This window comes from Chenopodium album, chromosome 13 (genome assembly GCF_948465745.1).
Source record: "Chenopodium album chromosome 13, dcCheAlbu1.1, whole genome shotgun sequence".
Taxonomy (NCBI): domain Eukaryota; kingdom Viridiplantae; phylum Streptophyta; class Magnoliopsida; order Caryophyllales; family Amaranthaceae; genus Chenopodium; species Chenopodium album.
The window spans coordinates 43669345-43741433 of NC_137846.1; the positions used below are offsets into that span (position 1 = coordinate 43669345).

Sequence of the window (72089 nt, forward strand, 5' to 3'; positions counted from 1 at the left end):
TCTCTTCCGCTTAATTTCAGTTCAGTTCAATTCCTAATTTCCTTCTTTCAAAAATAATTCAGTTCAGCTCAATTTAGTTCAACTCAAAATAGGCCCGAAATTCCATCCATGAATCATGAGGTAATTAAAATAAATATATATTTTTTTATACAAAAGATAAATCCTCTATTTTATTTTATTAGTTTAAGCACTATATCTTTCATTTCATGTTTACCAGCCAATGCTTAGCTTTAATTACTTATTAAGTTACATAAAAAAAAAGTTTCAATTACTTATAAATTTTTTTCTCTAATTATCGATATGTAAAAATTCTAAAACTTAAATAATTTGAAAATAAAATTGGAAAAAACTAACAAGAATACACATGATTATAAATTTCCTTAAGGGTAAATCATTAAAGAGAATTATAATATATTATGTGAATAGTGCAAAAGTCAAATCATTGCAACTAAAAAAAAATATTAATTATAAAATATGATATTTGAATGGAAAATATTCATTTTAATACTGTTTATATAGACGAGGTTGAAATTTGTGTAAATTGATTTCCATAATTTAGAACAAGAAATCCCAATCTTTATTGAGTAATTTAGGTTTAGTTTGTTTCATCTATATTAAGATTATTTTAGAAAACATAATTTTATATATAAATAAGTTTTGACTAAATAAGTTCAGATAAAATTAGTTCAAACAAAATAAGTTCAGAATTTCATCAAAAAAAAAAAAAGTTTAGATTGATAAAATAAAATAAAATAAAATAAGTTCATTTACAATAAAATAAGTTCATATAAATTAAAATAAGTTCATGTTTCCTCCATTTTTTTATACTTTCAACACTTTTTTTTTTTTTTTTTTTGAAAGAAGTCCCAAAGGACAATATTTATCATTAATGAAAGTCATACAACATTTATAATTGACAATCAACGATAATGAATAACAAAATCAAACAAGAATTGATTGGGGAAGGGCCAAAAATCCAAATACATAAATTTAACACTTCGGTGCATTCTCAATTCGCTATCTCATACAACTTTTTGAGTGGATCCGTTGCCACTTCATAACTTTGTGAAAAAAAAAATCTTGTGTAGATTTTGCAACCCGAATCCAAACATAATCAATTGCAGCTCCGCACAACTAGAGACCAAATTAAACGCAAATAATACTTTGTCTTTCGAAGGAGTTAAAAAACCTTGTCTTTCGAATGAGATTGAAAAAACCTTATCTTTCGAAGGAGATAAACCCTTTCTTTCGATGGAGACATAAGAAACAAGAAAAATAAAAAAAACTTAAAGGAAACAAATATTGGGGTTTTCCACCCAATGGAGGCTAAGTTTAGGAGAGAGAGAGAGAGAGAGAGAGAGAGGAGGAGGAGGAGGAGGAGGAGGAGGAGGCTAGAGTTTTTTTATTACAACATTTTCTAAAATGGAAGTTTGTAACACAATATAATTGGAAAATTTCTTTGGCTAAAGTTGTATTACTCTCTCCGTTTTTAAATACTTGCTTCACTTTTCATTTTCGGCCATTTTTAAATACTTGTTTCATTTCCTAGTGGATCCACTTTTAAATACTTGACTAATTTAGAAAGTTTTTATAATATTTAATTAACTTATCTCACCTAGTAGATCCACCATAAATCATATTTTATTATTTTCAAATTCTCTTTCCTTCAATTCTCTCCACTACTTTTGCTTTTTATAAATTTTTATTCTTCCCCTACCCCACCATCTCCATATTTTATTACTCCGTACTTTCTCCAATTTCTCTTTCTCCGTATAGAGAAATGAAGCAAGTATTTATAAACGGAAGTACAACTAGGCGCATAACTACTATTTGTTTGAGATGCATATATGAGGGCTAACTCCTAGATTCACTTAATTTTTATAATTTTTTATTGTTACAGTGTTATTTTTAATGTAGTATTATACTTATAGTGGTAATTTTAATGTACTATTATACATATATTTTATACTAGTAGAGTATAAGTTGTTATAGTAGTACAATTTATAGCCATTATTAGTAACAGTGGTACAACATTTATACCACTAGAAAAAAATAAAAAATTAACAACTCTTTTGTCTTATTAGCTGCTATTTACTTGCCATGTAAATAGCAGTTATGCGCCAATACTTAACCTAAAATCAGACGGAGTATTACTCTTATTTAATGCTCATGACCCACTTAGGGCCTGTTCCGATTTACTGAACTAAGTTGAACTGAACCGAACTAAATTGTTTATGAGAGAAGGAAATTAGGAACTGAACTGAACTGAGCTGAAATTAAGTTGAAGAGAACAAGTCCTTAATTACATTCTAAATAATCTCTCTACCCTATTTTAAGTGTATTAAATCATATGAGAACCATTTTTTTAAACACCATGAAAAAAATATGTTGCAAGTGTTAAAAAAACAGAAAAAGTATAAAATAATTTCCGATAAATTAGAGGAACCAAACAAAGCCATATTTCAAGCGAAATCAAATTAAAGAAACCCATTTTATTTCAGGCGAAAAGAACAAACCCAAAGTATCTGACATACGGAATACATACAATTATTTATTTATTTATTTATTTATTTTTTTGGTGCGAAAACATACATGTTAATAATACAAAGGACTCTATTCGTCCCATAATATAGTTCCTATTTGTGTTTTTTCATTATATTTAAGAAATAAGGAGGAGAAAGTGGACGAATTACATTAATAAAAGTGAAAAGTAAAATTATAGAAAAAAGTTAGAGAGATAAATAAACTGGAAAAACTACAATGCATGTGAAAAATTTAAGGGTAATGTAGGAAGTACAATAATAAAGTTAAAAAAAGTGAGGGTGTAATGGTATATATTATTCAAAAATAGAAAAATAAACAATACTTTAACTCTCCAAAAAAAAAAAAAAAAAACGGGAACTATAATACGAGACGGAGGGAGATAAAGTTATAATTCCCTTCCGTAAAAAAAAAAAAAAAAGTTAAGGTCTGCTCTAATTTATTGAACTGAACTGATTGGAGCTGAATAGAACTGAATTGTTTATAAGAAAAGGAAATTAAAAATTGAATTGAATTAAAATTAAGTTAAAGAGAACAGACCCTTACTCGTATAATTTCCTCAATAATAAAGTACGCCCTCCGTTTTTAATACTTGCTCCACTTTCATTTTGCGGGCGTTTTTAAATACTTGTTCAATTTCTTTATTTGGAAAGATTTTATAATATTTAATTCATTTCTCTCAACTAGTGGGACCTAATTTTATTACTTTTTGATTCTCTCTCCTCCAATTTACCTTCCACTGACATCACAATCTCTATATTATACTCCCTCCGTTTTTAAATACATGCTCCACTTTTCTATTTCGGCCGTTTTTAAATACTTGCTCCATTTCCTTATTAGGAAAACTTTTACAATATTTAATTAATTTCTTTCACCAAGTAGACCAACAATATTAATTTTATATTCCCTTTCCTTCAATTCTCTCCACTACTTTTGGGTTTTTATAATTTTTTATTCTTTCACCAACCCACTATTTTTATATTTTATTACTTTCTCCAATTTCTCCTAAAACTCCGTGCATGAAAAAATGAAACAAGTATTTAAATTTTAAAAACAGAAGGAGTATTACTTTCTTCAATTTCTCCTAAAACTTCATAAATAGAGAAATAGAGTAAGTATTTAAAAATGGAAGGAGTACTACGAGTATAAAGTTATATACAATCAAATATAATTGGGGAAAATAGCGGTGGTGGGTGGATGAAAAGAAAACGAAAACTCATACGAAAACACACCTGCGTATTAGTAGTATAATATAATACTCCGCTGTACACAACAATCCTCAATTCCTCGTTACTCAACAAGACTCGAAATTCCAAATCTACCCTCACCGCCTTTCCGAACGTTACTCACACATCCAATCAAACCCTCTGTAAAACTCATAAAATCCCAAGGTCAATTCCGTAAATTCGTTCATACAAATTGCCCTGTAATATTGACTAAAACCTAAGCCCCTTTTTAATTCCCCAATCACCCCTTCTTTCTCTCTGTCCGAAACCTTTTCTCCGTAAAAACCACTTCCTCCCGCTTTCTCTCTCCTCTAATCTCCGCCATTTTTTCTCTCTCCTCGAGCTCGGTACTTTCTCTCTCTAAAAGCTCAAATATTACTCAGGAAGTCGATTTTTCTTTTTTTTTTGGTGAAATTGATTGAAGTTAGTGATTGTTCATCCGATTTTGCGTTGATTAATTTGAGCGGACGAAACATTTCGCAATTTAGGGTTGGTAAAACATCTGAAATCGAAGTTCGTTGAATTTTTCGTTTTCGACACTTCACCAAACTATCGACAAAAATATCTTAATTTTCGGTAAGATTAACGACATTGTGTTTACTCAACTTTTCCGTATTGTTTTTGAATTTTCTTTTGTTTATTTGTTTTTATTTGTTTCCAGCAAATTATTCGCCATTATTGCAGCATTTAACTCGCTTTAATCTGCATTTTCTTCACTTTCGGCGCTTTTTCCTTCGAATAATAATCTTACGTCAATTTTTTTTTTTAATTAACATTTGAAGTCAAATACTATCGAATACGACGTTTTTGAAAATGTCTAAAATCATTTCATTTTCAAAATTTCTCAAATTTTTAAAACAAGTTTCCAAAAATTCTTCAAAATTTTTAAATTAATTCCAAAATAAACTTTTCATTTCAATTTTACTGTATTTACTGGAATAGTATTTATTTTATTTAATATTAATTGCTATTACCAAACTATGGTAGATTTGTTTGTTTTTTTTTTAAAAAAAATTAATTTTTGTTGAACAAAGTGACGTCGTTTTGTAAGGTGAAACTGCTGTAGCTGAATTGTTGTTTTTGTTTGTATTTAGCAGGCGCCCTGCGTAAGAGACAGTGAGAGAAATGTCCTGTTGAAAGGTTAAGTTAAGGCAGAAACCACGCGCAATTTATCGTCACATTTTTTCAAGGTGTAAGGACGAATTTCTTTCTCTATCTTTTGTTTTTTTATTTATTTATAATCTGAATTTCTTCTGAGTAATGTCCACTATAATTTATTGGTCGTATATGTACATGTATCAGAACATATATTTGTTCACACGCCCAAGTTTAATTCGGTTTTTGAGATGAAATCTTGACCGTACATCTGGGTTTGGTATTGCCACGTGGAGGAATCGTGGGGATTGTGTTGTTGCAATCGTTGGATATTGATTGATGTGTATTTAAAGCATATTTTATCTTGATATAAATGAATCTTGACTATGTTGTTCTAAATCTAATGGTTGATTGAAGAGTTTTGTTTTTTTGAAATATATTTCGGGGAAAAATATGTATGCAAGAAAAATAGAAACATTTAGCTTTGACCGTAATACCACTAATGGTCACATAATTTTATTAACTAATACTATTAGAGGAAATGTATTTGGGAATTGTTTGGTTGACAAACAAATTTATGGGAATTTTGATTTCCTAGGAAACGAATATATGCATACTTATTTGGTTGCCAATAATGTATGAATTGAAACTTCTTAGGAAGTTTTACTTCCTACAAAATAGAGGAATTCACTTGCGTAGTCCCCCCTAGGTAAGTGGAACTTTCTATGGGAAATAGAAATTCCTACATCCAACCAAACAAGTTTGGGAAATTTTTACAAATTACAATTTTATAGAAATTGAGATTTCATGGGAATTTTTACTTCCTACATCCAACCAAACAAGGTCTTAGTGGTATATATGTAGTAGTAGTTTTTAGGGTAGGTTATACGAAGTACTCCCTCTGTCTCATAATATACTTCATGTTTGTATTTTATCTCGGTATTTAAGAAATAGGAGAAGAAAGTGGATAAAGTACATTAATAAAAGTGAAAACTACAATTATAGACAAAAGTTAGAGAAAAAAGTACAAAGTTTGTGTAAAATTCAAAGATAAATTAGGAATTACAATGAATAAAGTAAAAAAAAATGAGAGTATTTTAGTCTTTACATACTATCCAAAAATAAAAACAGGAATAACATTTTGATTTTTCAAAATAGAAAAACAGAAATTATATTATGGGACGGAGAGGGTATTAAGAAACTTGGAATGTAAAGGAAATGACAAAGTTAGTAATTAAATCACGCAATTTAATTTCAACTTGCCATTTGATAAACACATATGCATTGACATGTATGTCTTTTCAAATTGTGTTGATCAGTGAAAGGAGAGAGTATACGATATATGCATAAGAATTTTTCGTAGGTGTTAAGATTAATTCTATTCCGTATGTTTGTAGATATATAATTTGTCTGTGTAGCTTTATGAATAAATTATGATTAACATTTTGTAGTTTTTCTCAATATGTTGAGTGATTAATGATATTGATGACTTAAAGAACATCTTTGTTTGAGTTAATGTATGTGATAAAATGTGAAAATTCTAATGTAATTTCATGACTTTTGACTATTATAATTTTTTAAAATGGACGATTGAGATTATTTGTTTTTTCATTTATTTTTAATTAGTAATTTTGATTAAAAATTATTTTTAAAATTTTTTACAAAAAAATGTGATAGTCAAAAGACATAAGATTACAATAGAATCATCGTGTTGGTAAAACCACGGTAATTTGCTTACTTAATACATACTCACTGTGTCCCATTCCCATAATATAGTTTTTGTTTGTGATTTTAATGGTATTTAAGAAGTAGGAAGAGAAAGTAAATGAAGTAAATTGATAAAAGTGAAAAGTACAATTGAAGACAAAAGTTTGAGAAAGAAAGTGAAAAAAATATACATGATATGGTGTAAAATTCAAGGATAATTTAGAAAGTACGATGAATAAGGTAAAAAAGGTAAAGGTATAATAGTCTTTATATATATATTATCCAAAAATAGAAAAAAAAAACAATATTTTGGATCATCAAAATAGGATAACAGGAAATATATTATGGGACGAAGGGAGTATAACAAAGAGTCCTAACTTGTAATATATGAGTACTTCACATTGGGTCAAATATAAATATGGGTCCCATGTGAACTTGACAAAAATATGATAATAATTATATTCAGATGCAGTATATATTGTCCATGTACAGAAGGGAATCCCTGACGAAATTTGGGGGGGGGGGGGGGGGGGCGGGGTGAGGGGTCCTGCTTTTATTAATGCAGAAGTGGGTCACTGTGACAATTGACGGACCAAAATCCTAAATGCATGCATGTTTTATTTTTCATTTTTTTTTTCATGGGATACTTTTTGGACGTATGAATGTATATGGGTGGGAATTTACATTACAGGAATTTTTGAGTGCGTCAAAGAATCCTAAATAGATCTATTTTCTGAAGCTATTAGACAAAGTTATATAACATCCAGAAAATAAAGTTTGTAGTAGTACCGAAAAAAGGTAAAGCTAAAGTTGGGATGTTCTGCCTCACATTATTTTAGATCTACCCTTATCTTTGTTTATTGCAAGTTGTCTTTCTCTGTATAATATACCCGGGGTAATCATCATAATAGATTTTATTTATTTATTTAATTTTTTTTTTTTTTTGCTTTTTCTTGCTAGTACAATATTTTACTGTATCTAATTAGTAGAAGTGAACAGTAGTGAGCTAAAATCATTTCATTCCCCAGTGGTTTTGGCGTAAATTTTGTGTTTCTATATAAATCTTGAACTATTAAGCTTAATTGCCTTTCAATTTACTGTTGAATTTTTTGACCTTAGAATTATTTTAATGTGGGTTAATGGGAGACAAGTTTTCAACATATTCGCAACTCTACATTAGCTAGTGATAAAATTGTGCTCATTTAGACTGTTTTCGGCGTAATTGATGCCAACGGTGGGATCATATTGGATGTGTGGAATGATGATTGCACAGTCATGAGATTAGAGAAATACTCACTGGGTATGTTGGGGAAACAACCTTTTACTAGTTAGATTTGATTTAAGTAATTTGATCTTGTACCCCACCCTCTAATCGGACAGAAGTGACACTTGATGGTGAGTGGCGACTGTGATCACTGATCAACACCAAACTAACAGCTAGCATTCATGAAGTGATTATAGGAGGTCATTAAGCAATTAATCTAGTGTAGTAATGTAGTATGGATCCTGTTGATGCTTGTTTTTTTTGCTTGCTTACTTGTTTACTCCGTAAATATTTGAATATTCTGGGTATTGTGTTGTGTTTTTTCTCTCGGAAAAAATCTTTCAATGGTCAAATAAGATGGTGCACCTATGGTCCTCTTGTGCTTTTCTTACCTAATTTCTCCTTTTTTATCCCTTCGGAAGATGGCCTTAGTGTGTTTTGTGATTTCATAAAATGTTATTATATGCCTGTGAAGTGGGAATTCTTCTCTTTGGAAGGCCAAAAGTTGGAATGTAACACTAGCTTTTGTTTATTCTTCACTTGCCATTAGAGTTTCGAGGAATTTTTAAAGTTACAGTAGGGTTAGGGATTGAAGGTCGAGGTTTATTGGCTTGTAATTTGTGCTTGGTGCATCATTTGCCCCCACAAAATTATGATAAAACTGGCACATAAGAAATAATATAATTTTATTATTAGGCTCTAGTGTAGGCTAATGGTCTATGAGGCTTGTTGATGTCTCTTTTTGATGTTTGTATTCAAGATATTTGGTCAAATAATCCAGTATCCATCCTTGATCTTGCAGTGTCATAATAATTTACTGATTCTTAATTTGCTTTCATAGGATTCTATTATAATTTTGTTCTTAAACTATGGCCTTGTTCTTTTTATATGAACACTCGGTTCAAGGAATCTTAAATTATAAAATAGTCAATTTTTTGTCTGTTAGTTTGTGAAATCGACAGAAATGGCAATAACCGAGATGTGCTCATCTCGTCTTAATACTCGAGCTGCTGCGAAATTATAAAATAGTAATGTTTAAACTATGTCTGATCTTGGAAACTCAACCAGCGTCCTTCCTTTTTTCAGATTGGATTTAGCTTGTTTAGGAAGCATTGGATCAATTTACAAATTATATATGGGTCAAGCTTTGCCATATGTGCTGTCTGTGTGCATTGTAGTGTGGAGATTGATAATTAATGTTTATGGAAGTTACAAGTACAACTTGTATGTGGTTGATATCTCTGGTTCAAATCTGTAGCCTTGCATAGATTATGTCAATCTAACCAAGGCACCTTCATGTTCTTTGGGCTAAATTTTTGGCATGCTTTTTATGTGGTATCTTTGTGCATATGCACTTCTGAGCTCTGTTTTTTTTAGTTTGCTCTGCTCTTCTTGTTCCTCTTGTCTCCATGTTCATTTTCCTTTTGCCTGGTCCTATCTTCCACCTTTTTTTTGCACTTTATAAGAAAGCAATTGTGAACCCTCAAAGGCTAAATAAAGTATGTATATCTTGTGTAATGGCTTTGATCTAAGTATTAAAGCATACTTTTTCTTTTTGATATATATTCTCATAACTATAATCATTGCAACTCTTTTGCGGTGCTTGGTTGTTGATTTTCTTGCCAAGTACTCTGCAATTTTAGTTTTAACTTTGTTTATTCTGTTCCTTATTCCAGATGGATTCAGTTAAGCGTCCAGCAACAACTCCAAGTAAGAGTAGGATAGCTCGAGCAATCTCAAAGGTTCTGCATGTTCGTGCAGTCACTGGAATTACCCCATCCGATGGACTACAAAGATTCAAAACAAAAGAAAAGATCCAGGAGGTAAAACCGCAAGAAAAGATCTGGGAGTCGAAGCCTCATGACAAGTCCAGGGAGATGAAACCTCAGGAAAAAATCAAGGCTGAGCTAGTTCATGTTGTTCACTGCAAATTGGGCGAGAAACAAGATGAAGAGGTGGCCAATAGGATTGCTCGTGAAGCTGTTCTTGCTAAAGTATTTGCCAGCATTTCATCAATCAAAGCTGCCTATGCTCAATTACAATTTGCACAATCTCCCTATGATGCCGAAGGAATTCAATCTTCTGATGAGATGGTGGTCTCTGAGTTGAAGACTTTATCAGAGGTAAAACAGTGTTTCACAAAGAAACAGTTTGATCCACTCCCTGAAAAGGGTTTACTCACTTACGAGTTGCTAGAGCAGAAGAACATGGTGAAAACTTATGGGATTACGGCAAAAAAATTAGAGTATGAGGTCAAGCTGAAAGAGTCCGAAATCACATTCCTTAAGGAGAAACTAGAGGAATTTAAGAAAGAGAACAGGTTGATTGAGAAAAGACTAAATGCTAGTGGCTCACTTGCTGTCCTGGACAATCTTCACATGTCAGGATTAAGTCCCAACCATTTCATCCCCGTTCTCAGGCATACAGTAAGATCTATTCGGACGTTTGTGAAGCTGATGGTCAATGAGATGCAGTCTGCCGGGTGGAATCTGGAGGCAGCGGCTAATGTTATCCATCCCAGTGTTTCATACTGGAAACAAGAGCACAGATGCTTCACATTCGAGTCATTTGTGAGCAAAGAAATGTTCGACAGTTTCCACATTCCTAACTTTGCACTCCCTAATGAATCTTTACCAGAACATAAGCAGCGGCGAAGGTTGTTTTTTGAGAGATTCACTGAGTTGAAGTCGGTTAAAGCAAAGGATTATTTATGCCAGAAGCCCAAGTCAACATTTGGAAAGTTTTGTCGAGCCAAATACCTGAGGCTAGTGCACCCAAAGATGGAGTCATCCTTCTTTGGAAACTTGACCCAGAGAAACCTTGTGAATTCTGGTGATTACCCAGATACTGCCTTCTTTACCTCATTTGCAGAAATGGCTAAGAGGGTATGGCTCCTTCATTGCTTGGCATTCTCTTTTGACCCTGTGGCCTCAATCTTCCAGTTCAAGAAAAGGTGTCGGTTCTCAGAGGTATACATGGAAAGTGTCTCAGATGAGGCTTTCTTACCAGAAGCCGAACCATGTGTTGCCTTCACAGTAGTACCTGGGTTCAAGATCGGTAAAGCTATTATCCAGTCTCAGGTGTATCTCTCTGGTGCGTAACACTCGGACACGCCATGCCGGTGGGAGGGTCTTTTGAGATCTGATCGGACAGTGTAGATTCGGTCGAAACAGGAAAGCGGTGTGGGGCCCACAATACATAACTGGATGCCATTGATTTTGGGTCTTGTGGATCAATTATGGAGAAATGAAAAGATTATGGTGTCTCCTTTTTTGTTGCGTGGTTGCTGCAATGCTGAGTGTGATGTGGGGACTGAAGCTTGCTGTGCAACATGGTAACTTGGGCCATTTTGTCCCTTAATCTGTGGCTTTTTAAAAATGTTCGAATGCAAAAAAAAGGCGCATCGGACCCTTGTGGGCATTGGGAAGATGTAATGCAGGAATAGTTTAAATTTTCCAATTTCCATAAAAAAAAAAAAAATATATCATTTTGCCCAAATTTTGTTAATATCTAGGTCGGAAATGGGCTACTTACTCTTCCTTGTACTCGTAATATGTTGGCACCAATTTTAAACATGCTATGTTTCCTGTAACCCTGTATATGAAAAAGAAGTTTAGGAGTTTATTTGAATTGATGTGCACATCGCTTGTTTTTGTGGCACTGCATGTGCATCTTCACTTGCCTCTATATACGAAAGCCCCTCTCCCCCCCTATACACACAGATCAATGACGCCTGAGTCCTCGATATGATCTTGACTTGTTTTTGAAAGTTTGAAAATTGTTGGCTTTGAGGCTAGATCAAATACTAGACATGAGCTTGTTTTCCTTAAAAATAAAGACAGTTTTGTTACTGATTATGGTGTTATGGTTGTTATCTATGCCATCAAGTTTTCAGACCAGTAAGACGGAGAGTTCAGGTGTTCCTCAAAGGCCACTAAGAAAAAATGCAATAAAAATATTTACCTGATCTACCTAATACTACCTTCGTTTCATATTATTTGCAACAAAGAAATATTTTGTATCTTACAAATAATACCCTTTTATTGCGACTAATATGAAACGGAGATAGTATAATAATAACCATGATATTACATAATGATGTATGTTATTCCAGTTGTTACTTAATATAGTTTTGTTTGTCAAATTTCACGGGAATAAAGAAATGGAGGAGCAAGTACATAAAGTAGAACCAAAAAAAAAAAAAAAAAAACTGTTAGAAATTTGAGCAGATCACCAATAATAAATACGAGTACATGTAAAAGAATAAAGTACACGCATATGGCTAGAGGAACAAAGTTTAAGAAAAAAATGAAGGTAATTTGGATACTTCAAGTAATAAAGACAGAAAAATGAGGATATTTTGGTCATTTCATGACATCTATATATAGTAAAAAAAATGAGAACAAGATACTACCTCTGTCCTTTTTTTGCACCATGACCCACTTAATGCGATAATTTTGTGAGTTATTGATACAACATGTTTAGCATGTAATTTTATTTTAAACTAATAGTGTCAAAAAAAAAAATGTAAAGGATTCGTTTGGTATTGTTGTAATTTTCTATATTTTTTTTTTGTTTTTTGTTTTTTACAAATAATGTGATAAAATAATGTAAAAATCGGTCACACTTATAAAAATCATGATAATTTTGAAAATTAACAACAAAAGAGTAAAAATAATTATTTCTAATTTTTTGTTTTAAAAAAACAAAGAAAATTGAAAACAAAAAACGATCCCCAACAAATTTGGCTTTTATTTTTGTTATTGCTTCCCAAACAAGTTAATTAATTTTTAGTTACTACTCCCTCCGTTTTTGTATTAAAAATTTGTATTCCTTTTTTGGCAAATAAAAATTAAGAATCTATTTCTATTTTAGGGTTGTACTATTTGAAAATATTCTCCACTTTTGATGAGTTGTCATCACTTTTTTGTACTAATAATGACTTTTTAGAATTTTCAACACTTCCTCTCTCCTTCTCTTCAATTATTCCCAACCATTTTTTTTTTCAATCTTTCTCTAACCCTACATGCACTTATGTACTTCGACCAACTTTCTTAATTTTCGTGAAAAATCTAAATAGATTAAGAATAAAGAGACGAAGGGAGTACTGTATAACGTGTATGATAATCAATTGAAATACCGATATAATACTTCTTAGCGAGCAAGCTAATATTTCTTAGGAGGGTGGGGGGGGGGGTTTGGAGAGTTTTTATTTGCAAGTTGTCTTTAATAGGGATTGATATTACAAATCTCATGGTTCTCGAGAGATAACAATCTTTAAATCTACATCAACTAATACTTTTTTTTTTTTTTTTTTTTGAAAGAACGCAGAGGAGAAACAATATTATTAAAAAGCATCCAATTTTGTAAGGGCTAAGATACCTTAAGAAAATGGTTCAAAAGTTACAAGCTCCTCCACACTGGGGGACAAGATCTAGCTACCAAGTGAGCTACAGTACTACTCGCTCTGCGTAAAACAAAAAGATATTGCATAATTTTCCAAATAAAATATTTATAGCTATATATTAAAAAAAAATAAAATTATATTAATAATATATACTTGTATATGTATCTATAACATTTTAAAAAGAGAATAATAGGTTTGGTGAAAAAGGGTAGCTCTACGGTGATTTATTTTGGTGAAATTCCATTCAAGTCCCAATTGATGACTTGCAAGTTGCAGAATTTACTTGCTGTAGTGTTTATGATTTTTTTTTTGTGTTTTTTTTAATAAAAATTTAAACTGCACTTATTATTATTATTATTATTATTATTATTATTATTATTATTATTATTAAATAACTTTATTTCTTTGGTCCTGAGTCTGATTTATGTTTTATTCTTGCTAAGAGTAGGGCAAGCAAAAATTCGTGTCGTGTTCATATTTGGTCTTGTGTTCATTTCGTGTTCTTCACTAAATTTAACATAAACTATGTAATTCTTTTTTAAATTAAACCTTTTTCTTTTAAGTAGGGTTGGCAAAATTCATATCGTGTTCGTATTATGTTTCGTGTCAATTTTGTGTTAGTTTCTCACTAAATCTATTAAAAACTACCTACAATGTAAGATAGCTCCAAAATTTAGCCACTATTATCTAAACGATTTGTGCTTGGGCTGATTTCGTATCGTGACGACTTTGTGTTTTCTCTCAATAATTTTGTGTCATGTCGTGTCGGATTATATATATATATATATATATATATATATATATATATATATATATATATATATATATATATATATATATATATATATATATATTTCTTTTATAAATACAATATTTGAGAATGTTTTTTAAGAAAAAAAAAAACCTTTTGGGATTTTATAATGTTTATATGCACTCCTTTAATTAATTGTATTATGCGTTTTATACGTTACAAAAAAACATACTCATTAGGGGCGTTGTCAATTCGTCTTTATTCATATATATACTATAATAACAAAGAAAATCAATGGTTTGGAATTAAATGGTATAATAACTTCCATGTCCTTCCTTTTTGTTTTTAATCTCCCTGACTCTTAGTTACATAACTTAAGTTGATTTCCATTGCCTATATCCCAACCACTCTCCAAAATTCAAAATTATAACTATATATTATTTTTTTTCTAGGCAAATCTAACAACATCCCACATAACCATATATATATTTTTCTCATATAAAGCACGATATGACATCATAAGAGAACATGAATAATGTCAAATTAAAATCTTAATGTCGCAAGTAAAATAGAGTGGAGGAATAAGTATTGCGAATGCGACGTAACTAAATCTGTTTGTATTATTATAGATATTTGGTGGTAAAATAAATTAGAAGTTAGTCTTGTATGTTTTGTTACTTTTTTTTTTTTTTTTTTTTAATTATTAGACTTTTTGACAGTTTTATACTCCACCTTCATCTTCTAATTAGAATGTTAGATGTTTCACACTTGCCTGTCACCAATAACTTTATTTACATATCATGAAACACTAACATTTTGAAACTACGCATTGAGATGCAGTTAACAAAATTGACATGACTATGATTTTTTTAACATATAAATCACAAACAGATCAAATTAATGTTTGTGAATAGTAGAAAATATCACGAAAACAACTTTTTTTTTTAAAAAAAATAAATTAAAATACTCAAACAATAACTTAATTGAATATACTCCTTCTTTTTCCATATGTTGTCTCATTTACAATCTAACACAATTTTCAAGATTGTAATAACCATATCTTTAATTACGTATCCAAACATTAATAGATGTTTTTTTATTCTAAAAATCAAGATAAGTCTATATTGTTAAATTCATATTTTAGCGATTAAATATTCTTGTGAATCTATTATGAAATACTAGGTTAGGTCCCGTGCCACGCATGATAATTTTCAATAATAATTTTTAACTTTCATATGTTATATTCACATCAATTGAACGTTGATGAACAAAAAAAATGGTAAGATAAAATTGTAATAAGAATAATCAACTTGTGTCGTTCTTGGCAAGTATTATTGAAGATATTCATAGTTAATAATAAAGTATTAATTGTTTGAAATTCTAATTATAAATTGATCAAGGAAATTAACAAAAGTATAATTTGTTGATTTGATATTCGTATTTCATTGTTTAAGCTTGTAGCTTCTATTACAGTATTTTTTTAAAAAGTAAAAAAATATGTATAAATAATCTCGTTGTAATAAACATAGTACAAAACGTACTAGGTTAAGTCCCGTGCCATGCACGGTAATATTAAATAATAATTCTTAAATTAAAACTACCTTTAATTAAAATAAAAACATTTGCCTTAAACACTATAATGAATTTATTATGAAAGAGCCTGTTTGCCAGATAGGTATTATAATATACGCATTTGACAATATCTATATCTTTTTTTATATTTCATCAACAAATTGCTATTTTTTTCCCTTCTTATTAAACCAAATGAATTTCTTGAAACTATGTGCTATGTATTTAACTCGTAAATAGATTTCTATTTTAATTAATTGGTGTTGTAATAGTGTGTCACATGTTAAAAATACGATTTTTTTTTTCTAAAATTTATACTCGGTAGTTGTTAATATTTTTGTGGAAGGATATATCAAATCTTATATTTTAACTAATTAATATTCTAATTACTTTCTTGGAACTTCTAATATATTGTATTATTTTTAAAATATTCAAAAAAAAAAAGTTATTATTGAAGTACATGACACTATCTATTCAAAAAAAAAAAAAAAAAAGTACATGACACTATGTTAGGCAAAAATTATGTAGTTTGATTTTTTTTTCCCTCTCTTTTACTTAAGTTTATATAGTTGTCAATAAACATGGGCACGGGCCGTGCCCGTGCCGCCGCGGGCCGTGCCTGGCCGTGCCGGGGTGGGGGCCGTGCCGTGCCGTGCCTGAAATTGGCACACCCAGCCCACGGCACGGCACGGCCCACGTGCCTAGCGGGCCGTGCCGTGCCGCGGGCCAAACCGTGCCACCCTTCTTTTTTTTTTTTTTTTTAAAAAAATAAAATAAATGATAAAAAAAACGAATTAAAAACAACAATGAGTGCGATAATCCGAAAACACAAAAAATTGAAGAATAACTTATTTTATTATATGACGGTAGCCGGTACGAATGTACGATAATTCAATAATACAAAATTACAAAATAAGTAATGATAATTAAAAATCGTACAATAGTGTATGAATATTGAATAACTTCATTTATTATACGGAATACGAAGTTCGATAATACAAAAAGAATACAATAGTGTATAATGTAAATATGTAATCATGTAATTATTATTGGTCGTCTTCGTCTTCGCCTTCGTCTTCATCTTCGTCTTCGTCTTCGTCTCCTAGAGGTTCAAGTTCATCCGCCAATTGAGTGGATTGAGAAGTATGAGAACTAAAAGAAGTCGACGTTCCTTCATCGTCGTCGTTTTGTGCATAAGTACGATCTTGAGAACGAGTTTCGGCATCCAACCAATCCTTGAAGCAAACACACATTTCAAGTGTTTCGGATTTTAGTCTTGTTCTTCTATCGTCTAAAACTCTTCCCGACGCACTAAAAGCTCTTTCGGAGGCAACGGAGGAGAGTTGGATAGCAAAAATATCACGAGCCATTGCCGACAAAATTGGATGTTTCACGGCTTGTGATTTCCACCAATCGAGGATGTCGAGGCCAAACTTCTCTTCATCGTCCATGCCTTTCATGAAGTCGTAACTTAAGTACATTTACAACTCCGAAACATCGCATTGTGTTCTCTTACTTGATGATGATTCCGTACCTGAAAACTTGGACATCATGTTAGCAGCTTGTGCAAATAAACCTTTGGCCCGTTTACTTACACTTTTGGATGTTTGAGAAGGGGTAAATCGACACACGGTTCCATATTTACTTTCATAAACTCTATATAAAGAAAAAAACTCATCCGTCACCTTATTTTTAAAAGTTTCAACATCATCTTCAAAATTCATGTTACTATAATAAATATCAATTAATAAAAAGGTGCCATCATATTTTTGTCTAGGATCTAAAATAGAAGCAAAAATATAAATCATAGGAATATCGGTGTTGGAAAACGGGGGAGAAAACTAGCCGTTTTAGAGCTGTTGGAAAACGGCCAAAAACGGCTAGTTTTCCAACGGTCAAGGCACGGGCCGTGCCGTGCTGTGCCGTGCCTGGCCGTGCCACGTGCCGTGCCGGCGGGTCGTGCCAGCGTGCCGGCCCACGTGCCGGCCACCGTGCCACGGGCCGTGCCCGTGCCAAAATCCAAAAAATTGTTCACGGCACGGCCCACGGCCCACAGGTGGGCCGCCGTGCCGTGCCGTGCCGCCACCCGTGCCGTGCCGGCACGGCCCGTGCCCATGTTTAGTTGTCAAGGATACATCAAATCTTTTATTAATGTATAAGTTTGTTACACCTTTTTTTTTTTTTTCAAAATAGATTGTTTTTGAAAAAAAAAAAAAATTATAAATAACAATAATCCCAACTTTGCTCCATTTACTTTTAATAATTCCAACTTTAGATTAATCGAGAATAATCCCAATTTAGAGGGCTGATACTTTTTTCAATTCCAAACTGGTCTACAAAAGTTAATGACCTATTATATCTGGTCACTCGACACGTGTCAAGTCATGATTGAACCCACAAAAGAAAAAAAACAAAAAAACTAAAAAAAAAAAATTAAAACAAAAAAAATCAGAATATCAACCACCTTCCTCCCCCCCCCCCCACCACTACCACTGCCTAACACGCCGCAGCAATTTGCGGCCAAATTCCGACCAACGCCGCCACCAACATCGACCGATCAACACCGATTTCATCCCCAAATTCGAAGACCCACTGATTTCATCCCCAAATTCGATTTTCCATCAGCAACACTTCTGATCTCTGGTTATTTCAAAGTCGGGGAAAGCACACCGGTGGCCACGACCTCCCCAGCGTAGCCCTATTTTGTACCCTGATTCCCGATTTCCGCCGCCCATATCCAATTTCCGACGCCATCCTTGCTTCCCCCACCCCAACCTAGCCCCGAAATCGTAGTTGTTGGGAGCTTGGGACGGATTTTTTCGAAGGTGGGGACGGGAGGAGGTCGTTTCTAGGGTCGTTTGTGGGCTGAGTTGGTCCAATCGTTGCTGGTTGAATATGTCTGTTGGTGGGCGGTGGTTCGATGGCGGTTGTTTCCGGTGAATGGGCTGCTTGATTGTGCGCGTGGCGGCGTGGGAGCAGCGAAGATGGCAGTGAAGGAGATGCCTGGCTGGGGAAAAATGGCCGGCGCACTACAACAATTTGACCCTTGTGCCACAAGTAAAATCGCCACAAGTAAAATCGTGGCACAAGTTTAAAATTCCAGCAGCTATGCAATTTTGCCACGAGAATCTTGAAATTTTCTCCCGTGGCACAAGAAACCGTGGCTAGAAAATTGCCACGGGAAAATGAATGTCATGGCAAATTTTGAAATTTATGCCACAAGTATTCACGTGGAAAAAATATTCTCTTGCCACGAATACTAACGTGTCTAACACATTATTTGCAACAAATTCTACCGTGGTGACAAACTTTGTTGCCACAAATATTACCGTAGCTAATAAGCTTCATTACCTCAAATCTGTACTGTGGCTACCAAACTTTGTTGCCATAAATATTACTGTAGCTAACAAAGCTCAAAAAATATATATAAAAAAGGAAAAATTGCATTTATTTAAGCGAAATTAGTGCAGAATCACATACAAATACACAAAAGTTACAAATTTTATTTTATTTGTGTTTAAAATACACTAAAAACTAGATTAATACAATCTATAATTATGTTCGTGTCTTCTACTTTAACTTAACATGATCTGCTGAGCTTAAGTTGATAAGGCCAGAACGTATCAATTTGTTGCTGTTGTTCGAAGCGTAAAACCAGTCGAGTTTAATAGGGGATCTCATATGTGAGCATTTGTGAGACATGATGTGCTGCTGAAGGACATTGGCCCTTCCAGCTCTTCACCGAAGTCCTATAACATCAAACAAAAAAAGCTTTAGCCCATCTGAATAACAATTGTAGCTCTTCAAGCAACCAACAAAGAATATGCAACGGATCTATAACAAAGGCAGCAGCATTTACAACGACAACAAAAGATGCAGCATCGGCATCGGCTGCATCAACAACAATAGCTGCAGTGGCTAGCCTGGCTGCATTAACATATTATCTGTGACAATGTTATGCATTCACAATCATTGATTCTGTAACTCCTCAAAATATATATATATATAAAATCATTGATTCTGTAATGAAGAAAAAAATCACCAATATAAGTCTGACTTAAGCAGCAGCAACAGGGGGAAGACTGCAGGGTAGCAAGTAGCGGAGGGGGAAAGGCAACAACAGCTAGTAAAGGGGGGAAAAGACACTAGGACAGCAGGCTAGGAGAGGGGGAAAGGCAGTAGCTGCCAGCACGGGAAAAAGAAAAATTGAAAAAAAATATATAAAGTCCAAGACTTTTTTTTTTTTTTTTGAAATAATATAGTCTAAGACTCCTAGTGAAACTAAACTCTACTAATCACAGGGAAAAAAATTTCCCTTATTTTGTAGCAAATGTTTCTCAAAATCTCCCTTATTCTAGTTAGGTTTACTGAATGGTATATATAAAATGTTCATTATGCTCAAAACTCTTACCTATCACTCTTAAGCATGAAGTGGTAATGGTAAAGGGAATGCTGATGAAGCAGTTGGCTTTAAAGGGAATTTTAATGATGTTGCAGTAGAGAAGACAAGGGCTGGCATGGTACCGCTGTGAGAACCTTGGAGTTGGATTTTCCATGACCCGCTATTGCCTTTTCCTGTCAAGTGTAACAATTTGAATTGAAGTCTAAGCTTGCAACTGATATCCCTTTGTTTAAAATCTGCAGCAATTTCTAATCACCCAACCCAAAGGAGCATACACATAAATATAAAAGTTGGTTAAACTAGAATATACAAAGTGCCATCAATCATCTATGACTCATAACCTGATTGACAGGGGAAAAAATGGGATTAAAACCATTTCAAGCAGCAGGGTGCTCTGAACGAAATGGATGATCATAATTTGCTGGCAGTCCTGTTGCTGCTTGAGTCAAGTTCTGATCCTTAAAACACTACACATGGCACCATTTTAAACATTTGGACAAATATTATATCACGCCTAAATTAAATTGAAATGATCTAGGACTTGTCATTGCTCTTCTGTTGGCTCTTGAGCGGTATAAAAATAGGTAGTCTTAAACCTAACTAGATGAGAACATTCCTAATGTAATATGATGTACAGAAGGGGGTGAGGGGTTCACTGACTAAGTGCTTAAGTTAGGCCCAAACTACATCAGGGCTCATGAGATTGTAAAATAACTTAAGGCTCTAATAGATGGTTTGCCTCCAGTTGGCTAATCTGCCATCACAAACTACATCAGGGCCAAAGTAGGGGACCAAAGATGTAGTCATGTCCCAAATGATTGGCCTTTCAGACAAATTCATAATTCATTTTTTAAATGCAAAAACGGTTTTCGTAGAGCTGATCTAGTTCATCTACTTCAATATCTACAGCCTAGTTACTTGACATGATCACCTCACCCGCAAAATTAATTTTATTTTACAATTAGTTGGTGCTAAAAGAGCAATTAGCAAATTTCAATTCTGACTTTAGTGAATTGTTACCACAATCAAATTTCTGTCCGATACGACGATAACTAATATGATAGGTGCAGAACATTATGAGGATCAACTGTAAAAAGGGGGTTATATTTCATCTAGGATGAGACGGTCTACAAGATTAAAATCTACTTATAAGCAACTACTGAACATACAATATTCAAGTTGAGGGTTAAAACGTAACCAATCAAAACTTAACATGTTCAAAAACTAAATCAGATATTGAATCAAGATCAAAACTATACATTGAAATCTTATTCAAATTAGGATCGAACTGCACAAATCAATTAGCGGCCATGGAGGCTGGTTTAATCACCCACTTTGCCATATGCCTAATTGTAGCAGTGGCTTTCCTCTTCGAAACACCGCCATTTTCTTCTTTCTATCTTCTATAGAATGCGGTGGCTTAAGCTTCGAAGCTTTATCAATTTCCATCAGATACATTAAAGGTCGAAAACCCTAACTTACCCAAATCGAAAATAAAAAGGTGAAAATTTATGGTATAGCAAACCTGACAAAATTTTAACCAAAATGGTGGAATTCAAAGTGAGAATACAAAGATTTCATAGGCAAACAGAATAAAGAAGAGATTTGATTGATAATTTCAGAGCGAACTAGGGTAGTAGAACAGTAGAAGGCATAAGGATGGAGTTTTTTTGGTTTGATACGGAGGAGTACGAGGGAGTTAAAAAAGTTGTTCCTTAAAAAAAACGGAACAACTAACCAAGACCCGTTATTTATATCTTCCAAAAAAAAAAAAAAAAAAAAAAATAAAAAACCTGTTATTTATGTGAGGAAATGTGTTAATAGCTTGTAATCCATTTTGAAAATAATTACCCATTTTTCAAAAAAGCAAAAGCTAATGAACGTTCCGGAGGCGCTGGATAAGGTAGCTAAAAGTAGAAACATTAAATTAAAATGAACATTAATTACACCGATCGATGGGTAATTTTATTATGCTTTTCCAAATTAATACCGCTTTAAGTAATATTTTAAATGCTTATCTAACGCCCCAGGGGCGTTTGTTATACTAATGTAACTTTCACTTATACAGTTATACTAATTTGTTTCCTACACATATACATATAGTCCATGCATTAGTATGGGTACTGTAGACACCCATTTGTGTCTCCCCAAAACAAACCCAGTGATGAATACCTTTTGCGTCGAATGATTATCGAATGAGATGAAAGTGTGAAAGTGAAAGTGTTGCGCTTGATTTTTATTAAATTCTTTCTTCCTGTTTTTGAAAATATTTCTTTTCTCACTCTATTTTATGAAAACAGCCAATCCAGTTTAGTTTGGTCCACGACAAGGGTCCAATAATAGTGTAGTTGGATGGGGCTTGCAAAGATCTTTCCAACGATATATTATAAGCCCAATTCCGATGAATAATGAGGGAGTTATGACCAAAATACTAAACTAGGTCCGGTTTGATCTTTACATGCGGCCCAATGATCTAGGGGAGGGCACAATGTTAATTATTATTCCTAAAGTTATTAGAATTAATTATAGTCTTCTAGAATTCTCTAGAAGTTTCTCTTTAATCCTAATAGAATTAGAATTAATAATTAGATTTTGATAAAGTTTTATTTGGAATAAAATATTATTTTATGAAAAATACGACAGGAATCCAGGCTGTTTGAAAGCGCGTAGGACTCCAGGCTGTCGCCAAGTGACAAGCCTTGTTGCCACGCGACAGAGCTTGTCGCCAAACGACAGGATTGTCGCCACGCGACAGAGCTTGTCACCAAGCGACAAGGTCGGTTTTGCAGCGACAGAGTGAAGTTTTATTCCTTATCAAATTCTACCTATTTCCGGACTGTTTTCTTATAAATAGGGTCCTGAACCTCCGTTTTTTATTCATTCACAATCAATCATCATCTACAATCATCTACAATCTACATCATCTTTCTCTCTCTAAAGCTAAAAGCTTTCTCTCTCTTTCTAAACCTTCCCTCTTACAAAATTCCGCATTCACGAGATCTAGAAATACCTAGCCAAGTTCGAAGTTGCCTTCTCCCTAGACGTGAAAGGTTTGATATTTCTGAGGGTTTGGTCCCTAATCTCTCTTTCAATTATTTAATTTGATTGTTTGATTTTATATTTTCCTTGAAGTTACTAACGCGTGTATTTTGTTATTAGAAAGAGGTACGAGACATCAAAGTATGTAATTTTATTGCTCTATTCTTATAGAAAGCATGTTTAAATTCGTTTAATTCCTAGTATCATGTTAGGATGTTATTATTGCTTTCTAGTATCATGTTTAGGGTGCCTTTTACTCTTTTCTAATATCATGTTAGTATCATGTTAGAGCTAAAGCTTTGATCTTTATTGTTTAGTGACATGCTAGGATTTGTTATTAATCTTGTTAGTATCATGCCTAGGTTCTTGCTATTAATATTATGCTTTAACATGATTATGATAATTATGATTATTATGATTGTTATCATGATTATGATTATTATTTTTATGATTATCATGTTGCTTGATGCTTATTTATTGTTATTGCTTGATCACGCCTTTTATGCATGTTTAACGAGAATTTGTACTTGTAATCACGCTTAATAAGATAATTAATAATCTTGTTTAGGGCTAATATGATTATAATTCAAGTGATCACCAATAATAGTTTTATTTGTGCATTAAGTTCAACCAACATAGATAAACAGGTTTAGGGTTAATCTGTTGATTGCATGTTAGTCAGAAAGCGCACATGAATACGAGAAGAATGAAGTAGAGGCCTATTATTAGGGCAGGTTCAATCTCTTTTAGGTTGGATTTGTACCTTTATCCCCGAACCCTATTTGGTTCAAGACCTTTTGGAGTTGACGATCTCCTGGATCGTTAAGGGGTGTAATCTTCACCTTGTGAACGGTTTACAAGTTCCTAAAACTTGTTGGCGACTCTTTTGCTTTAGCTTCCTTCCCTTTGGACGCCACCATGCTTAAGTGTATGATCACAGTGGGGTTCAAGCTTGGGGTAATGCTTGAAATATTCCCTACAGGTACATTCTAGTATATAAATCTACCAAGTTTCTTCCCAAAATTTTGGTAATACTATCTTATACAATTTTCTGTCCAAAAACTTAACGGTATTTATTAACTTACCTAAAAAATATCACGTGATATTCCCTTTATACTCTCATTTAATCTCATCACCCATCTCTTTTGATATGTTATTATTGGCACCGATTTGTGCCTTTAATTATAGTTTTTATTTTTCAAATTTTACTCCGTACAAGTTGTTGCATTTTTCTTTGGTGAATTTATTAATTTTTCTACTATTGGAGTAGTGGTATTAAATATTTTCAAGTTGAGAAGTTAGAAGTATAGATTAATAGTAAATAAGAAGTGAGAGTGAGGGATAGTTCAAGGGGTTAGAGCTTCCCTCCCGATTCTAAGAGGTTCTAGGATCGATTCTCACCCCCGCCCTTGTGGCTCTCTAAACACCAAAAAAAAAAAAAAAATAGAAAATAAGAAGTTTCACTACTAATTTTGTGGTATAATTAAGTTATTTTCAATGCCATAGAATTAAATATTCTTATAAAAAGCTATTGTATGCTACACTTTTCTCCTTTCACGTGGCATTAGTAGATCTAGCCCCCAAGACAAAAACCACGACATAAGTGTATACTTGCCACAAGAGAATTATTTACCTTGGCGCAAATGTAAAGTTTACCACGGGAAAAAACTACTCATTGCATAAGTGTATATTTGCAACATGAGAATTATTACCCGTGGCACAAGTGTAAAGTTTGCCACGGGAAAAAAACTACTCGTGGCATAAGTGTTCATTCGCCACGGGAAAATAATTACCCGTGACATAAATATTTCTTCTTATCTAGGCTATGTATTATTGTCCATTTTCCCGTGGCTAGGTGAAATTATGCCACGAATTTTGAATTCCCGTGGCATAATTCGTGGCACAAGTGATGAGTTGTTGTAGTGGCGGGAGGAAGGGAAAGGGTGGACTACGGTCTAGCAAGGGGAGGGGGAAACCGGCGCAGTTGGGGTGGCCGGCCGGCGCTAAGGGGTGGCAGATTAGCATCTTGGCGTCAAGGGTTCTAACTAGCTGGTTCTTTTTAGCCAATTAACTGGTGACATGTGTCACTTTTAAAAAAAAAATTAATACATTCAATCGGTCACCAGTAAAAGGGATTGGAGAAAATAAACAGCCCCAAAGTTGGGATTATTATAGAATAATTCAAAGTTGACATTTTTAAAAGTAAATGGAGCAGAGTTGGGATTATTATTTACAATTTTTCAAAAAAAAAAAAAAACTAATTGAGGGACACACAATAAAATGACAAGCGTCATTAATAATGTCTTTTAGTATATAGTTATTGATTGATGACAAATTTAGTTAAATAAATATATAATTTAATGTTTTATATATGTATATAACATGAACTAATTGCATTACTATCTATATTAAAATTTTAGATTAAATTTTTACTTGTTAGTATATGATAAAGTATCTATAATTGATACATTTGCATTTGTTGTCACATGTATTTTCAGGTTAATATGTATATATATATATATATATATATATATATATATATATATATATATATATATATATATATATATATATATATATATATATATATATATATATATATATATATATATATATATACACTTTTAAGGAAAATTTGTTGAAAACCATCTTATAAAAACCAAATTTTGTTGAAAACCATCTTATAAATTCTTTTTTTGTCAAAGCGCACCTGTTTTAAATTTTTTTTTGTTGAATCCCACCACTTTTCGGATTTCGACTATTGATTGACATTTCCGGCGTTGATTAGCATGTGCACCTCACATAACCTACTTAACCCCACTTTTCTATTATTTTCCCCCTTTTCCCTTTATTCATTCCCTCTTCGTCACTTACATTTCCGTGCAATTTTATAAAAGGCTATAAAAACCAAAGAATGATGAAGAGGATTGACGAAGAGGGGAATGAATGGAGGGAAAGGGGGAAAAATAAAAGAAAAGTAGAGTTAAGTGGGTCACGTGAGGTGCACATGTTAGTCAACGCCGGAAATGTAAGTAATTAGTTGGAACCCGAAGAAATGGTGGGACTTAACAAAAAAAATTTTAAAACAGGTTTGCCTTGACAAATTTTTTTTTAAAACAGGTGTGTTTTGACAAAAAAAAATTTATAAGATGATTTTCAACAAAATTTGGTTTTTATAAGATGGTTTTTAACAAATTTTCCTACTTTTAATATTACATATATAGATTCTTAATTAAATTCAATATTGTTTAAATATATGTATACTGTCAAAACCTTGATTATACAACCACATGTATCATAAAAAAAAAATCTAACCATTAATGAAAAAAATATATATTACTATAAGATGATAATTATCAGAATCATATGGGAAAAAAAAAGCCACTAAGGAAGCTTTTATGATAAAAACATAAAACATCTTGAAATATAAAACAAGTTAGATCTTTCATACTTAAAATTTTGCTTTACATACTTGTATTTTTATACTAACTAGGGCAGTTAATGCACACGTCATATCTAACCATATTTGGAATCTCTTTCGGTTTGGCCTTACATCACAAATTTAGTTATTGGTAGCATAATGTGAGAAAATATATAAACAAATATATATGGGGGTATAAATGTCAACATATTATTCTTAAGAGAAAAAAAAGGTAACTATCATTAATGAAGACAAATAAGTAAATAAACATTTTAAATGGTATAATTATCCAAACACTATTCATTTTAAAACCTTGTACATATTAATGAGGGTATATCTGTAAATACACATTTTGAAGGATATAATGGGCATAACACTATTAATAAGAGTAATCTTGGTACTTTTTATAAGAGAATAGAGAAGAGAAAATCATTAGAGATATTAATAGTTAAATATGTGTATTGACGAGTATATTGTACTTCATATAATATATATATATATATATACATATGTTATCAAATTATTAATCTATATTATACTCTATACTTATTCCTGTGTTTCCTTTTAAATGATACACATCTTTGCTCATATTTTAAGCAATATAAATGAATAAATTATTCAAAATAATTTATACACGTAATATGTGAAAAGATGCATTTGCAAAGTGATTTTTTACGCGTAATACGAACACTTAATAATAGATTAATTAATAATATAATAGAAAGAGTAAATATTAATTTGTTTTTCATAGTTGGTTAACGCACGCGTACGACCGCCAACTAGTATAACAAATACTTCCTCCATTTTTTTTTACTTGCAACACTTCCCTAAAAAGGAAATGTCACAATACTTGCAACACACTATAAAAGGAAAGTTACTTTAGGAAAAAACTATACTATTTCCCTTATAAAGCACATGGCCCACTAAATTACACTCCTAACAAACACTCATCATCCCAATTTAAAGTGTATTATATCATGTGAACCCCACACTTCTTAAATACCGTGAAAAAGTGTGTGTTGTATCTAAAAGAAATTGGAGGAAGTAACAATTATAAAGAAATAAAATTAAGTGCTTTAAAAAAAAAAAAAAAGAAAAAGAAAAAGTGCCAACTTTTTGATTGTATACGAAAGGCTACAATTGGCCCAAAAGGCCCAAAGCCATAGGTAACGTGGTAGCCCTTGACAATAGGCAAATTGCCAAATTCTATTGTATGGAACTATGGAAGGCATGCTACCAAAGCGCCCTAAAAAAAAAAAAAAAAAAAAAAAGTATGCTGCCTAAGTAATTTTGCCAATTCATGTGTTGATATATATAACAATTAACGGTCACAACTGCCAGATTGGACGTTTATGTTTAACAGAAAATAAACGTGAATGCTAAATGGATTAAGGTTTGTGGTTAGTACACTGATAGGGCAGCACCCTATGACCCGTCATGTAGTTTGCATACAATACTTAATAAATGAAGCTTTTTTTATTATATAATCAAAGTTTTACAGTAGTGTAGCTTGTTTGAGCGAGTTCTTTTTTCCAACTACAAGTAATTTTTATGCATAATCAACAACGCACTCTTATCACTATTACTAAAATACATGTATCAACTTATATATAAGCTCACGTAGACTGGATACTCATAGACGTACATATAAATGAGTAATAATGTAACATTGACGTCTCTAGAGATTGTGATGGAGATTAATGATGCCCAACACCAGGACTAGGGACAGACTGCAAAACCCGATCACGGTTGCTAGGATGATACCTAGTCATGAATAGCTTCTTCATGTTACTAAGCATGACTTCTTCATAGCCTTTATCACTTGGGGCAGAATGCAGAATGATGCCCTTAGGAAGGGCATTTTTCAACAAGCTACCCTCAAAATAAGGTATCTTTTGAGTCTCCTTAAACATCATCCTTGTTGCTTCAATGTGAGGCGTAAACATGGTTAATCCCACAAGTACGAATGCAAGGATAATCGTGGTTGCACGAGCCATTATAAATAAATTTGAGCTAAAAGAATAACTGATATGTTTATGGTTTGTGTAAGAATGTTTTGTGACGCTATTCAATTAAACATGGAAGGTTAAGAAGTGGTAATGAAGGTGTTTATATAGGTGTAGCTCTAGGATGAATTTGTAGTAAAAGAAAGCGTAAGAATGTAGTTAACCATAAGGTAGTAAGAGTAGTTGTTTTCAAAGGAGTGCCTTGTGGAAGTAATTAAGCTGCCGGCCCATATTGTTTGGAGTAATATGCTAATTGAACAATTTAGAGTCGTGTGGTTACTTGTTAAAATTAAGCGGTTATTAACTCATTTGTTTAAGTTAAAATTTGGTGACTCAGTGTTAATATATACTCTATTCGTTTCATAAAGATGAGAATTTACTATATGAAATTAAGGGAATATGAAAAATGTAAATAATGGGTCATTGAATGGAAACACTTGACAAATTGGTAATTTGGTGTATTATTTATTATTATTCATTTTGTAAAAGTTAATTAGATTGAGTCTTGAAATGATATAATCTCACACTAAAACGTATTAAATCTCACTTGGCCAAAAAATGACAAGGCGCATAACCTACAAGTGCAAGACTATTATTTAAATTGCCCATAGTACTAGTAAAATAAACTTGTTATGTACGGAGTATATCTCAATTTTAAAATTGTTTAATTACCACAATTTGCATTGTATGCTTATTGCGCACCGGATTGAACATAGGAGTTAAATTTAAAAATATTAGATAAAATATTAACCTAAATAAGGGCTAAAACATACAAATTGGCGTTTGTATGACACTGTGACTCACATCAGATGTTTCTAAAACCCTCCAAAATTTTGAATGGTTATTACTAACTGCAGCTTTCAACAAAATTGTTAATCAATTTAATCAATCAACAGTTCACAGTTTTAGAATTGGGTTGTACCTAAACAATAATCTTTCATAAAGTAGAGCAAGGAACTTATGACATAAGACTAAAGGCAGTACTTTTTGCCTTCAAATACTGTACAAACAACAAAAGACAAGAACAGGAAAAACACTATTATGAAAAAATTGCAGTGAGAATTCCACATTCAACGATCTCTAAATCATAGATGATCACTCTTAATCACAAGAAAACCGTCGATAACACGATACTTTCATCTAATTTGGTGAAGCTTATGAATGTAATGTAGTTCAAACAAAAGTTCAAAATATTGGCTGAAATCAACCCATCAACAACTTGTAGAAGCCAAAAAGATGCATGAATCTTGGTTACAGAAAAAACGTATTACCTCTGTACTTGGTCTTAAAGGCCAATGCAAACGTGAAGTAAATCAATTTTATCTGCCTAATTTAGGCATATGCATCCTGGCTCTTTTACATGATTAAAACATCCAATTTTGTTTCGCATGCCTGTTAACTATTGATATAGGTATAATTAGATCAGTTAATCATATACGAAAAATATAATTCAAGAAGAAAGATTGGACTTCAGCAGTTCTGGGGTGAAGGCAAATGTTTTGTATGCCAATGGATCAAAAGGTTTCTATTCAACACAAAAACAGACACTTAGATTTAAACAAAACTTGATCAGTTGATTGCTTGTCATCTTAATGATATAAACTTTGAGGTAAAGAAGACATGTCTATTTTTCCAAAAACCTACTTATTCAGGATCATAATAAAGAAACGTAATCCATCTGTTTATGATAGGCCTAATCTATTGGACATGCGTGCTTAATCCTACTCAGCCTGTATTTTCTTGTTATTAGTTTTGCAGCAACAGAAAACACCAACTACTTGATCCTCATATCGACAAGAGCATGAGCTGCAGGACATAAGGAAAGACTGAAGGCATGGAAGGCTTGCACAGTTATACAGCGCGAATTATACAGGCAAATTACAGAGCTCCATTTAACAGAGAATAATGTAGAGCAAATCAAGGCCTGAAGATATAGTAAAAATGTAGTTAGAAGAAAAATGGAGCTTCAGGCACTCGAATGATGTAGAGCAATGCCTGTATTTTCTGTCTTGATGTGCCTAGCCTGCATTCAGTGATACTCCTTTATCCATATACTCAGTGGCGTATACAACTACACACTATTAAACATAGACAGATAAAACTGATGAAAACATAATGAATTTGGCCTATATTTCTATATTGGGGTTCACTGTCAGACAATTACAAGGAGACAATCGTGAATTCTGGATCCTGGCAGACGGAACTAGCTAAATGTAATATTAAAGGAAGATGAAAGCAGAATTTAAATTCACATACAAAGTATTATATCACTCGGGCAAAAGGATATATTTAATGCACACAATAGCCATTAACAGTCAAGTGAACAATAGCATTCAACGGAAAAGTGCAGTTTTGATGCAGTATACTTATCAATTGTTATGGTAATTGTTAGATTTGACCTAGACAATTTAACAGAAGAAAATGTAAAAATTCTACCCTATAATACTGATTTCAAACCAGCGATAACACAATTTAAAACAGAAGCTAGAGACATTTTCAAATAATAAAGTGATACACTTATTCATATACAACCATTATCATAAGTGATGCACTTGGATACAAAAAGGTAATATGATAAAAATCAGGTAGCATAAATTTATACTCCGTATTTGATTTTTTTTGCAGAATTTAAGTATATTCCTACCAGGGTCGTAGAATTGTTAATAGCACAAGGCCTCTAGATTGTTTAAGACAACCCTGCTTGTTTTGTATTTCTTTGCATCACCCTTTTGATAGGTAATGACTAGGGGTGTTCATTATTTGGACCCTAATCCGAAATCCAATCCAATCCGGTCCAAATAAGCTATTTGGATCGGAGTTTTTTTAATTTGGATTGGATTTGGACTCAAATTTTTTAAGTCCAAAAGTCCAATCCAGTCCAAATTTATAAATAAATAAATATATAATAATAATAATAATAATAATAATAATAATAATAAACCTCAACCCATATAACATCAATATGCCCAAACCCAATAGCCCATTATGAATTTTTAAGGAAATTTATTATTATTATTATTAATTCGGATTTGTTTTATTTATTAGAGTTATGATTCTTATGAGTTTCTTAGGAATTTTTTTTTTTAATATTAATTCGGATTGGATCGGACTCGATTCAGATAATAAGATTTTAATTTGGATTGGATTGGATTGGATTGGATTTTGAAAACTTTGGATTTGGATTTGGACTATAAAATGAGAGTCCAAATATATTTCAGATTAGATTGGACTAGGCTTCAGTTCAATCCGAAGTCCGAACAGACACCCCTAGTTATGACTTATTCTTTTCAACTTGTTTCAGATAATTATTACTTTATCTTAATAAATTAAGATATAGCAACTTTTGTGTCCGGCTGGCCATCCACACCTTGTAGCCAACTAACACACACCAAGTGACTCCTAACCGACGAGTAACCCTTGACCGAGTAACCCATGAGCGACTAAGTAACCCCTGACCGAATAACCCTTGACCAACTTAGTAACCCCTAACCGAGTGAATAACCCATGACCGAGTAACCCCTGACCGACTTAGTAACCCATGATCGAGTGAGTAACCCTTAAGTGACTTACTAACCTCTGACCGAGTAAGTAACCTACATAGCACTAACAAAGTGACCCTCATAATAATTGGCCACATGGTGTGACCAACCACATATAAAAGTTTGTGATTTAGAACAGATCAGCTCAGAAACATTCAGATCAGATAATAACTTTTAATTATCATTTACTTATTGCTAAATATCTTTAATTGCGTATTAAAAAAATTATGAAATATATATTTGAAAAGACAAATCAAATAAAATCCAATTTGATAATGTTTTTATAGATTAGTAATAAAATGTGGTCAAGTTTAGTCAAATTAAAAAATTAGATATTAGATCAGATTAGATAATAAAAATTTAAATCAGACCAGATCAGACCTCGGATTAAAATAGACCACATTGTTAGAGATATAAGATATATCGGAAAATATATATGTGATATATTTTCCATATTATATTATCATGAGAATAATATATTTAGGGTTATTTTTAACTCACTGAACGCCATCTCTGTGCCGCCACCATTATCTCAATTTGCTGGCTCCACCTTTGAGGTTGGAGAATCGTCGTCAGTGGCGGTGCATATGGGTGTAGAAGAGGAGCAACCTCGCACCCTATTCCAACTTTTGGGAATTGATAATTGGGAGCAACAAGGAACAACAATTGAGGCTTAAGGGCTATTGCAACATATACCGAACCTTGACTTGGGTGCAGCGTTTGGCTTGGAGATGCAAGCTACTTCTGAGGATTTACCAAGGGTAAATTCGGACTCTTATAATGATTTTTTGGATGCTAATCATTTAAATTTTGTTGAGGCAGGAAGAAGGATGGTTTAATCTTTGGCCTTAGCAAGGGCGAGAAGGGTGTTTCTCGATCGTCGTCCTAGGGCTTTATTCTTGCTGGATTCGCCCAATTCCTTTGGGGGCGAGTTCCAAAATTTTCCAATGACCGAATTTGATCCACCAAATTCATCCGTTTCACAATTGGATTCCCTTGATATTGATGAATTTTTACAGGAAAATTCTGCTAGCAGGGTCGTTCGATTTGGCTAGTGTGGGAGAGCAAAGATGGCTTGATTTACACGAGCTTGAAGAGCTAAGATTAGAGCCCTACGAATGTGCTAGCAACTACAAGAATCGCACAAAAGAATGCCACGATCGCAATATTGAAAAGAAAACATTTCTTATAGGCGAAAAGGTACTTCTCTACAATTCTAGGATGAAATTATTCCCCGGAAAGCTTTTATTGAGGTGGAGTGGTCCTTTTGTTGTTAAAGAAGTGTTTCCCCATGGAGCGGTGGAAATTACGGATTTGGACGGATTGAGATCCTTTAAGGTTAATGGGAATCGCCTCAAGCTTTACTATGAGGGTGCTCATGTTGGATTAGTTGAATCTTTACAGTGTAATCTTGCCTCTTGAGTGTGGAGGTCGTCAAGCTATTGACGTTAAATAAGCGCTTTTGGGAGGCAACCCGAGTTAAAAAAAAAGAAAGAGAGTGCCAAATAAATAAAAAAAAAATGAGTGAGTGATATAAGACAATGGAGAAAATAGTAGGTTCTTTCTGATTTGGCTAACACTTTGGTTGAATTTATGCTCTTGTGGTTTTGATATAGGTATTTGAAGCAAAAGGTAGCAATAAAAAAAAGAAAATATTTTGTTTTCAGTAGCTTGGAGCGGGCGCTCCAACCACACTGCATGCTCACTCCAATCTCAAGGGAGAATAAAAAAGCTTCAAGTCTCAGAGGAGCGGGAGCTCCTCGACACATGCACGCCCGCTCCTCCTGCCCCGTCAAAAATAGAACCTACAGGTTTCGCGAGGAGTGGGCGCTCCTGCCATGATGCACACCCGCTCCGTTCTGGGTGTGTAAACAGGAAAAAAAGTTCAATGTTAGGAGCTGGCGCTCCAAGATATAAGCACGCCCGCTCCAAACCATACAAATGCAATCAAGAACTTTTCTTCAGCTTGGAGCGGGCGCTCCTCAAGGCATGCACGCCCGCTCCAATATATGCATTTTCGATCAGGAACTTCATTTCAAAATTGGAGCGGGCGCTCCTCCAGCACTGCACGCCCGCTTCGAAATCACCAAAGCAATCAGGAATTCCATTTCAAAATTGGAGCGGGCGCTCCTACTCATATGCATGCCCGCTCCTCCATGGGTTAGCAACATCAGAAAAGGGGAATGGTGTTTGGAGCGGGCGCTCCAACGTAACTGCACGCCCGCTCCAAACTAAGGAGTTGGAAGCAGGAACTTTTCCAAAGTTTTCGAACGGGGACTCCATAGAGCCTGCACGCCCGCTCCGTTCTGGGCAGACTTAAATGCTCTTGAACGGGGCTTGGAGCAGGCGCTCCTCAAGGCTACACGCCTGCTCCTCCCTAATGCCGTAGCATAAATTCAGTTTGAAGCGAGGGCTCCTCCAGCACTGCACGCCCGCTCCAAACTGGCCAGGGCAAGTAGTATCCAAAAAAATCGACAGGAGCGGGCACTCCTATCCCACTGCACGCCCGTTCCTTCCCGTTCGAAGTAAAAAAAAGAGAATCTTTTATCTCTTTTTACCCTTTTCTCCTCTTTCTTCACCACTCATTCTCACTTTCATACTCTCTCTCCTCTTACCCATCTCCTTCTCTCTCTAAAAACCCTCAATTTCTCCAACTCCTCTCTTAAATTCAATCATCAAATCCCAATATTTTTCACCAAAAATTCACAAAATCCTCTTCTCCTCTAAATTCTCTTTCCAACAACACAAAATTTACCCAATTTCAAGTACAAAAATTTCAAACCCTAGAACACCACCATTGATAATTGAAGAAAAGCTTGGATTTTCAACAAATTGGAGCTAAGAAAGGAGGAATTGAGCAAAGCTTGGAGGTTTAAGAGTATTTTCATGCTCTTATGGGTATAAATTCCCTCACTTCCTCACTCTTGTTCTTAATTCTTATGATTTTTCTTCAAACTTTATTATTTTTGATAAATTATGTGGTATGATTCATGACTTGTTGGGAATTTGAGAATTATTGTGTTTGAAATTAGTTTGAACTTGTGGTAAAATAATATTGATAATTGAAAATTGTGATTGTTGTGATTAAGGATTGTTGTGAGTGGATTGGAATTATTGTTGGTTGTGAATTTTGTGTTGGAAATCTTTGTTGGTTGTGTTGGAATATATATTTGGAATTGCTTATCCAGGTACTTGGTTTTAATCGGGGGTTTGAAGTTAAGGAGGTTGTGTGTGGTGTGTTTTGGTGTTTGTGTTAGGTGTATTGAGTGACCCTTGTAAACCCATTCTCACATTTGTCAAAATGGTTCTTCGATTATTTAGAGGTGTGGGAGGAAAGAAGAGAAAGACTTCCGGCATCCAAATAACTGAAAACCGTTCCACCGAAACCAAAACCAAAACCCAAGCCGAACACAAAATCAAAGCAATGCTCCTCCTTCAATTAACATTCCCGAAAAATTCAAAAAGTATTATGCCGAGCTTTCAAAGAAAAAAATCCTTCCAACAAGATTCTATGACCAAAAAGCTTGCCAACTCCTAGGTATAGATGACGAAATTCGGTGAGTGGCCGAAAATTTCCGATGGTTAAACTTCCTCAAGAAGAGAGAGCTAATGTAACACCCTAGAAATTCCTTTCTTTTAAAATACCTGTTTTGCTCTGTTTAAAACTCAAAATAGGAAAATCTAAGACATTACCGCCACCGTGAAAACGGCTAAGGCAACTATCAAAGACACACATCGGAAGACTATCTTTAAAAACATTCAAAACGATTCAACTTAAAAGTCAACCAACGAAAGTAAAGTCAAATCAAAGTAAAACAAAGTCAACCTACAACTTGGAACCGTTGTAGGCCCTTAACAGAACCGAACCAATTCAAAACCTTTGCGTTAGTCTCACAAACATAACATAATAAAATAATGAAAGCAATAACACATCATAAACTTATGGAAACTAGCATTTTTCGCTCTTCACTCATGCCCATCATGAATATGCTTCATCACTTGAAAAGCTTCTCTCTACTTGTTTTCACTACTCTCCATTAAAAATGGGCCATCATAGAGCCAAGGCAAAGACAAGGCCAACAAACGCATAATCAGCAAAGCTGAGTACATAAGCGTAGTTAAACACACTAACATGCTTTCACCTATCAACACACAGCTTACCTCATTGCACCTGTTTACAAGCACACAACATACAGCAAAACTTCTCAACTAAGTAACTAAATAATTTATTTAGTATTGATTATGCATCGAATGTGTTTCCCCCTAACCTGCCTCAATAAAGGGAGTACTAATATGGGAGCTAACCGTGCCAGTATAAAATAACCACTCGTAAGTGGCGAAATTCCTGCGCATAATAATAAAAGGAAAATACAACGTCTTGTACTCCCATTAGAAGTTATGGTTAAATATAAAACCCCATAACTCCCCTCGTATGTTCATACTCAAGGTATATATGTTCCAAGAGTTTTGGTGCGTAATCTCTTTCACTTTACGTTATTTACATATTATTAAACTTGATGATGACTCTCAAACCATAGCACAATCAAACATTATAATTATCCAAACAATTAAACATTCCAATTTAATTCTTGAATAATTAGTGACCACATAAGATTTAATGTTGAACCCTTTTTAAATCTACCTCGGTGTCAAAGACACCTTAAACGCATAATGCGCCACAATTCCTATCCCTCGGTGTTAGAAACACATTAAGTGCACTAAGGCACCAACATATAATTTATTCCTCGTGTACAAAGACACTTACATAGCTCTTTTCTCATGCTTATAGCATCAATAAAAATTATATGAACCACAATAAAATTCCTTTTTAATATTCCAAACCAAATTAAACATTTAGTTTAATTTAACATGCTTTCTATCATGCAATAAATAAAATTGTGGTTCATATTCAACATGCCAAAAAATTATTTTCCAATCATTAATCCATCACAAATAAATCATGCTTCATAATTCAATCACCAATATCAACCAATTCACAATTTCCAATCATAATCTAGCATGATACTACCCGGGATTAAATAATCAAGCCTAGCATGTTACTACATCATAAAAAATATGCTAAGTACGCGAACGTAACTCGTATACGATCTTAAAATCGCCACAACTAATAGAAATTGCTTACTTCAAAGTCTCCTACAAACCAAAATCATAATATGACATTAAAATCTACTTCACACAAATTTCCAGAAATATATACTCTTATTAAACTACTCATAATTTAATTAAAACAAGCTGAAAATTAATTTAAAACCTCATACTTTAATCCTAATTAATGGGTAGTCAAAATTCCTTCAAGAAACTTATTTTTTAGCATACTAACAAAAATTCCAGCAATATTAATTAATGAAAACTTGCTGTAATTATAATTTAAAATCCTTAAATTAAAGGTTTAAACCACCCTAAATCATATTCCTTCAATAATCAATTATTTATAAATCTAGGGTTTTAAAAATTGGGGCTTTTTAATTAGATTTAAAATCTGAAAATTAATTCACATCATACTTAAAATCAATCATCATAAAACTATAATTTATAATTAGATTTAGGATTAAACACAAGAAAAATAAAAAGAACAATTTTTTTTCGAGAGGGAGGCTGAACAGCAGCAGCACCACCACGGCACGGCTGGGCTGCTGCCGCGCCCTGCCGGTGCTGCCGCGGATGTTGGCCGTTGCGCCGGTGGCTGTGGTGGCGGCCGGTGGTGTGGTGGTGGTGGCCGACTGTGCAAAAAGGGGAAGGGAAAAAGAAAGAAAAAGAAAAAGAAATAAAAGAGAAGGGAGAGAAAGTTTACCTTGGGTATTCTCCACTCTGGGCAAAGTTTAATTTTCCCAAGTGTTGAATATTTATACCCCTTCTTTAGAAACCCTTCTTACCTAAACTTTTCTTTTTGAATCTTTCTTCATTCCTTTCCTAATAAAATTTTACTAAAATAAAACTTTCCTAAATTAAATCCCAACTTAATAAAATAATTAATTAAATAATACTTTTCTTTTATAAAATATTTCCAAAATTATTTAAAATAAATAATTAAGATGCCATAAATAATTTATTTCAAATTATTTAAATACCTCACAAAATACTTATTTAAAATAAAATACGTATAAAAATACGGGGTATTATAGTAACCTACGAATCGCTCACTCTCGAGTTCCTTTCCGCCCTTACCATGCGTCGAATCAATGGTGAGGGAGAGCCTCTAGAGTGCGAGATTAAGTTTAAAATCTTCAATCAAGAAAGAACTTTAATCTTAACTCGCCTCAATGAAATATTTGAATGGCCCGTGTATAATTAAGTTGACGACCCCAATAGTTTCTACCTCTCTAGTTACGAGGATTATAATTGATGGAACACTATCGCGGGGTACCCAGTTTCACAACTTGGTCTAGCCACGCTAGCCACATTATCCACCCCGTACTCCGTATATTCATGAGAATTATGGGGTATGCTTGCTTCTCGAAGAAAGACCTCGAGAAGCTAACCAAAGAGGAGATAAAATGCCTCTTCATAGCTTCTCGATTTGAGGGGGATCTTGAGGGTAACGTGAACACGGGGTACATTTTTATCAAACGGTGCCTTGAAATTAAGAGGAGTACGGAGTTGAGAGGGGAGATAAAATGTGGAGGGATGATCACAATCATTACCAATTGACCCCGGTGAATGGGTCCAATGTCCTTGACATTACCGGACTTGCCTCAATGCACATGCTTGTGGAACTCCGGGACAATGTGACCGCATACTCTTGGTTGGTCAAGGGAAAGCACCGTTGCATTCTCCCTAATGAGGCGGTAATGAATACCGTGGGGAACACTTGGCAAGTGCCAAGTGAGCCACTCCCTGGGAATGTTCCCGACCTTGACCAACCATCTCAACCCCGCCGTTATAGCATCTCCACCGTTCCTAGCTTTATGGGAGGCCCCTCCTCTTCTTTTTCCTCCTTCAACCTTGAATCGGCTTTTCACCATTTCAATCTAACCAACCAAAGAATTCTTCAAGAAAATGAATACCAAAGCTATGTCTCCCAATGTCCTATCAAAACCAAGTTGAGAGGGTAGACTTTCTCCCCTATGTCAACTATCCTCACTGCCCTGTTCAAGAGGGGCCAGTTGCGAGTTGGAAAAACAACCAACCCAGCTACACTTATTAGCAAGGACCTCGTAGCTCCATTTTGGAGTTACGATCCTTCCCTCGCTACGATTATACACAACCCGGGGGTTGTGATTTTAGGGGGGACCCTTCTTATTACCATGTCCCCGAGACATGTGGTAATATGGCTCCCGAGAAGATCGATAACCACCCCTTAAGGGGATACTTCGGGTTTTCACCCGGGTATGATGGTGGTTGGGGCACTAGTAGTGCACCGGACTTCGGTCACTACCGAAGTAGCCCCAACTATGATCTTTCTCCATACGTGGATCAACCCTCCTATTCCGGCGATGTATATCCAAACTATAATTACATGCCATCGCCGCCTAGAGGGGATGATTGGGAGTAGCCATTAGTCATTTGTATTTACCGTTCCTTTCTCTTCCTTCCCGTCATTTGTAACACCGAGGCCGGTGTCGAGTTTTATCTTGGGAGGAGGGGAGATGTTTCTCATTGTATTCATTTCTTGTGGGAACGGTAATCAAATGTCTAGCTTGGGGGAGGTCTTGAGGTCCTTGTGTATAGGGTAATTTTTGGTTTTGATAGGATATGTGCTTTCATGTGATGCTTTTGTGCAATGTATGGAGAAGTTTGAGTTTGAATGTGGAATGTTTGGCATGGAAGGCTTAACATAGCCTTTGGGACTTGTGGTAGGATTCATGTTATATTATGTTCTAGATTGCATGCCTATTTTAGGTTGGTTGTTGTTCTATTCACGATGATATGGCATGCCTAGGTTAGAACGATTGCATATTGATGTTTTTGTCTCACTTCTCCATTATATGTGTGCTTTGGAGCATTTTATTTCTATGATTAGCTTTGGTATATTTATTGGTTGGCTATTGTGATGGTTGAATGCATGGTATGATTGGCTTGCTTGTGGTCTCTTTGATGATGCTTTGATGATGATTTGTGATGATTGATGATGTTGGTTTTTCCCTAATATCCAAATTTCTTCTTATCTTCTTACCCCTCTAATATCCAGATTCCCTAACATCCAAACCCCTAATATCCAAATTCTTTAATTAGTTTTCTTATCCCCCATTTTCATCTTTCATTCAAAAAAAAGGAAAATTGAGCTTTGAAAAAAAAAAGAGTTTGTTTTGCCTTTGATCAGTTTGCGATGATGATATTGGATTGTATGTGGTGGATACTTGTTTTCTTTTTGTAATAAAATTTCGAGCATGGTTTAGATGTCCTTGGTTGAACATAGAATTGGCTAGTTAAGGCTAGTGTGAGAATAACCTTACCGAATGTACGAGACTTAAAGTCTAGGTTTGTGGTAAGATGGTGTCGCCTATCTTAAAGGAATTTGAACCCCGAAAGGTAGTATTTGATCCCACATTGTCCCCAAAAGTGAGGTTTTAATATTTTTCAAGCCTACTACATTTTGTATGAGTGGCAAGGATCCTCTTTGATTTAGTACCTAGATTGAAAACTTGAGTCTCAACTCCCAAGATCGCGGCCTAAACTACTCTTAGTGTTGATAAAGGTTGTTATGTATTATTTATTCACAAAGAGTTAAGGCATATAATTCTTGCTTCCTTAGATCAATCTTTAGTCTATTTGTAATTAGTAGTTTGTTATGTAAATGTCCAAGTAAAAAAAAAAAAATGAAAAGAAAAAAGAAAAAAAAAAAGAGATAAAGAAAGAAAGAAAAGAAGTGATGAATAGCCATCACCCTAGCAATTAGCTTGGGGGTGTGTTTTTGTTTCAAGTTTATTCATGGTTTGTAATTTGGGTCAAAGTTAGAAACCTCTTTAGGTTTGTTCTTAATGTTATACATCTTAGTTTGACTTTAATTGCAAAACACTTCTAGTTTTGTTTATGCCTTAACTTTGTGCCATAATCCTTGAGTTTCGTAATGTTAGTAGAGTAGTAGAAGCCATTGTCGGTGGAGGGAGTTGATTCACAAGCATATGGAGAGGGTACTTTTTCATTGAGATGCCGAGTGTTTTAAAACCCGCTTTATCTATGTTTTTCCGGCTCCTTCGAGGAGTCACGAGACACTATCATTAGGGGGGATTTGAACTTTGTGATGGGGACGCGGTAAGATGTGTTGAATAGGCCTAAGTTGAGTATTTTCGGGAAGGTTAGCTAGGCCTTGGCTAGTCATGACCGTGGTTGATCTTAGGCATATACTTCATGCTCGAGTTTTATTGCTTTAGGATTCTTGTATCTATGCATGTGCTTTTATTTGAGCAAATTGATCTTTTGGTTTGTTTTTGGGCAATATGAATTGCTTAAGGACAAGCATTTGGCTAGCTTGGGGGGATTTGATAAGTGGTTTTTTTGACCACTTATTGTGGTGATTTTAACCCGGTTGGCTATCATTTCCCCTCTTTCTAACCCGTTTTGTATATAAAAGATGTGTCTCGGCCTTGCCCCTTCTTTGTTTGTGTTTTTCCATTTTTTGCAGGTGTTATGACTCAATTTGACAAGCATTCAAAGCGTGGAATGATGTTCAAGGCTTGAAATCAAAGAAAGGAGAGCCCGCTCATGGTGGAGCGGGCGTGCACCTCTCCAGGAGCGAGCGCTCCTAGCTGCTCCAGTACTTTCGGCCACAACTCTAAAGCAGGGAGGAGCGGGCGCTCCTCCCCTAGCAAGAAGAATCTTCCATATGCTGAAGAACAGGGGAGTAGGCGTGTAAAGCCTTTGGAGCAGGCGCTCTTCCCCGATTATTTGAATTCTGACTTTTTCTAAGGCAAGTTGGAGCAGGCTCGCAGCTGTAGGGAGCGGGCGCTCTTGGCTCAGGAGAGGGTGCTCCTCGCTGGAAATCCGTCTTATTTTGGCGGATTAACCTATGTAATTTGGGGAGTATAAATACTTCCCCTTTAGTTCATTTGAGAGTTAGAGAGCAGTAGCATAATTTTTAGTAGTTCCTCTTAGTTTGAAACATTCCACTTTGGTAATCTAGTTTAGTTTTCATCAATTCAATCATTGTAATAGTGAGTTTCAAGAATTATTCTCAAGATTTGACACTTTGTATTCAACATTTGAAGCTTCAATTAGTAATTTCTTCCACCTTCATCTATTTCATTTATGATTTTATTTTGTATTTGCATGTCACTTGAATCTCTTTAGTTCTTGATAATTTGTTGTTGGATGATAGTTTAGTCATTAGTTAATCACTTTTTCCCAATTACTAAAATAGTTAGAACCCTAACCCTTGTTTGCATGTCACATAAGATGAGTTGTGAGTAGTCTTCTTTGCTAGGGGGTTGGGTGAAGCTTAACCTTTTGGTTAGTTATGTAAATTTGGGAGGAGTATTGATGTTTGAATTGCAATTAAATTGATTGTATGAGATTGCTTGTTATTTCTTCATGATAGGATTAGCCACCCTTGATTTAGAAGCTTGATAACATGGCATGCTTAGTTTGACATGGAAATGTGAATTGAGTATGACATTACTTATTGCAAATTGATTATGTATCTTCTATTGCTAAACTAATCATGGATCTAAGATTAGTAATGTGAGTTGTTTCCTAATTGCATAAGGTTGATCTTGCATATAGTCTTTGCTATCTCTTGTCTATTTTACTCCCAATTTGCCTTATTGCCATGGTTGAGTGGATCCCATTCCCTAGTGTCTTTAATCACTTGAATTAGAACATACTTTGTTTGTCTACTTGACGAGCCTCCAATCACCAAAGTCTTCGAATTAGCTTAAGTGCTAAGATCCTTAGCAACCATATCTCGTTCCTTGTAGATTGAACTCTTACTTATCATTGTGCTTGGTTTGTAGGATGTTTATTTATAAATGTGTTTGATTGAGTGTGGAATGTGTGACCGTGCTAACGCCCATCCAATCATCTTTTCAGAATGTGCGATATAGCTAGATATGCTTGGAACAACTGTTCCTTGAATATCAGCTCCGAACTTGATGAATCTACTCCTTCAGGACTTTGGGTTTAGAGCTTTATCCTGCTCTTTTATAGCGAGGATGGCCTATCTAGTACACGAATACAATGTTTAATTTGTGTGCTTTGGGGCATGTGGGTGACAAGAAATGGAAGGGTATTCAGGGGAGAACCTGGATGCTTAGCGACCCTTCATAGAAACTTTAAGAATTTTCAGAAGCAGTTAACTACCTTCCTGAAACCTGATTTAAAGAATTGAGGGACCCTACATAATATTGAATGGCTCCAATGGGCCACCGCCGGGCTTTCTAAAAGTTGACATAGGAAAGGAAGTTATGCATCAAATATCCGTACTACGGTGAATGAGGGAGGCATTATCCTTATAGATGGGTCATGGCAAAAGCAAACTGGGAATGTAGGAATGGCGTGGGTTTCAACAATAAATGGTTTTAGTTTTAGGAAAGGGGGTAGTCATTTTTGCAGAGCTTCTTCAGCGTTACATGCAGAGTCACTTGCTTGCTTGGGTGGTCTTAAATGGGCGAAGGATGCTGTAGGGAATATTTCAAGCATCCCACACTTGAGCCCCACTGTGATCATACACTTAAGCATGGTGGCGTCCAAAGGAAAGGAAGCTAGAGCAAAAGAGTCACCAACAAGTTTTAGGAACTTGTAAACCGTTCATAGGGTGAAGGTTACACCCCTTCACGATCCATGAGATCGCTAACTCCATAGTGGTCTGGAACCATGACTGGATATTCGGGGATGAAGGTACAAATCCAACCTAAAAGAGATTGAACATGCCCTAATAATAGGCCTCTACTTTATTCTTCTCATATCCATGTGCGCTTTTTGACTAACATACAATCAATAGGTTAACCCTAAACCTGTTTAATCTATGTTGGTTGAATATTAATGCACAAACAAAACTATTATTGGCGATCACTTGAATTATAATCGTATTAACCTAAACAAGATTATTAACTATATTATTAAGCGTGATTACAAGTATAAATTCCTTTTAATCTTGCAAGAGAGGGCGTGATCAAGCAATAACAATAATAATATATATCAAGCAACAAAAAATAATCATCATAAAAATCATAATAGTCTCAATCTCAAAGCAATAATTTTAGCAAGAACCTAGGCATGATACTAACAAGATTAATAACAAATCCTAGCATGTCACTAAACATTAAAGATCAAAGCTTTATCCCTAACATGATACTAACATGATATTAGAAAGAATAGGAAGCAACCTAAACATGATACTAGAAACATGCATGATATTAGAAATATTAGTTTTTATCCTAAATATGATACTAGGAATCATAAAGACATCCTAACATGATACTAGGAATTAAAATAATTAAAGCATGATTTCTATATCAAAAGAGTAATTAAAGCAACTTACTTGGATGCCTCGTATCTCTTTCTAATAACAAAATACACGCGTTAGTAACTTCAAGGAAAATAATAAATCAAACAATTAATTTAAATAATTGAAATAGAGATTTGGGACCAAACCCTCTGAAATTATCAACCTTTCACGTCGAGGGCGAAGGTAACTTCGAACTTGGCTAGGTGTGTCTAGAACTTATGAATGCGGAATTTTGTAAATAGGGGAAGGGCTTAGAAAGAGGGAGAAAGAATAAACTTCTAGCTTTTAGAGAGAGAGAATAGAATTAGATGATTGTCGATTGTTGGTGATTGAAAACGGGGAAATACGACCCCTATTTAAAAGAAAATAGTCCGGAATCGATAGAAACAAATCAGAATCTGGATCGGAATAAAACTGTTCCCTGTCGCAAACAGAGTCTTTCGCCATGCGACAGGAATCATGCATGGCGACAAGCTTTGTCGTTTGGCGACAGGCTTGTCGTTTTGCGACAATTAAAAGATAAAACACGCTTCTTGTACGGAATCCTTTTCTTAATATAATTAAGCAATTAAAACTCCGTTTTAATCAATTTTAAATCAGATTTTATCAAAATAAAACACTCGTTTTATTTCAAACCAAATTCATTAATTATCAAAAATAGTAATTATCATTCCTAATGCTATTAGAACTCAAAATAACCTTCTAGACTATTCTAGAAGACTATAATCAATCCTAATAATTTTAGGAATTAATGGGTCCTCCACTAGATCATTGGGCCGTAAAACCATTTCAGACCCAATTTAGTATTTGGACCATAACTTCCTCATTATTCATCGGAATTGGGTTTATAATATATCATTGGAAAACTCTTTATGAGCCCGACACAACTACACTATTAATGGACCCTTGTCATAGACGAAACTAAATTGGACTGGTTATTTTCATAAATAGAGAAGATTTTCAAAAACAGAAAGAAAGATTTTTATTAAAACTATCACATCACAAGGCTTTTCACACTTTCACTTCATTCGATAATCAAGCGACGTGAAAAGTATTTATCACCGGGTTTGGTTTTTGGGGAGACACATTTGGGTGTTTACAGATGCAGGACACCAAAGAGTTATTGTCTACACCGACTCGACTACTGTTATATAATAACTTCTCCAAAAATAGGGGGACAACCGAATCTAGTTTTTATGGCTAGTTAAGGAGTTCAAAAGAATAGGTGCTCTGTTCCAAACTTGTGTGGTGTGGAAAGTGAGAAGAGACCAAGTACAGGTGTCTTATGACCTAGCGAATAGGTGTAGATTGAACGTTACGCAGTTTAGTGTTATGTAAGTTTCGTTTAGTTTCCTGTTGTCATATATATATATATATATATATATATATATATATAATAGTACAAAAACTTCCGTATACATCCGATATACAAAATATTACTGTACATCTAGGTAACTTTTATTGAATTTAGGGTAAATTTTAGACTTTTTTGGATAACTTTAATAAATTAAGCAAAAATAACTTTTGTCAATTAAGCAAAATAAATTTTATTTATATTAGGGAGTTCACAATTTTTTATATGTGGTTGGCCACACCGTGTGATAAGGATTACTTATTCTGGGGTTATTCGTTTGGTCAAGGGTTACTCATTCAAGGATTACTCGTTTGGTCAGGGATTAATTATTCAGGGTTTACTCGTTTGGTTAGGAGTTACTTATTCAAGTTGACTGAGTAAGTAACCCCTAAAAGCAACCCCTGAATAAGTAACCCATACAAGTAACTCCTGAATAATTAACTTATGCAAATAACTCCTACCACATGGTGTAGCCAGCCACACAGAAAAAGTTATTGGGGTAACTTATATATACTCGATAACTTTCAATTATTTTAGAGTAACTTTTGATCATTATAAGGCAACTTTATAGCGGATGTACAATATTATATTGTATATCCGATTTTTGAAATATTTGTCATGATAGTTTATTGTTTTAGGAGTTTTGTTTCTATTTTATGATCTTAGATTTTATATAAATATTGTATTTAATGAATAAAAATCAAGTCATACTATTAACTCTTTACCTTAAAAATCATTCAAGTGAAGAGAACAACTGAACAAGTCCTACGTAAGTAATCATTCAAGTGAAGGGAACAACTGAACAAGTCCTACGTAAGTAATCAAAATCAAGAATTGGAGAAAGTTAGATACACAAGAAGCATGTATTATAACATAAATAAAATTTAGACTAATAATTCAAAAGTTCTGCAGTAGATTGCATGAACACAATAATTGCATGAATTGGAAAAAGTATGTGCTTAGTAAACAATATTGGAAATATTTGTCAAAAGATCGAAGAAATTTTGTGCTTGTTCAAAAGCATCTACTCCCTCTACTCGTATTACATAATAATTGAAACACTTAAACTTTTTTCACTTTTCTTATTAACTACTTACTACAAGTATTATCTTTTACTAATGTATTATCATTTTTTTAATCATATAATTAAAAAAAAAAACATTAGCCTAAATTCAAAAACTTTCAGATTTAATATATTCTTTACTTGTAATTAAACAAACTTTACTATCATACTTCAAAAAAAGAAAGCGAAAAAAAAACACTCTACTACTTGTATCTTATTATTTTATTTACTTTACCAAAAAATGAGGAAAAGAAATTAAACTTCTTTTGGAGATGGATGGAGTACGAATAAAAATAAATTAAAAATTGTCAAAAAAAAAACTCAAATCTTTGCTAACAGCTAAAGAGCAATTCGACAGCTTCATTCAACTAACAAAAAGGCTAGTCCTTCCGGCCAGTCAATGAATGGTTTTTCTCCCACAAAGAATTTATAAAGTCTTTTCGGTCAATGAATTCTTATTTTTATAAATGGTTATTGTATTAATAAGTTATGTAACAACATCAATCATACATACATACATCTAAAAATAGTTTCGACTCGAAAATTTATAACAAAATCACGTGTCAATTCAATTCTTTGTTACTACATTCAGTAAATTCAAATCTTTCTTACTACTTTCAGCAAGATCAAAACATTAGATGTTGCATGGTGTTAGTGTAATAAAAACTGCTTAAACAGACAAGATGATAGGTGCATTCCGTTTTTATTTATGTTGTTGTATTGTGGTTTCTAATAGTATGGTTGTGAATTCTACCATTTTGATCAATTCATCAGCAACTGTTGGTTTTTCGAGGTCAAGCAGTCGAACGGGGGGTAATACTTGGGAGGATGGCAATGATCCTGTTTATAATGCAAAGGTGTTGCTGTCTACTGCGGGAGGATGCTCCTTCACTTCCCACCATAGGGAGGACAATTTTAGCTTATGGAAATTTCACTTTGGTTTCATAGGAAGCAAGAAAATGGCTCCAAACTACATACTTGGAATATTTATGAGCTCGGGACTTTATAGTGACCATGCTATGGTAGTTTGGTTTGTCAATGGAGATCAGTCCGTCGGACAAAAGGCCACACTTGACCTCACAGCGGAAGGGGATTTGGTTTTAAGGGATGACCGAGGGCAACGTGTTTGGTCGACCAACACCTCTGGCCTATTTGTCAAGTCTATGAATCTGACTTGCGACGGAAATCTAGCCAGTCCTTTTAAATGAGAGTGGTGGTGTTGTGTGGCAGTCATTTGATCACCTTGCTAATACATGGCTCCCTGGCCAAACCTTGCAAGATGGCCAAAGATTAAACTCCAAGGCATCTTATGATGACTTTTCTCTTAGATTGAGCTTTGTTGTGGTAATGTAAGATTATGTGCAAGCTTATGAGAATTCCAATCCTGCTTTTCGATATACTTATAGTAAGCTTAGCCCAAACATTTCTACTGTTAAACTTGGAGTTTTTGAGTCAGCTGAATCAGTTCATCATACATGGTACGTTTTTACTTATTTTCGACTTGAACCAAACGGTCATCTAGCTCAATTTTTGTACAATCAGACAGAAACACTAGTTTATGATCTTCTTTCCCCAGTTCTTAACAATGATTGTTTTTTTTCCTACAATCTGTGGGAGTTATGGGATTTGTAGTGATTACGGTAGTATTTGTATGTGCCCACAAGACATTAATGACGAGACATGGAATGATTTCAAACTAGTAAATCAATCAAATCCCAAATTGGGATGCATTCCAATTATACCACTGTCATGTCCGGGTACGCATAAACTCCACATTATGATTGCCATTAAAGATGTCTTGTATTTCGACTTTAATACCTCTGTGGCTGTAGTAGATGTTGATAGTTGCAAGCAAGCTTGCCTAGAGGATTGGTCATGTAAGGCTGCCATATTTTACTGTGATACTAATGTCTCATCAGGTAACTGCTCTTTACCGACCCAACTACACACGTTGAGGAGTACTTCTAATTTAAATGTAGATTATGGACCTTTCAATTTGACTGCTTTTGTCAAAGTGCAAAGGCAGGCTCCCCTGGCTAAATCGACACCTACTTCAACTTTCTCGGCAGAAAAAAGGAATTCTTCCTCATTATTTCTGAAATTGGTAGCTTCTCTGCTTGCTAGTCTAATAATCATCTTCTCTGCTGGTGCATGCTACTATGTTATGGTGGCAAGACGTAGATTCAAGCCTAAAGATTTCAACAGTCTGTCAGATCTGATTGACAATGTCACCAGGTTCTCCTTTGAGTCTCTGAAATTGGTAACCCAAGACTTTGAAAATAGGCTTGGACGTGGAGGATTTGGGTCTGTATTTGCAGGCACCTTAGGAGATGGGAGCAAATTCGCTGTTAAAAGATTAGATTCTGTTGGGCAAGGGAAGAAGGAATTTCTAGCAGAGGTCAAAACCATAGGTAACCTTCACCATTTCAATTTGGTGAAATTGATTGGATTTTGTGACGATGGATCTCAAAGGCTTCTAGTTTATGAATACATGGAAAACGGGTCGCTTGAAAGATGGATCTTCAACCGAGACTTAGCTCAGACACTCACCTGGTCCCTAAGGCGAAACATCATTGGTGGCATCGTTAAAGGGTTGGAGTACCTGCACGAAAACTACAGTCAAAATATGATCCACTTTGATATCAAGCCTCAGAATACCCTCTTAGACAAGGAGTTTAATGTGAAGATTTTCGACTTTGGATTGGCAAAAATGGTAGACCAAGATCAAAGCCAAGTTGTGACACATTTTGAAACAAACAAAAATGGAACTTTTCAGTCAATTTAATGTATATCAGCAAAACCCAAGAACAAGAAGCAATCTGGCCATAATATTAGCCATAACTAATTTTTTTTAATTTTTTTTTTATAGGATTTTCATGAAAAACTAGAAACAAATGTTATTGATCAACATCCCACTAATATTGAGATAAAATACATAAGAGAGAATCGTTGGACAGTTGGACTAACTCAACGTGGCCCAGACAAGGACTCTATAGGACGGGTGGAGGATTCTAGATGTGTCTCCACATTAGTTTGATGGACCATGGTTAAGTAGCTGATATCACTTAAGAGTTAAGACTTCCAAGTTTTGAAGGTCTTGTAAAACCTTGACCACCATTGACATTGTAGGCCTATTACTATGAGGTTGCAGGCACCAAATAGCTATCTACAACATCTTCACAGCTTCTTCATGATGTTGAAAATCTTCGATGTGCTTGTCAATGAGATCAACAAGTCGATCCTCATCAGCTTTTACCTTCACTAAGTTGATGAGGCAATCACTCTCTGATGAACCAAATGTTTTACGGCCACATACAATTTCCAATACCATGATTCCAAAGCTATAGACATCTACTTTAACGGAGATGGCTTCACAACTAATCAACTCAGGTGCTATGTAGCCTGGAGTTCCTTTTATTACTGTCACAACTTGGCTTTGATCTCGGTCTACCATTTTTTCCAATCCAAAGTCGAAAATCTTTACATTGAACTCCTTATCTAAGAGGATATTCTGAGGCTTGATATCAAAGTGGATCACATGTTGGCTGCAGTTCTCATGCAGGTATTCTAATCCTTTAGCGATGCCACCAATGATCTTCCGCCTTAGGGACCAGGTAAGTGTCCGAGCTTGGTCTTGGTTGAAGATCCACCTTTCTAGAGACCCATTTTCCATGTATTCATAAACTAGAAGCCTATGCAATCCATCATCGCAATAACCAATAAGTTTCACCAAATTGAAATGGTGAAGGTTACCTATGGTTTTGACTTTTGTTAGAAATTCCCTCTTTCCTTGCCTGACAGAATCTAGAGTTTGACAGCGACTTTGGTCCCATCTCCTAAGGTACCTGCAAATACAGACCCAAATCCACCACGGCTAAGCCTATTCTCAAAGTCTTGGGTTACCAATTTTAGAGATTCAAAGGAGAACCTGGTGACATTGTCAACTAGATCTGACAGACTGTTGAACTCTTTAGGGTTGAATCTTTGTCTTGCCACCTTTACACAGTAGCATGTACCAGTAGAAAAGATGATGAATATGAGACTTGAAAACAGAGAAGCTACAAGTTCAAGACTAATGAAGAAAAGCTCCCTTTTTCTGCTGATAAAGTTGAAGTATGAGTAGATGTAGATAAGCTAGCGTGCCTTTGCACTTTAGCAAAAGCACTTGAATTATAACATAACCCCAATTTAAAGCAGAAGTACTCCTTAAAGTGAGCACCTGGGATGGTAAATAACAGTCACCTGATGAGACATTACCAGTAGACCGAAATAGGGCAGCCTTGCATAAACAATTCTATAGGCAAGATTGCTTACAATTATCAACATCCACTCCAGTCAAAGTGGAATTAAAGCCGAAATAGGAGACATCTTCAATGGCGATCATAATGTGGAGTTTATGCGTATCCTGACATGATAGAGGTATAATTGGTATGCATCCCAATTTAGGGCTGGACTGATCTACTAGCTTGAAATCATTCCATGCCTCATTATGAATGTCTTGTGGGCATATACAAGTATTACCTTTATTGCTACAAATCCTGTAACTCCCACTGGCTGTAGGATAAAAACAATTATCCTCACCAAGAGGGGTAAGAAGATCACTATTTAGTATTTTGGTCTGATTGAATGAATACTGACTTAGATGACCATTTGGCTCAAGCCGAAAGTAAGTAAAACTGTGCCAAATTTGATCTGATTCAGTATAACCCAAAAATCCAGGTTTAATGATTGAAATATTTGGGTTACGCCTAGTAAAATAATACCGGACAGGGGGATTGGAATTCACATAAGCTTGCAGATGATCTTGCTCTACGTAAGTATAGTACAATCCATGAGAAAAGTTGTCATAAGATGCCATGGAGTTTAATCTTTAGCCAACTTGCATTTTTTGGCTAGGGAGCCATGTATCAACAGGGTAATCAAATGACTGCCACAGAACACCACCACTTTCATTATAAAGGACCATATTTCCATCGCATGTCAAATTCATAGACTTCACAAAATGGCCAGAAGTGTTAGTCGACCAAACATGTTGCCTTTGATCATCCATTAAAATCAATTCCTCTTCCACTGTGAGGCCAAGAGTGGCGTTTTGTCCCACCAATCAAACTCCACTGACAACCCAAACTACCACATCATGTTCCATATTTTCTGATTCCGACGTCATAAATATTCCAAGTATGTAGTTATAAATCTTTTTGCTTCTTAAGAAACCAAAATGAAATTCGGGTAACGTGAAAGTATCTTCCTAGTGATTGGAAGTAAAAGAGCACCCTTCCCTAGTGGACAACATTACCTTTGCATTGTAAATAGCTTCTTCGCCACCACACCAGAGATTATCATCTAAAGACCATGAACAACCAACAATTGCAGATGAATTATAAATGGTAGAAATCACAACCACAATGTTAGAAGCCACCATAAATAAAAATGAAACCCACTCACCATCATGCCTTAGTATCTAAACACATATACTCTGATACCATGCAACTTCTAATGTTTTGATCTTCCTGAAAGTAGTCAGAAAGATTTGAATTGACACATGATTTAATTTGTTATAAATTTATGACTCAATTATTTTTAGATGTATGCATGATTGATGTTTTTACATAACTTATGAATACAATACCCAACCATAAAATAAACCATTATTGATCAGAAAGACTGTAAATTCTAGTTGGCTCCACTACTCTTTCGTCCTAAAAACAAAGAAAAGCCATTTCATTGACTAAAAGAACTGACCTTCTTTGTCATAACCAATAGCTTTACAGACCCATCCTTACCATAAACTCAGTTGTATGAAGCTTGTAAATTGCTCTCTAGCTGTAAGTAAATAGTTTATACGTAACTTTTTTTGAAGTATTTTGAATTTTTTACTCCCGCTTCACTAATACTTCATATGACTTTATTAATGTAAGACTTTGATAAATATATGAAATACAAGTACTTTATTATTTATAATACTGTAAGTAAATACATTTTTTTTGTCAAGTATCTTCAATTACAACCATTACTTTTAAATAGATTATTAATCCACTATCCTTTTATTATAAATTTAAGGTTAGAAACCACCTTATAAATCTTAACTTTTTTGAAAAACCACCCAATTTGAAGATTTTGTTGTAAAACGGTAACTGCTGAAGGATAATGAGCTTTGACTACTAACAATTCACTTTTTTTGTTCTATTATTGGTGGCAAATTACAACAAAAATTTTAAATTTGGTGGTATTTTACATCATTTGCATTAAAATGTAGTTTTTCACAAAAACAAGGTTTTAAAAAGTGGTTTTTGACGGAATTTTCCTAAACTTAAATTTTGTTAAATCCAACATACATAATATTTGTAACAAATTCAACTCACCCAACTAACATGAACCATGAGTCAAAGTGTTGCATTAAAATAAATGGAGGATTTATTATTATTATTTGTGACTTGGTCATTATGTAATTTTCATTGTCGCGCAATACAAGTAACAATTTTTATAATTAAAAAATTAAGTAAACAGGTCAAAAAAAAAAAAAAAATACTACAAGTAGTAATTGTGAAATGATTAACAACTTTCAACATTAATAAACAGATGCTTTTGAATAAGCACAAACTTTCTTCTTTTGACAAAATTTTCCAATCTTGTGTACTATAAGAGTATAAGTAGAAACTTTTTCCAATTTGTTGCAATTATTGTGTTAATGGTAATTACTGTAGTACTTTTTGACTTAATAGTCTAAATTTATTAGGGATCATGTCAACATTTTAGCATTATTTTTTTTTGTTTTTATTCGGGGTCCATTCTAATTAACAAAAAAAATGTAGTTTTTTTTGGCGTATACGACTTTACAAGAGTGAAAATTTCTGATAATTGAGAATGTGATTAACATCGTAAGTTTTACTACCATAGTACCATATTGAATGGAGTATCCAAGACAAATTTTTACTAATTACAGCTTTCAACAAAATTGTTGATCAAATACAGTTCCTAGGATAATTGGGTTACACCTAAACAATAGTCTATAAGAAAGTACAACAACAAACCTATGGAAGAAGACTATAGGCAGCAGTTATTGCTTTTGAGTACTGTTCAAACAACTATAAGTCAAGAACAGGAAACATACTGTGTTATGTAAAAACTGTAATTAGAAGAAAATCCTAGCACGATACTTTCATCTGATTTGGCAAAGGTAAAGAATGTAATTCAGTTCAAAAAAATTTAAAATTTTTGCTGAAAACAACTTGTTGGAAAACCAAAAAATGCATGATTTGAGATTAAAGAAAAACGTATTACTATACTGGGTCTACAGGCCAATGCAAACATCAAGTAAATCAATTTCGTGAGACTATTATGCTACTGCATCTTAGCTCTTTAGCATGACTAAATCAATTAATCTAGTTTTGTATCGCATGCTTTATACTCACTAATGATATAAGTTTAATCAGATCAGTTTCGCATACAATTCTAGAAATTGAGGCCCCCAGGCCTTAGCAGTTGCCAACTTAATGTAAATGGTTTGTAGTAGATTGGTTAAAAGTCTTAAAACTGGCTATCTTTATGTCAGTGGCTCAGAAGATTTCTACTCCATCAAGAATAATTGGAACCTCGGTTTTTACAAATACTTGAGTGACTTCCATCTTAACGATAAAATTTTTTTGAGGCAACGAAGGTCTTTTCAATATTTATCCCTTAGTAACTCAGGAAGTAGATTTTGAGCCACAGTCAGAGAAGAATGTCTGTTATCTGTTGTATTTAGTTTTATAGCAACAGCAAACACCTACTTCATCCACATATTCACAAGGGATTTACTCACTATTTCAAGCATGAGTAGCAGGACATTGAGTCAGACAAAAGGCATGGAAGGCCTGCATACTTGAACAGCGGACATCAGACAAGAAACTACACATATTTATTTAACAGAGATATATCAAGGCCTGAACAAATAATAGAAAAGTATATTGAAGAAGAATAGAGCTCTAGGTATTCGAAATAAGAAGGGCAATATTTAGAAGGTTAAAGAGCCAGTTTTTGCTGCCTTGGTGTGCACTTAATTCAGTGAGACTGGTTTATCTATACTACCAATTACATACACACTGTAAAATATAGGATGTTGAAAATAAGATAAAAACAGAATGAATCAGGCCTATATTACCATATTAGGGTTCTTTGTCAAAGAATTACAAGGAGACAATCGTGAATTCAGGATCCTAGCAGATGGGACTAGTCCCATATAATACTTGCAGAAATTGAAAGATGCACATGAAAATATCATATTACATGCTAGTACTGAGCTACTGAGCTGCTTTCGCAGCTCAGCTAGCATAATATAGGACATTACCTATCACCACTAGGACAAAAAGAATAATGCAAAACAAAATAAAATGTAAACTACAGGCTGCATCAGAAAATAACATAGAAAAAACAGAACATTTCCCACACAACTTATTACTTACTTCAAAAATCTGGAATCATAAGTGACAGATCTTCACATTGTAGAATTGCCACATCCAGCAGTTTGCAATCCTTCTATTCACAATTAATAGGCTATCAGATCCAATGTTGGAGCATGGTACCATTGTGCCAGTGCACAAGGATGTAGGTCTGAGATTGAAGTTTTTGTACCACTGGGGTTGCGTCCTACTTCTGTTCAAAACTTGTTATTCTCCAGGTATTATGACTGTTATAACTATTTCAAATGCATAATTTGATTTATTTCTTTCTATCATGCAGGATTAAACACATGGAAGATGAGTTCATTTAGGTAATACAGATAGGTCAATGTTAGATGTATTTGAAGATGAGAAGTGCCCAAATTAGGTTTGCTAAATTATAAAACTTGTAGTGTTATACTTCAAGAATATGATGATTAATGGGAACTTTGTATCCTACCCAAATATAAGTAAAGATCCTCATGACAGTCATTTAAGCATGTCTAGCATAAATCTAAAAAACTTCACTCCTTTTGTCCAAGGATGTACACAAAACCCAAAAAGTATGTGTGCAATGAACAAATTATCAATTAGCACTCTAAAATTGATCAATTGCAAGCTTCTCCCCCCTCCAAAATTCACACGCATCTAGTTCATGTAATGATAACATGTCTATGCAAATGATGTTTTTTGATACGTGCGGTTGTGATGATCATGCTCCTTCCAAATGCTATTTGTTAAATGAACCATGTTCTCCGTGCCCTTTCATGGAGCAGGTTCATAATGTGCAATCAATCCTAGGTTTGACCCCTACTCTAATACCTATTATCAGGGTTTGAAACATCAACCCAACTTTGGTTGGGGAGAGGGCCAAATGGCCCAAATCCAAGGTAGTGGTCAAGGTCAATCTAATGGCTAAAGAAATGTCCAAAACCAAGGTCATGGAAACTATAGAGGTCACGGTCCTAGTTACTATGTGTCCAATAATCAAGGAAACTTTCAAAATAACAATAGATAACAACAAAGAGGTCAACATTCTTCTAATCATATCCCACTCGATTTTAATGGAAAAGTTAGACTGAACCTTGCTCTTACCCCTCGACAACCCCTAAAAATTAAAGCTCCTCCTCCTCCTAAGTTGAGACAACCATGGAGCAATCTGTTAATGCTCAAACTAAGAACAATGACTTAGAGGAATGTCTAAAACAAATGCAAACACATAATTAAATGCTAGAAAATCAATTGGCCTAAATTGTTAATGCTATTAAGGGTATGTATAGTACTTCTATACCGAGTCAAGGTATAGACCCTAGGAGTATGTAAATGCAATTGTGACTAAGAGTGGAATGAGTTTGGGGAAAACACAAGGGAAAAGTGTAGACATGTCTTAGATGGTGAGAAGTCAATAGATGAGATGGTTGAGATGAGTGAGCCCCCCTGTGAAATGAAAATATAGAAGGTTGCCAAATAAAAAGACAGAGAAGGAAAATGACAAGAAAAAAGAGAAAATAAAGAGTGAAACCCCACTTTATGTGCCAAAACCTCCTTTTCCGGGAAGGTTTACCTAGTCAGTTGGTCTAAAATTGATAAACAATTTGCAAAAAATTTAGAAGTCTTGAGAAAGTTGTATGTTAACATCCTATTCACCGTTGCAAATAAACAAATGCCCACACATGCTAAGTTTCTCGATGAGTAAAAAAAGAGATGTTGATTTTATGGAAACAATAAACATGCTGGACAATTGTGCAATTTTTCAAAATAAGTTTCTCACTAAACTTAAGGATCTAGGTCGTTGTTCTATTTTATGTGCTATTGGTGATATGGTTATTGATCGTGCACTGTGTGATCTTGTGCTAGCATTAGCCTAATGCCCCTTTCTATGTGCAAGAGACTTGGCTTGAGAGAATTAAAACCTACCAACTTTTCCTTTCAATTAGCCAATCATTCGGTTAAGATGCCTTTAGGGAAATTAGAGAATGTCCGCTTAGGTTAAGGTGGTGAACTTTACATTCAAGTGGATTTTATTGTGCTCGACATGGATGAGGACTTGAACGTCCCTATAATTTTATGTAGGCCTTTCTTAGCCATATGTGGGCCTATTATTGATGCGAATAATGGAAAATTGTCTTTGCTTATTGAAAAAGAAAAAGTGCAGCTCTAATTGAGCCAAGTTATGAAATGTCCATCCAACATGGATGATTGCATGCATATTGATGTTATTGAGCGTGTTATTCATGAGACTATGCATATGCAATTTAATAACACTAATGATCCACTTGAGTATTTTTTAGCAAGTAAAGATAGGTTGTATAAAGAGAGCATGCAGATGGAGGCATTGAGTAGTATCTTGACTTCACTCCTACTATTGAAAAGGAAGAACAAGTGAACCTAGTGAGCGGCGAAGAGGTAGAAGAGAAATGCAAGAAAGGAAATGAAAAGGAATCTCCAGACGTAGAGCTAAAACCTCTACCATTAAACTTCAGGTATGAATTTCTTACTTCTTCGGTCACTGTTAGTGCATCATTGAATATGGTTCAAACCTTAAAATTGTTAATGCTTTTAGAGGGAGCAAAAATCATCCACACAACGCAACATCTTCTCATCAAAACTTTCAAATCACAAAGAGAAAAACACATAAACCATCAAGAATCAATATTCACTCATCATCACATCACCATGCCCCAAGCTAGCAAAAATCCAACCCTAGGCAAAAGGAAGGAAAATGGGAAAGAACCTACCCCTAGTCACCACCACGACTCTCAACCTATACAAAACATGCACCCAAGCCCCTAAATATACAAATAAACACACACACCCCAAGCTAAAATAGAGCATCGTCCTTCGTATGAAGCAAAACAAATAAGAGGGTAGGGGCAAAGAATGACCCCAATCTTCTTTGGGGGGAGGGTGGGTTAGTATCCCACCCACCAGTATAATCGAGTAGCCAACCATAATGGCCATGGTTCATCTCATGTTGCTACTTAGGGATAAGATCAAACCTTTTAGGCAACTCAATAAGTTGGTTTGAGTCATAGTAGTAGTTAGGGTCAAGGTTGCACGGAAACGGATACGGGGACAAAAACGGGTATGGCATGGATACGGCAAAAAATAATTCAGCAAAATATAAATAAATAAATGTTTTTTTAAAAATAAATAAAACAAAAAATCATAAAATACAAATTAAAAAAAACCACTTTAATAAAACGAAAAAAGAAAGATAAAAAAAACAAAAGCACAAACCTACTTACTGAGGGCCCTGAGGCTACTGTCTGCTACAGTAATTTAAAAAGAAATACCCAGTAAAAATTATTCAAATAATCACACAACGATAATAAAAAAAATTAAAAAAAAAACCATTTTTTTATTGTTGAAGTCGAAGAGGGAGAAAATGAGAAGGAGAACTATAGACAGAGAAATAGAAGGAATCGTAGGTGGTCGTGGTGGGTCGCAGCAAGTGGTCACCGACGAAGAATCCAAGGAATCTTAGCTTCTCAATTTCTAGGGTTTTTGAGAAATCAACATGGTGTAAGTAGATATAGGGTTTTTTTTTTAAAAAAAAATGAGGTTGGGCTGTACTGGGAACGCCAAAATGGTAGAGGATCCGTCCCCAAAACGTTTCCGAAGCTCCTCCCAACCGTCCCCAAATTAGCTTGCCGTACCACTTTCAAAGGGGACGCCTTGGGGACGTTTCCTAGCCGTACCCGTATCGTACCCGTCCCCGAAACGTATCCGGTACGGGAGACGGCAGCCATTTGGCGAATCCGTGCAACATTGGTTAGGGTTACCCTTATAGTCACACCCACTGGGAACTCGGTAGTTATAAGGAGGGAAGGAATGAGGGTTGGGGTTTAAGGGCACTTGCCACTAATGTTAGGTAGGGTTATTGTCACCGGTCCAACTACAGACGGGGCATTGTTGGGGAGGCCAAAACGGATAGTTCACATAAGGGTCAAAATGGTCTTGGTTTGCATGAAAGTCATAAATTTATGAATATTGGACCATCACCACACTTCGGTTAGCTTTCATGCTCATTTGTAAATTGTTAAAAGTATTAACCAAATTAAAAGTCTCTTGCACATAGAATGGGGCATTAAGCTAATGCTAACAGTTTAACACAAAATCACACAATGCACAATCAATAACCATATCGCCAATAGCACATGGAATGGAATAGCGACCTGGATCCATAAGTTTAGTGAGCAACTTATTTTGAAAATTGCACTACAATTTCCCGGCATGCTTATTGTTTTCCACAAAATCAACATCTCATTTGTTACTTAAGATATCCTTGAGAAACTTAGCATACATGGGCATTTCTTTATTTGCAATTGTGAATAGGATGTTAACATACAACTTTCTCAAGAATTCTAAGTTTTTTGCAAAATTGCAAATTGTTTATTAAGTAAGTAAGGTAACCTTCTCAAAAAGTAAGTAAGGTAACCTTCTCAAAAAGCTAATTGATTTTCTATCTTATTATACGTTTGCATTTGTTTTAGGCCTTCCTCTAAGTTATTGTTCTTTTTAGTTTGAGCATTAACAAATTGCTCCATAATTGTCTCTAAACTCGAATTAAGAGGAGGAGGAGCTTGAATTTGTAGGGGTTATCTAGGAATATTAGCTAGGTTCAGTCCATTTCCTGCATTAAAATCGGGTAGGGAGATTGTTGACCTCTTTGTTGCTACCTATTGTCATTTTGAAAGTTTTCTTAGACATTAACCTCTATTGTTTCCACGACTTTGTTTATGGACATTTCTTTGGCCACTAGATTAACCTTACCAATACCTTTGGTTTAGCCTCCTCTCCAACCAAAGTTGAGGTGATGTTTTCAACCCTCATTTAGGTGTTAGAGTAGGGGTCAAAGCTAGAATTGGTTGCACATTATTAACTTGCTCTAAGAAAGGGTACAGAAAACCTGATTCATTTAACAAATAACATTTGGAAAGAGCATGATCATCATAACCGCACATATTACAAAACAACATTTGCTTAGACATGTACACATGTTATCATTAGATGAACTGGATACGTGTGAATTTTAGAGGAGGGGGGATAGGAGGGGGAGAAGCTTGCAATTAATCAATTTTAAATGGAAAGGCAACAACCTTTTAGCTAAGCATGATAATAGCATTAACTTCATACCTCCCACCTTTCTTTATAATGCTTCTCTTATCGAGGTTCTAATTGGCGTAGTTTTGAACTACATCCTCAATGACCGAAATCGCCTCTGTGGGTTGCATTTTCATTATTGGCCTACCCAATGTCGAATCCAAACACATTTGCTTTCTCTTGATAGGCTTGTATAAAACCCATGTAACAAGAGCCAACCGCCATATAGTAGTATGGGCATTGTTATTGGTAGTTCTTAAATCTCTCTCTAACATCATAGAACGACTCGTCCGCCTCTTGTTGGAAGTTTTCTATTTAAGACCTTAACTCCGCCTTTTTTTCAAGAGGCATGAATCTCTCGAGAAATACCGAAATTAATTTGTTACAAGTTGTCAACAAATTAAGGGAAAATCGTCTGCGTTGGTTTGGACATGTAAGACGGAGACCCGAGGGTGCACCGGTGCGAAGAGTGGAAGAGTGGGACCATGGAGGGATTAAACGAGGAAGAGGGAGACCAAAGATGACTTGGTTGGAAGGAGTGAGGAAGGATATGAAGTGCATGGATTTACGTGAGGATGAAGTTTTGGATCGTAAGGGATGGAGGAGAAAGATTTATGTTGATGACTACACGGAATAATCAAATTTGGTTCATGTTAGCCGACCCCACTTTTGGGATTAAGGCTTTGATTGATTGATTGATTGATTGATTGTCAACAAATAGGGAATTTGTTACAAGTTGTCAACAAATAGGGAGCCAACCTATTAAGCCAATCGCTTGCTTTTCAATCTGTTGCACTGAGTTCTCCAAACTCTTCGTTTGGAACTTACCTCTATAATCCTTTCTTCTAAAATTTCAATGCATTGAGTGTTTGAACTCGAGGCCATAGTGTCCTTCTCTAATACCAAGTGCAACACACTACAGTTTCCAAGCACAGCAAACTCATGCAATATCAAGAAAGAGATGATAAAGAAAGACAAGGTGATTAATTGATAGACAAAAGTTAAAGAGAATACAAGTCATTGTTAATAGCTTTATAGCCAAAAGTTAAAGACTACAAGTCATTGTTAATGGCTTTAAGTCATAACTCTCCGGGGGTTCCAATTACAAACTTTCTAAATGCTTTATCTTTCTTACTCTCTTACTACTTGGCTAAGGTCATACACTTCATTATTGCATTTACTATATAATTATTATCTATGTTACATTGATATTGGTACGAATCCGAGTGTCCGATATGTCATTTTATAAAATTTAGGACACGTGGACGCCTTCTTAACTTTGGACTTGGGTACGGATACGACAATAAAAGGAAAAAAACGGATAACCCAAGTACCCATAAAAAAATGTTAACAAGTTTCGTTTTAATATATTAGATAATATGATGTAATGATGTAAGACTACTTACCTTTTTTTTTCCTTGTAATAGTATTACTTACCTAATACTGCTAAATTTAATTCAACTTGCTCTAAGACTTCACTTTTTACTCAAAAATATAAAATATTCTTAATCATTGTACAACTATTTAACACATTTGACTTTATGAACAGATCTAAACAATAAGAAAAAAGATGGAGAGCGAGCGTAGAGCGATTGCACTTTCCTCTGAGGAAGAAGACCTAATTCGTAGGTCGAACAAGAAGGTTAAGAGAACCCCAGAAAATTCTCCATTAGATAAACCTAACCAGACCAATAATGTCATTGATATTGAGATAGAAGCGGTGGTTGAAGATTCAAGGGTGAACAATGAACAACCCAAGAAATCCTACAGCAGTATGACCAAAGGAGCAGGGGTGTGCTAGGTAGTGCAAATGCAATGGCAAATATGGACGAATGGGAAGTATGTGATGATGATGAACCATTGGATTGCAATACTGATGATGAGTCGTTCCCTAATTTTTTCTTCTCACAAAGGAGAAAAAACAGAGGTTGAGAAAGCCGTGGAAAAATGCCCTAATAATTAAATTGTTTGATAAGAAGCTTAGTTATGAGGTTCTGATTAAACGATTAAGAATTAAATGGAGCTTAAAGGGTGAAATCACGTTGACAGACGTTGAGTGTGCGTATTTATATTGTACGATTCACGAATATGTTAGATTATAATTTCGTACTAACTCGGGGACCGTGGGTTATTGGAGAAAGCTATCTCACAATCCGGAAATAGGTGCCAAATTTCGTCGCTGATGATACATCAATCAAATTCTTGACTGCGTAGGTGAGGATACCACAAATCTCAGTGGAATATTATTATAAAAGGTTCCTTCACAAAATTGGAACAAAAATTGGTAGTCATAAGCATTGATAAGCATACAGAAGCTAGGCCAATTTGTTAGATTCAGCATCAAAGTTGACCTGTCCAAACCCTTACTTTCCAGATTCCGAATGAATGGGAGAGTGTGGAGAATACAATATCAGGGATTGAAACAAATATGCTTTAAATGTGGGAAATTGGGACGTAAAGAGTTTGAATGTGAATTTAAAGTTGTTCACAATGAATATGGGGAGAGGGTACTACAGAAGAAGAGTGAAGCTGTGAGGGAAGTGAATGGTAATCATGCGAGACCCAAGGAACAAGACCAATACGGTTCTTGGATGCTTGTACAATGAACTACAAGAAAGTATGCTACCAAAGCTAGAGATGGTCAGGCAGGAAAACAAACAAAACAAACAGAGCAATCTAAGACCATGGAATCCAGGGCTAAAGAGCCAAAACAGAAGTCCAAAGCTATTCAAGAAGTCACCTATAGGGCAAGACAAAAGGAAGAACAGGGAAAGAAAAGGCAAGAAAGTGTTTGAGGCACAAGCAACTAGTGCGAGTGGAAGATATGGAAACAACAGATATTGTTCAGAATCAGAATACAACTGTAGTTAATTTGGAAAGTGAGGTTGATATGGTTTCCTCGGATAGTGTTAATTACTTGGAAGGTGCAATTAACTTAGGAGAGGAGAATACTTCAACCATCAAGAATAATTCTTTGAGTGGTGAATCCCAGAATGGGATGGAAATTAATATGGAAGGACAATCAATTGTAGATTTGGGTGAATCTCTAGGGAAATTTGATACAGAGGAGAAAGTTGAGAGTAAGGAAAAAGATAAGAATTTGGAAAGAAAATCTTTTGCCAAAGATCAGAACCCTCTCTTATCTAGTATAAGTCAAGGAAATTGCCTTAGAAATAAGGAAAATATAAACCCTTTGGATCCTCATAATATTGACAGGGGTGGAAATTCTTTGGACTCACATTCTTATTCTCAGAATTTTCATATAGAAATCGCTTCAAGAAATCCTTCTGCTCTTTAAGAACATAATTCTTCGGGAGAGGAAACCGAATCTGATAGTTATAGGGAACTTGGAGTACCCAAGGATACCAATCACCCCGGAAACAAGTTGTCCTCCAGCTTACTCAATGTTCATAGATTACCTGATGGATGGCACGACGGTTACCAAAATTCATCCGGTAGCCAACAAAGCATAACTCCAAGTAAATTCATTCCTGCCACCACGTCACAATCCTCTCGAGATGATGGCAACGATAGAGATACCAATTGCAATAAGGGGTCCTGGATGCGTTCCTAGGAATTTTGCCTGATATTCCTGAGAATGTGTATGACCGCTACCCTATTTTTAAATCTTTTATTATGTCGATTTGGCTATTTTGGAGAGAGGAAATGGTAACGGTAACAGTACTTGATGATAACACTCAACACATTACTGTGGAAATTGCTAAGAGAGAGGAAAATCCTTGGATGTTTTCGGCTATTTATGCTAGTCCGGATTCAATAATACAAAAAGATCTTTGGCAAGAACTTGAGAAAATTAAGGATACTTTCACAGGCCCTAGGTTGCTTGCTGGGGATTTTAATGACACTCTAAATATGTCAGAGAGATCGGGAGTAGGCGGTTCGGAGATGGTAAAGAGATGTCGTGATTTTTCAGAGTGGGTGGATAACATGAACTTGATTGATTTAGGATGCTCAGGTCCTAATCACACGTGGAGAAGAGGACTTTCTCAAGATACCTTCAAATCTGCTCGTCTTGATAGAGGGTTGGCAAACGAAGACTGGAGGTTAAAGTTTGCGGAGGGAGCGGTGCACAATTTACCTCATAGTATGTCTTATCACTGCCCAATTTTAATTAGTACTACGGGCTTTGCTCCTATTTCCACAGCATTGAAATCATTTAGATTTCAAGCCGCTTGGATGCACCACTAAAAGTTCGATGATTTTGTTGCCTCGAACTGGAGTAATATAGAGCCTCTCATTCCGTTCCTGCCAGTTTTTGCTAGCAAGTTGTGTGAGTGGAATAAAACGGTATTCCATAATCTTTTTAGGAAAAAAGCAGAGCTATGGGCAAGGTTAGAGGGCATCCAAAAATCTCTGGCTGCAGGTGGACCTAAACACTTGATCAAACTGGAGATAAATCTCAAGGAGGAGATGAATAAGGTGCTAGAACAGGAAGAAACGTTGTGGTTTCAAAAATTTAGAGCAGAAGCAATTTGTGATGGAGACCGTAACACCAGATTTTTCCACCTTTCGACAATAATTAGACGGAAACATAATCATATTGAAACTCTCCAAGATGAGTTAGGGGAGTGGATAACAGAGGCGAATCAGGTGAAGGAACTGGTCATGGAATACTTGAAGAATTTATTCTCCGAAGAAATTGCTGATCGAAGGGAGAATGTGAGGTTGCTGTAGGACTATTTTCCCATAATTACATATTCATAGTGGGAAACTATTACGCGCCCTTATGCACAGTGTGAAGTCCAAGCTGCGATATTTAGTATGAATCCATTTAAGGCGCTAAGCCTGAAGGATTTATTGTTCTACCAACTTTACTGGAATCTTGTTAGCCCAAGTGTTATTGAAATGGTGATGGATATTTTACAGGGTAAACATTTTCCGGAGGATTTTATGACGCATATTTGGTTCTCATCCCAAAGATAGAGGTACCGCAATCTGCTAAGCAATTCCGACCAATCAACCTATGTAATATCACATACAAGATTGTGACCAAGGTGATCGTGAATCGCTTGAAACCTCTCTTGCCTTCCCTTATTTCTCCAACTTAGTGTAGCTTTGTTTCCAAACGTCAAATTACAAACAATGTGGTTATTATTCAAGAGATGTTGCATTCCATGCGTTAAAAGCAAGGAAAAGTGGGCTATATGGCTGTTAAAATAGATTTCGAAAAGGCTTATGACCGACTACGGTGGAGTTTTATCCGAGAATCTTTGCTCGAACTTAGACTGCCGCAACATATGATTGAATTGGTTATGTTATGTATCAATTCGGAAAAGATTAGCATTCTTTGGAACGGTGAACCAACTGAGAAGTTCGAACCGTCGCGTGGAATTCGTCAAGGCGATCCATTATCACCTTACATTTATGTTATATGTATGGAATGTTTGGCGCATATTATTAATCGTGAGTTGCGGTTAGGTGAATGGAGGCCAGTGAGGGCAAGTAGAGGAGGGCCACCGATTACTAATCTGGCGTTTGCGGACGACTTGATCCTATTTTGTGAAGCTAGCAAAGACCAGGCAATGTTAATGAAGAAATGCTTAGATCAATTCTGTGGTGCCTCAGGTAGTAAGGTTAGTGTGGAGAAATCGAGAGTGTATTTTTCACCAAACACTAATTTTAATGTCAGAGATGAGGTGTGCTCGACTTTGGGGATGGAAAGCACGAAAGATTTTGGAAAATATCTCGGGGTACCCACTATTGATGGCCGTGTTACCAAATCTAATTACCAATTTTTGGTGGAAAAAGTCGAAAAGAAACTTGGTGGTTGGCAGGCTAAAAACTTGTCTTTTGCGGGTAGAACGACTTTGGAGCAAACATCACTTTCCACCATCCCTTACTACACCCTGCAGTCAGCAAAAGTCCCTAAAGGAATATGTGATGAAGTGGATAAAAAGGTTAGAGCTTTCATTTGGGGAAGTACAGAAGAAAAAAAGAAAATTCACCTTGTTGCATGGAACAGAGTTACCAAACCAAAAGGTGAAGGAGGATTGGGTTTGAGATCAATGAGACAAGCTAATGCTGCATTTTTGTCAAAACTTGGATGGAGAGTCTTAACGGAAGCCAACAACCTTTGGTCGAGGGTTCTTAGGCATAAATATTGTGGAGGTAGATGCGATATCGATATGTTTACCCCCAAGGCGGATGCGTCGAATTCTTGGAAGGGACTTCTTGAAAATGTTGATGTTTTGAAAAAAGGCATTCGAATGGCAGTTGGAAATGGGAAGGCTACAAAGTTCTGGCTGCATAGTTGGGTTAATCCTAAACCTTTGATTGAGCTTGTTACCTCGGAACCTCCTTTTGATGTTCAGCATTGTAATGTTGAAGATATGTGGGATATAAATAGAGGTTGGAAACATGAATTATTTGCAGATTACCTTCTGATTGATATCCTTAAGGAAATGCAAGCATACGAATTGATTGAAGATGAAGATGCAATTGAGGCCGTATACTGGGATGGATCTCTATCGGGTAAGTTTACTCTGAAGTCTACTATCCATATCATAAGAAACAATGGGCAGGAAGTAGAGGAAGTCTAGGGCAGTAAAAGTTGGAAGGCCATTTGGAAAATTCAAGTGCCTTAAAGAATAAGATTTTTCTTTTGGTTAGCTCACCAAGGAAAACTCATGACCAGTGCTGCTCGTTTTTTGAGACACCTCACTAATGACCCTCGATGCCTTATGTGTGGTCATGTAGAGGAGAATGTTGATCATATTCTACGCTTTAGTCCCGCAGCTAGGGTAATTTGGCATAAATTGGGTATGAGTCTGAATGGACAGCAGGGGCAATTTGATTTCAAGACATGGCTGTTACATAATTTGAACTCGGACAAAGAACAAGCTCGAGAAGATTGGCCTACTATATTTGTTGTTGCTTGTTGGTGGTTGTGGCGTTGGAGGAACGAAAGAAGCTTTGCTCGAGAGGAAGAGTTGCCCCTAGATCAAGTCAGTTTCATTTTGGCAAGGGTTGGAGAAATTAGAAGAGCGTTTGATAGAGGGCCAAATGCTAGATTGAATAAGAGAACACGCGAAGAAGTGTATATTAGATGGAAACCCCCCCCCCCTCCTGGATGGGTGTGCTTAAACACGGATGGGGCTGCTAAAGGCAACCCCGGAGCAGCTGGAGGAGGTGGGTTAATTAGAGATCACAGTGGGGAGGTCCATGAAATTTTCTCTTTAAATTGTGGGGTGTGTACCTGTACTGGGGCAGAATTGTTAGTTGTTCTTCGGGGGTTGGCAGTAGCTTGGAATGATGGACATCGAAGGGTACAAGTAAGAGTGGACTTGGAAGTAGTTGTTCGTTTGTCGGTGGATCCTACATCCTCCAACTCTCCTTTTATTCATCTCATCCGAAAGTGCAAAGCCTTGATCTTTAGAGAGGGGTGGAAAGTTACTATCGGACACTATTACAGAAAAGCTAATAGGGCGGCCGATTGGTTAGCAAACTATGGTGTTCTCTCGGAACAGAAATTAGTGCTTTTTGAGGTGGTCCCTGTGGATCTTCGGACCCGTTTTATTGGAGGACTTAAGGGGTGTTACACATCCTAGATGGATTCCGAAGAATAGTATTTAGTTCGTTTATTTCTTGTTTTAGAGTAGTTGTTTTTTTCTTTCTTCTTTTCTCTATTGGTGTTTCTTTTTTCCTTTGTTTGTAGTTCTAGCTTTATGCTTTCCTTTGGGGCTTTCCCCTCGGCTTCACCAAAAAAAAAAAAAAAAAAAAAAAAAAAAATAGTTCTACTATTTAAGAAATCACACGGTTAAATTTTTTAAAAAAGAGAAATTAATGAGTGTGGGTCCCAATTAATTCTCCACCATTCAATTTTTATTTCTCTCTCCTCTCCCCTCTCTCTTTATTATTGAATATGTTTGAATTTCCGCCATATTTGAAGCTCCAAGACTCCACCTTCAACCTCTTCTCCACCATTTTTGAAGCTCCAAGACACCATTGCCACACCCGAGAGCCAATTGGCTTGTCTGGAACGGATTTCATACCCGGATCGTTGTCGAATCGTATCGACCCGGGCATGACGGCAAAATTGCCGCGTCTGTGTAACAGAGACTATTACATATTGTCTTTTTCCCTAAACGCCAAAGTGGCAGCTAATGAACCAAACATAGCACTTGCAACTATCGAATAGTGCTACCCCATGTTGTGAGTGGTGGTATCTCCCAGTTGTTGTTGTTGCTGTTGTTGTCCCCTACATCCCTACCTTGTCTTTGCTATAGGTGTAGAGTGCGGGTAGTGTAGCTTAGTTCATTGCATATATACATCTTTAAAATGACCCTAAAGAACGTAATATAAGCACAGGCCCAACAATCAATGTCGGCATAAGGCACGCATAAGAAAAAATCCAACCCATTTGATGATTGTGGATTTCTTATCAAAGCCCAATATCCTTCAAGCTTGGCACCAAAAAGCAGCAAAGGAAAAGTGACAATTAAAGGGCACGGTTTGGGGCCAAAAGTAGTTGAAAGAATGCATGTGAGAACATTCAGCACAATTGAGGGATATACTTAACCCTAAACGAGGAAGACTTATAAAAGCAAAGACATTAACAAAAAAAAAAAAAAAAACTGTTTTTTTTTTCTTCTATACTTAGTTTCTTTTGTTCTTAGATTTAGTTCTAGTTTACATTTTGTTCATAGTTTTAGTTCTAGTTTACATTAGCTCTTATGCTAACTGAATTATCTATCAGTAGCACTTTCATCTTTACAACTTTGCTACTATCTCCAATCGAACTTAGAGATGGAGGTAATTATGTTCCCAAATTCAATTGTACAGCCTGACTATTTTAATGTATCTTTCACGTTATGTATATTGTCCTTGAGTTGATGCTTTAATGTTACTTCAATTGCTTTGTTCTCTTTCATATCTTGTTATTACTAGACTCTAATTGTCGATTGGTAATTACTCATATGCTAGTGAGATCTTCTCATAAGGACAAGTTACACCCAAGGTCCACTCTTTGGTTGAAGTTTCATGGAAAGCAACAAAAACTAAATGGTTCTTATTTCTAAGCACCACAGAAAAGAAACATTGTTTTACAAATAAATACAAACAAGAGACAAATTTTAAGGCAATACTACAATGGAAAGTAACATCAGTACATACATCACAATAGAAGCTACTTGAAAAGCAGCACAATGACACAGTCAGCTACTTGTATTTGATGCATATTAAAGTGACAAGGCACAGAGAGTTTTAAAGTAGCATTATGTGTAGTGCATTCCCAGCTTTTGTTTCAGAAACCACATGTTGGAATTCTTAATCAAATTTAAGTAAATCAAAGCAATTTTACCACCCATGGAAGAATCTGAAAGAGGTTTACAATGTAGTCACATACCATTACACATACATGTTATGCAAGATTTGTTATACTTGACAATGATCAGGCTTCAGAGAAACTCTAAATTAAGAAGCTATTAATGCAGATAAAAGGAAAATTTAATAAACACTTACATTGCACTGAGCTGCTTCCTCAACTCTGCCAGCAAATACAATGCATTACCCTTGATCATTGGTACAAAAGAATAATGCAAACAAATGAATAAATTGCAAGAAGCACCTGCAAATAACATTATTAGAGTAAGCAGAATTCAAGACAGATCAAAGCACTATATGCTTCCAATCCACAATTGTTAGGGACAGCCCCTTCATAAAAGCATTCCTTGCTTAGTTTTATATACTAGCACAATTACCTTGGATGTTAAAGTTTAAAGCTAATAGCATAAGCCACTGCTGAAACAATAGGGAAAACAAATGAACAGTTAAACAAAGTCAGAAGACAGCCCACAGGCACTGACAAAGAATTAACGGCAAAGAGTCGCTAAGCACAAAGATAATGAACAAACTAAAGTGATATTACTTGATTATAAATTTGTAAACAGTGCATGTCTATTATTATACAAACTTCTATTTAAGTTTCCCAACATCAGCAGTGTAGTACAAAATTTATGTCTACTATTATTCAACCTTCTTCACATTCTATTGTTTAAACAGTAATCTTCAACCCTCCTTGAAATAGGTTTTCCTGACCACTTAAAAATAGCCAAGGGGCAATTTTAAAATGTAAAATGAAATAAGCAATTAGTAAATAGGAAGCAGTGATATACTCCCTCCCCCTAAATTACATTCCTGGTTTTTATTTTGAGTATTCCAAAATTACATTCCTCCTTTCCATTTTTAGTAAGTTTTTTTTTTTCCAAATATCCCAAATCAACTCTCTTTTTCTGTTGTATATTTAATGTTTTCTTATTCTTACTATCCTAATCTCACTCTTATTTTCTCTCTCCATCGTTTTTCTCAAGTTTGCACTTCCCATAACTAACCTAATGAATATGATTGGTTCTTAATTTTCAATTAAAAGCATGTTATTGGTCATTTTTTTTGCAAAGGATTGATGACATGGCATCCTTAATTGTTAATCTATCTTTGTTTTACTCAAAGACATCATTTAATGTTTGTATTTCCCATTGAAATATTTCATTATTGTTATCTGTCTTATTCTTTCCTCCTTAATTCCCGTGTAATTTTACAAATAAGAATGTAATTTAGGGACGGAGGGAGTATATAAAAAAAAAGGTAGTCAAACATTTTAAGAACTATCAACAGGAAAGAGAATAATGGAGGAAGGGTGGGGGTTGAAATCATGAAACAAATTTTAAAAAATGAATGGAAGGAGATGGCAAAACATGTGGAATACCAGAATAAGTTACATAATTCAAAACCAGATATATTTCATTAGCCTACAAGCAATGCAGACCAAATGTTATATAGAGTACAAATGTTATACAGTAACACAGGAATTATATAAGGAAGTTCAAAGAGTCACGGCATATGGTTTAGTCAAAGCATTAAAAACATTGTGGAAATTCAATAGCTTATAATTCGAGGAAATGGCTGAAACTGCTAATGTCCAAGAATTGGTGTCAATATAATTTCCTTTGGCTAGAACATTTACTACTTCAAACAACAATTCCAAATTCCCTTCTTCACACAGAAGGTTCATAAATTTGTTAACAGTCAAAAGATGAGGAGTGTAACCCTTGAACACCATTTCATCCAAAATAAATGCCACTTCCTTCAGTTTCATCCCAGAAAGAAGCCCCTGAACAACAATCCGATAAGACACGACATCAGGTTTACATCCTCGCCTAGGCATATCTTCAAATAAATCAGTGGCTTCTCTTATTTTTCCATCGTTGAAATAGGCTTTGATCAACACATTATAACTAATGACATCAGGTTTACATGTTTTCCCTTCCATCTCATTTAAAACCTCCAATGCTAAGTCAAAACGTTTCTTGGCACAATATCCACTAATGAGAGCATTATAAGTCACGGTGTTAGGCAAACACCCAATTCTTTTCATCTCCTCCAACACAACACCAACTTCATCCTTTCGCCCAACCTTAAAAAGACCACTAATCAAAGTAGTATAAATAGCCGAATCCACTTCAACGTTCTTTTCTAGCATCTCATCCTTAAGTTTAAATGCCAAATTCAACTCTTTAATCTCACAAAACCCCTTGATCAATGACGCATAAACATAAAATGTAGGTTCAACATTGTAAACCTGGGTCATATCTTTCTTCAACCTAAGCGCTTCCTTCACCTTCAAACTCGCACAAAGCCCCGTAATCAACGTAGAAAAAGTCGCCTCATTAGGCCAAACCCTTCTCTCACGCATTTCATCAAACACCTTCCATGCACTCTCCATATCATTCCGCACCCTATAAGAATTAATCATGATATTATA

General features: G+C 35.0%; 5 protein-coding genes and 1 pseudogene across 6 annotated transcripts in view; 4 read left to right on the forward strand and 2 right to left on the reverse strand.

Annotated features, from left to right (window-relative positions):
- The first annotated feature begins 3922 nt into the window (after positions 1-3922).
- On the forward strand, positions 3923-11463 carry LOC145574790 (protein GRAVITROPIC IN THE LIGHT 1-like). 2 transcript variants are annotated; one of them, XM_081632651.1, is made up of 3 exons: positions 3923-4343; positions 4862-4957; positions 9510-11463. In XM_081632651.1, the coding sequence occupies exon 3, from the start codon at positions 9510-9512 to the stop codon at positions 10932-10934; it is 1425 nt and encodes a 474-aa protein (XP_081488777.1). In that variant the 5' UTR covers positions 3923-4343; positions 4862-4957; the 3' UTR covers positions 10935-11463. The 2 variants fall into 2 exon arrangements, with proteins under 2 accessions (XP_081488777.1, XP_081488776.1); XM_081632650.1 differs by having other exon boundaries at positions 4865-4957.
- Positions 11464-32972: 21509 nt separating this feature from the next.
- LOC145575548 (uncharacterized) lies at positions 32973-33389 on the forward strand. Its single transcript, XM_081633404.1, has one exon. It carries the CDS (start codon positions 32973-32975, stop codon positions 33387-33389), a length of 417 nt encoding a protein of 138 aa, XP_081489530.1.
- Positions 33390-47524: 14135 nt separating this feature from the next.
- Positions 47525-49572, forward strand: LOC145575550 (G-type lectin S-receptor-like serine/threonine-protein kinase SD2-5). Its single transcript, XM_081633405.1, has 3 exons — positions 47525-47981; positions 48142-48265; positions 48420-49572. Exons 1-3 carry the CDS (start codon positions 47525-47527, stop codon positions 49570-49572), a joined length of 1734 nt encoding a protein of 577 aa, XP_081489531.1.
- Positions 49573-49754: 182 nt separating this feature from the next.
- Positions 49755-51645, reverse strand: LOC145575551 (G-type lectin S-receptor-like serine/threonine-protein kinase SD2-5; annotated as a pseudogene).
- Positions 51646-63976: 12331 nt separating this feature from the next.
- LOC145575552 (uncharacterized) lies at positions 63977-65005 on the forward strand. Its single transcript, XM_081633406.1, has 2 exons — positions 63977-64380; positions 64639-65005. The coding sequence occupies exons 1-2, from the start codon at positions 63977-63979 to the stop codon at positions 65003-65005; spliced, it is 771 nt and encodes a 256-aa protein (XP_081489532.1).
- A 5903-nt stretch (positions 65006-70908) lies between these two features.
- Positions 70909-72089, reverse strand: part of LOC145576684 (putative pentatricopeptide repeat-containing protein At1g53330) — a 1657-nt gene continuing 476 nt past the window's right edge. Inside the window, exon 1 of the mRNA XM_081634404.1 lies at positions 70909-72089. This exon is cut by the window's right edge and continues 476 nt beyond it. Within this exon, the coding sequence (XP_081490530.1) occupies positions 71151-72089 (939 nt within the window). The 3' untranslated portion in view covers positions 70909-71150.

Coding starts and splice junctions, on each gene's coding strand:
- LOC145574790 (XM_081632651.1), top strand. CDS start 9,510: ATGGATTCAGTTAAGCGTCCAGCAACAACTCCAAGTAAGAGTAGGATA.
- LOC145575548 (XM_081633404.1), top strand. CDS start 32,973: ATGAATTTTTACAGGAAAATTCTGCTAGCAGGGTCGTTCGATTTGGCT.
- LOC145575550 (XM_081633405.1), top strand. CDS start 47,525: ATGGTTGTGAATTCTACCATTTTGATCAATTCATCAGCAACTGTTGGT. Junction 47,982..48,141: donor TTGCGACGGAAATCTAGCCA/GTCCTTTTAAAT, acceptor TGGTAATGTAAG/ATTATGTGCAAGCTTATGAG. Junction 48,266..48,419: donor GAATCAGTTCATCATACATG/GTACGTTTTTAC, acceptor TGGGATTTGTAG/TGATTACGGTAGTATTTGTA.
- LOC145575552 (XM_081633406.1), top strand. CDS start 63,977: ATGGTAACGGTAACAGTACTTGATGATAACACTCAACACATTACTGTG. Junction 64,381..64,638: donor AACGAAGACTGGAGGTTAAA/GTTTGCGGAGGG, acceptor TAATCTTTTTAG/GAAAAAAGCAGAGCTATGGG.